Genomic DNA, 72,089 nt, shown 5'->3' with positions numbered 1-72,089 from the left:
TTTGTAATTAGTTGATTTTTCTCTACGTTTTGGAATACAAATGTCCAAATGTTGGATAAAAATCTTCATAAAATATTCATAAGACAAATTAACATCATCTGTATCAAAGATACAGGACCAGTCTGCGGTGTCTAAGCTAGCACCTAGCCTAGCTATACTTTCATGAGTAATTCGTCGTTTAAATATATTGTTGTTTTTATTATTAACTGTTTCATTTAAAGAAAAACCAGTCGAGATGGGGAAATGATAGGTGATATCTGAGAGTACTACAAAAGAATCAGGAGAAGGAAGAATGTTACAAAAAATGTTATCAATTAAAGAAACAGATTCATTAACTATACGTGTGGGTTTAGATATTAAGGGTAAAAAAGAGGCAGACAAAAATATTTCCAAAAAATCTTGCGACATATTATTCTGTTTTAGCAAATCTATATTGAAATCACCCATTATAAAACAATTTTTGTTGATAAAAAGTGGGTTTTTAACCAGATCCGAAAAATAATCTAAAAATGATTTAGTATTCGCGTTTGGTGGTCTATATACTACACCTATGATTATATTTTTGCTGCCTGGAACTGTGATTTCAATAAATAAAGACTCAAAAAAATCAGTCATACTGGTGAACTCATCGCGGACTACATAATCATAATTTTGTTTAACATATATGGCAACGCCTCCACCTACCCTATTTTGTCTGTTATTAACCACTAAATCGTACCCGTCGAGAGCGAAGGGAAGACTGGAGTCATGAGAGAGCCAGGTTTCGGTTAAACCTACCGCCGAGATATTATGCATGGTGGGACTATTTAAAAATAACCTCAATTCTTCAAAATGCTTATTAATACTTCTAATATTAAAATGTAAAAGAGAAAAAGTAGTACTATCATATTCCTTGACAACATTGGTATATTGGGATTGAGTAAGATATTCAGAAGACGGACTTTGCAATTGGTTCTCTGTGTCAAAATCATAATCTAATTCTTGCGGCGATGAATTAAAACTGTCAGAAACATAATTATCAAAAAAAATTGTCATTTTGATTGATATTTGATTCGTTTTGTTCAAAAGAAGGTCCTGCCAAATCAAAAAAGTCATCATCATTAATTGAATTGAATGCTGTGTCTATAGAATTGCGTATTAAAGGGTGAGCGTGTTGTCCGTTGCTTGAGTCCACGAGGGCACCTGTAGAGGGCAGTATAGAACAATTTGACTGTGGAGATTGTTGCAATATTGCAGTTACACATTTTATCGTTGTCTCTTAATATAACGTTGTCTACAAAGGAAAATAGGATCGTCCTATACATAACATTAATACGATCTAAGTAGGCACAAACATAAAGAGAACAGTTTGTCATAAGCATGAATACTAATATTCAAAATAAGTTATAATAAAACTCCGGTAATTGTTCTATATCCGATCAATAGAAGGAACACATGTATGTAATACGTATTGTGTTATGACAGAAGAGAAGACATCTCAAGTCTCATAGGGACCGCCAACCGCCAGTATATAGGGCAAATACTAGGTTCCCAAGGGCAACTCTAGGAAGGAAATCCTTACCCGAAGAATCAATTTTACAAGAAATGAAAAAAAAAACACCGTTTTTATCATTAATTCTATACGGATTCCTCCTCTCCCATAACTGCAGCGCAAAAGATCACCCATCCCTATGCCCCAAAAAGACAAACACGCTGGACCGCCGACGGCCAGTATATTATATAGGGCAAATACATGGTTGCCAAGGGCAACTCTGTAGCGAACAAGGCACACACCAAATTCGAGCAAGTTACAAGTTGACATATTATATTGTAATAAACTGTATTAAACTGTGCAGCCGGTCCACTGCGTGAGTGGAGAAGAATACAATACTCGGCTGATACTGTCAGTTCTGATGGCACCCGTTGGCAGATGCCATCCTGGACAAAAAGAACATGTAGGGCAAATACACGGTTGCCAAGAGCAACTCTATAGCGAACAAAGCACACACCAAATTCGAACAAGTTACAAATTGACATAGTATGTTGTAATAAATTGTATTAAACTGTGCAGCCGGTCCACTGCGTGAGTGGAGAAGAATACAATACTCGGCTGATACTGTCGGCACCCGTTGACAGATGCCACCCTGAACAAGAAGAACAAACTGAACAATTCACCCTGGATAACTATACAACCTGTATAAGATGCTTAAGCGTGTTTCAATAATGATAATGAAATTTAGCTTGTGTACGTTGACTGCTAAAAGGCTGAGTAATTTGGGAGCATACCTAGATATTTAAAACATCAGCTGATTGAGTTCTGAATTGGTATGCCAATTAATCAGAAAAATATTTCGACCAAGAGAGAGAGTGAGAGAAAAAAAAACACCCAAACACATTTTATTAACTTATTGTCGTTATCGTAAAGGGTATATATCAACAACAACAACAAAGTATTAATTGCAGTCAGTTTTAGTCAATATTGAAAATATTTCTTGCATAGGTTATGGCATAAACGTGGATTTAGTTGCGATGGATCATAACCCCGTGCAGGCTCTAAACGCAATAAAATGCCGAAAATCATAACAACATATTTATCACATGGATTATGATACAAACATAGATTTGGTTACAACGAACCCTTACCCCGTGCAGGCTCTAGATTACAATAAAGTGACCTGACAACCATCATGCCTGCCGGGTACAAATCTCAAACAGCTACAATCTAAAGGAGCCCATGCCCGAGGAATCCATTTGGAGAGAACAGGGGAGAGAACCAGCAATGGGCTTGAAAACAAGGAATGTCTACGAATAAACCGTATTTATCATTCATTCTTATACAGATTTCTCCTCTCCCACAGCTGCAAAGCAATAGATCTCCTCATCCCTATGCCGAAACAAGATCCACACGCTGGGACCGCCAACCATTATATTATATAGGGCAAGTAACAGTTGCAAAGCGCAAGGCACACATCGAATTCGAACACGAGACAGGTTAACATAATCATTGTACTGTACATAATACACTGTATATACGGCCGGTCCACTGCGTGAGTGGAGAAGAGTATAACATTCGGCTGATGCTGTATGCAGTTCAGATGGCACCCGTTTGTAGATGCCATCCTGAACAAAAAAAAAAGAAGAAAAAAAAAGGAACAGACTGTACAATTCACCCTGGGTAACCATACACTACCTGCATCAAATGCTTAAGCGTGTTGCATTAATGATAATGAAATGTAACTTGCATACGTTTACTACTAAATAAAGTTGAGTAATTTGGGAGCATACCTCTCATTTAAAAAAAAAAAAAAAAAAAAAAAACATCAGTTGTTGGAGTTCTGACTGAGAGTGCTAATTAATCAGAAAAATATATCGACCAAAAGAGAGAGAGAAAAAAAAATCCCAAAACTTATTTTTTATTTATTATTATTACATCATGAAGATATTTATCAACAACAACAACAAAACATTAATTGCAGGTAGGTTTAGTAAATATTTAGAATCATAACAACTCGCATGTATTGTGATGTGAACGTGGATTTGGTTGCATGGACTATAACCCCTTGCAGACTCAAATCACAATAAAATACCGAAAATCATAACAGCGTATTTATCACATAAATTATGGTATGAACACAAATTTGGTTACAATAAACCATTACCCTGTGCAGGCTCTTGATTACAAAAAGTGACCTGACAATCATCATGCCTGCCGGGTACAGATCTCAAGCAGCTACAGTCTAGGGGAGCCCATGCCCGAGGAATCAATTTGGAGAGAACCAGCAATGGGCTTGAACACAAGGAATATCTATAAATAAACCATTTTTGTCATTCAATATTTTACGGATTTCTCTTCTCCCATAGCTGCAGCGCAAACGATCACCCCGTCCCTAGTATGCCCCAACAAGATCCACACGCTGGGCAAGTACACGGTTGCCAGGGGCAACTCTAAAGCGCAAGGCACACGCCGAATTCGAACAAGATGAGGGTTAACATAGGGCCTACTGTATTGTAATACACTGTACAGCCGGTCCAATGCGTAAGTGGAGAAGAATATAGCATTCGGCTGATACTGTATGCAGTTCAGATGGCACCCGTAGCAGATGCCATCCTGAACAATAAAGAGAAGACTGTACAATTCACCCTGGGTAACCATACACAACCTGCATCAAATGCTTAAGCGTGTTGCATTAATGATAATGGAATGTAAATTGCATACGTTTACTGCTAAAAAAATGAGTAATTTGGGAGCATACCTCTAATTTAAAAAAAAAAAAATCAGTTGTTGGAGTTATGACTGAGAATGCCAATTAATCAGAAAAATATTTCGACCAGAAGAGAAAGAGAAAAAAAAATCTCAAAACTCATATTTTATTTGTTATTATTACATCATGAAGGGTATTTATCAACAACAACAACAAAATATTAATTGCAGGTAGGTTTAGTAAATATTTAAAATCATAACAACTCGCATGTATTGTAATGTGTACGTGGAGGATTAGGTTGCATGGACCATAACCCCTTGCAGACTCAAATCACAATAAAATACCGAAAATCATAACAGCGTATTTATCACATAAATTATGGTATGAACACAGATTTGGTTACAATAAACCATTACCCTGTGCAGGCTCTTGATTACAAAAAGTGACCTGACAGTCATCATGCCTGCCGGGTACAGATCTCAAACAGCTACAGTCTAAGGGATCCCATGCCCGAAGAATCAATTCGGAGAGAACCAGCAATGGGCTTGAACACAAGGGATATCTATAAATAAACCATTTTTATCATTTATTATTTTGAGGATTTCTCTTCTCCCATAGCTGCAGGGCAAAAGATCACCCCGTCCCTAGTATGCCCCAACAAGATCCACACGCTGGGACCGCCAACAGTTACTACATAGGGCAGGTACACGGTTGCCAAGGGCAACTCTAAAGCGCAAGGCACACGCCAAAGATCGAGAGCAACGTCCGCCTCAGTCCAATGTCTTTCAGTATATGCTACCCACAATGAGGCACCGCGTACGTTTGGGAAGGGGATTATCTCTCGCACTATATATAAATATATATATATATATATATATATATATATATATACAGCATATTCTGGTTTCAACTGGTACCAGCTGAAACAGTTAAGACCAGTTGAAACAAGACATGAAGACCAGTTGAAGATGCTTACACGAGCACACGACAATATTTGAATACTGCCCCATTTTTACATCAGACGTATGACATGAGCCCCGATTGGGAGTGGTTTGTGTCGAGACGTAAACAAACGAGCTTTGACGTGCTGCGAAGTGCTCACTTCTCAGCGTCCCTTAAAAAGCAGACCAGCCATTGGCTAACTGCATTATTCAACGGAACGTTGTAGGGTAAGCTACATTGATAATGAACCCGAGGATTCTTTTGCCTTCAGACAATTTTCTTGGTTGCAAGTGATATAAACACAAATAAATCTCAACTGACTGAATGAACGAACAACCATTCTGAATAGTTGGTGCAAGTCAATATTCAAGAGCAGACACGAACATCAAATTTCATTTCATTTTACTCTGGAAAAAGGGCTGTGTAGCCCTTTTCAGCTGGGCTAGCGAGTCTCCCATAGTTCCAGATGGCTGTGAGGCGGACCACTTCTCCTGCTCTTTGCTATGTAAAGCGGGATCTTTGGCTTTGGTGCCCGAGTTTTGACTTGCTCACACATGGAAGCCCAATTTATTGTACTGTCAGAAGGACAAACATTTTTTTACCTCGTGCTAAAGGAGACGGTATATTTACACACAACTTGGGAATTTACACCACGAGACTTGTAGCACTCATACGCTGGATCACAATGTCTTTACGGATGGTTTTGATAGCGTGTTCGGTTTGCAGTATATTCATCAACTGTCCAGTCCCAGTTTTAACAGGTGAGTATCATGCAAATCGACCTCTCTTTTTTTTTCTGAAAACTGGAAGAGTTTATTTTACAAATGGTGTCACTGCTGGCTATATACACTCTTGCACTTTTGCCAGGTGGAACGTTATCTATTGGAATAAAACTAAAGCAAAAATGTTATCATGCACTTTATACATGAAAAACAATTCAACATGATAATTAGGAGACATAATAAAGTGATATTAATACACACACACACACACACACACACACACAAACACACACACACACACACAAGTTTGACATGTTTCCAGCATTACACTTTTAAATGTTCCTTGAACCCTGAACCATGAATTACTTGTTGGTGATCTATTTGCCAATAGTGGGGAATGAAGGGTATGGAGTAGTTCAGTAATGTTTGTTACTACATTGTATTGATATTGTGTTATTTTGTGTATGAAAATGTTTTGTTATTTTGGAAATGCATAAATGAAATGAAATGAAATGTCTTGTGGGGATTATCCATGAATGAATTTAAAGATAATGGTTAATATTTTAGGCCGAATTCTTCGCGTATTCTAAGCAGGGGTCGAAATTGAGCTAAAGGGGGAAGTTGGTGCATTTACATGTCATGTATAGAAGTCTAAAAGCTTTGTTCTGCGAGGATTGAAGACGACTCAAATTCTCCTTTGTGATGCCATTGAGGACGGATTTGCAATAGCCTATAGCGACATGTAACTAAGGCCCTAACAGCAGTGAGTCATGTGTCTGTTTAATATAACCCCTAACTCTCCTCAAATTCCAGACATCGTAATTCAAAGACCTACATATTTGAGGTACATACCCGTCCACATTCATAAACCGCAACAAAATTCCGTTCTAAATAGAGACGGAAGCATCCACGAGCCGTGTACTCAGGTTGCTTCGTATATTTTGCTAATTTGAAAACATATAAAAGTAAAACATACAAAGATTTATCCTTTTCCTGACTTGTGAACACCCTTTTCGGCCCAATATTGATACAACGAAGGGTTACGTTCTATGCCCCAACATGATATTTAGCCAATGAATTGAAATTTCGAGGGGGTCGCAAAATCTTCAAACATCTTAGCTCATTGAAGTGCCACTTAAATTCGCATAAATTTTAAACTGCAATCTATCTTTATTCTTCCGCTGTAACTTAAAGTTTTCATAATTTCAGAATCTATATCATTGTCATGTAATAACATAAACGTGAACAGAAACGTATTTTGTCTGAAGTTGGAAATAGAAAGTGAAGGACAAAGACCAGCAAAAGTATGATTCAGACTTGTCCAGAAACAATAATTGCCAAATGCTTTAAAGCACATGATTGATAAGCAGCACTGTATTTTTTTTTCCTCGGGTGGTTATGGTTACCCACACATTATATCAAAATGTATCGTCTATTCAGAGCGGGATCCCTTTAATTGACAACATTATCAACCAAACTACACAATGAAAACTAGCGAACGCATGATGAATAATTATGTAGATGTATATTTTGCTCGTGTGTTTGTTTGATTGATTGATTTCTTTTTCTTCCAACATAGTTTCATACATTAATCAAGAATCTTTTCAACAATATCACATAAAATATCAGTATACAGATTACAATATACATGATTCGAAGAAAGCAAATAAGTGCGTAAGTTAATTTCATAACGAAATATATATCGTATTACCTAATTTGCAAATATTTACCTAAGAATAATGCAGAAGAAGGACTGCCATCATCAGCAGATGCTTGAACACGTAGCAGTCCGGGAAATGTAGGTCTTAATGGATCAGCAGAATAGGAAAGAGTTGAACATACTAATGCATTCTGTTTTTTATCCAAGTGCATAGATACTAAAAAAGATATTGCAAATTATTGAAAATGGTAAGAGGGTAATGGTGAGAAAATAAAATTTGATAATAAAGATGAGAATGATGGCTTTGATGATTAAGGTAAAAATGTAATGTAGGTAAATAAAATGGTAGACACTGAAACGTTGTGTATAGTTTCTGTAGTTTTAAATCAAATTCACAAAAAAAAAATCTAACCAAACTAAATAAAATCCATAATATTTAGATTTTGTATTCAAAGGTTGTAGTCTGACAGTAACATTATAGTTTTAATTTATCCTTTAAAAACATCGTTTCACATAAGTTAACATAATCTAGAAGTGTATTCCAAAGGTTTGGTCCATTATGTCTTATGGATTTTTGTGCAATTTATAACTTGGGATTTACTTTTAAAAGGAATGAACATTTAACAAATTACGAGTGAGATATAAGAATGAACAGTTTTATTCAATTTGAGGAAATCGGAAAAAGAGTAACTTGTTCAAATGCTTAGACATAGATATTTAACTTTGAAATAAATTTATGTCAAATATGTTCAATGTTTGTAACTTTATTTAAAGAACGAATTTGTGTGGGCTAAATATTGCGAATCAGTACAGATCGAATGTCATTCTTTTGCAGTAAATAAATAGAGTTCAGTTTAGTCTTCGCAGGGAATTGTAAAACATCAAAAGGGCATGTTCAGGAAGATAACTTTTAGTCTCACAAAGAAAACCTATATTTCTGGAAACACATGTTGTAAAATTCCGTATGTGATCATTCCAAATCAGACTTTCATTAATGAGAACAAATTAGCAGAACTTTAACGTTCAAGAGGTACATAATCGGTCATTATATACAAAACCATTTATGTGAATTTTCATATACTTAAAAATGAATATTAATTGTTGTAATTAAGTGTTGACAATAACAAATCTATATCATCATGCGAATAAGAAATATTGGTATCGTCTGCTTGAGGTATTTTTTAAGCATAAACCACGAATTAACGACGTCATTCATAGTTTATAATTATAACAACAAAGGAAAGGATCACAATATTGAGCCCTGGGGCACGCCACATTTGATCTCTAAAAAAACTGGATAGCATGTTATCATGAATAGCATATTGCTTTCTACATGATAAACAATCCCTAAACCACGAGAGTGCAGCTCCGCGACCATCATAAAATTATCACGTTTTTAAAGTAAGATATATTGTAACGAATCAATTGGTTTTAGATAAATCCATAAGGATCCCTATGAAATGTCTTTATTTGCCTTGCGTTTGTAATTTTGTAATATATTTATAACTGGACAAAAGCTTAATCTGTGGAATAACTCTTTCGAAAACAATATTGATTGAAATTAACAACTTTATGATTATGCAAAAAAAAATTATTTAACCTAATGTCATATACATTTTTTCTAGAGTTTAGGATATATGAGGAAAAGAAATAGGTCTATAAATTACTTATTTTTCAAGGATCGTCTTTGTTGAAAACCTGAGTTTACCTTTGCAATTTTTTAAGAATTGGTAAATTTTCCAGAAAATATGGAGAGAATGAAATGTGAGTTAATGGTCAGCAATTTGATGCATAGTACATTCAAGAACTGGTGTGCTTATTCTTTCGCAGCTGTTTGCCCTATTGGAATTCATTTCATTTTTAATTGATTAATTCTAAAGGATTCGTAGGGTTTAAAACTAATGATGAAGAGATAAGTTCTTGAAGAAATGTTTTAGAAAATCCATTTATAAAATCAATTTTATTTGCCAGCCTATAGGACCAAAATTAAATAAAAGAAAATAATTTAACCTATTGCAGTTATATATTTTCGGTGGGTGGCGTAGTTAATTCATTAAGGTATATCATTTTTTTTTCTAAAATGAAATCATTTGGATCATTTATACAAATCTTATAAAGCCAATTCATTCTAAGTATAGAGCGCAAAATCGATTTTGTTACATATGACACCCTCCCATGTTTATTGCTTTTTTAAACTTTATCACTAAACAATTTTTTATTGTAATGATATTGTATTTTTCATTTAAAACTTCATACAAATTACTCATATCAAACACAATGTACTTATGAAACCATCAATGGTTGTTCAGATGCCAAATCTTGTATAAAGCATTCAACATTTCGAGGTGTTTCCTTTCGAAATATTACAAGTTTAAATGTTTTATTTTCTATGAATGGATCATTACAACATATAGTAAATATTGGAAAATGATATTATATATTATTTATCAAAGTGAATGAAATACCATTTATTCTTGCTGGTTTGTTTATTTATAGATAAAAAAGATTTGAATGCATCAAATGAAGAAACTATTGAAAATTTCATATCACTATCAAATTTTGATAACAAATTAACATTAAAATCGCCCACTTGATATAATTGCTTATTTTCAGGTGAAAAACACAGCATAACGTTTTTCCAAAATCTTAAAAAAAAAACTCTATAAATATATATTAGGGAGTTTATAAATCAAACCTATAGTCGTATCTTTTTTAACTGATCTAGTTCTACAAATCAAATTTCACATTCTTCAAATGAAATATCAGCTCTTACTTTATATTGCAGGTTTCTATAAATTTAAAATGCTACGCTTCCTCCTCTCCTTCCTTCACGGTCTGTTCTAACTTTATGATTTTTTTTTTTATTTGATAGATTTGCTGAAGTAGACTGTAACCAAGTTTCTGAGATACCAATAATTGGGAAATGAATATTATCTACGGTATAAAGAAGGCTTTCAAAAGATTCAGAATTCTAATCTCAACTCCTAGAGTTTACATGTAACAAAATGAAATACTTCGAGTTTCTAAAATTTGCAACAAATTCCGTAATTGTGTAATAATTATTGTCAGGAGTTAAAGTGTTTAACTCTGAACAGGATTGCTGCTTTAAATCCATCGACACACTGTATTTAAAATCATTGCAGTCTTAATCGAATGTAATGTTAGATTAAGAAGATGATGACGATGAAATTGGGAATGAGAGGACAAAAATGAGGAGATAATGACAATTAGGAAAAAGAGGGAAAGAACAACAAATCTGAACATCTGAATCTGAGCATCTGAACTTCTGAACCATTTGTGACCCTGCACCTCAAAACCAACAAAAGGGCGCAAGACATGTATTTTTAGTTGAAGTCATATTCTGAAATAGCAGACTCTAAGCTTTAAAATGATATATAACTCAATCCAAGTGGACTCTCCTAACTTATCTCAATATTGGACAGAAAGTTCACACTCTTGATAAGTGTGAATTGAGAAAAGAGGCTCTAAAGAACAGGGTCTAGCCGCACTATAGCTGTGCGATGAATGGAACAAATAACAAGATGATAACCACCAGAGCAAGAACAATGAAGATGTTACCAGATTAATGCAGCTTTAGCAACACATTCTGTGGATGACCAATGCCAACTTTCAAAGCAGGAGCGTCATCCCTTCTATAATTATTGGAGTTGAAAGTGATAAGCATGTACAGGGTTTTTAAGAAATGAAAAGAAGAGTCTTCAAGAAACATGATATATATATATATATATATATATATATATATAAAATGATATATAACTCAGTCCAAATGGACTCTCCTAACTTATCTTAATATTGGACAGAAAGTACACACTCTTGATTAGTGTGAACTGAGGAAAGAGGCTCTAAAGAACAGGGTCTATTCATGCCCTTAATCTTTACCAAGCCGCACTAGCTGTGCGATGAATGGAACAAATAACAGGATGATAACCACCAGAGCAACAACAATGAAGATATTATCAGGTTAAGCTGAATTCGTTCATGCAGCTTTAGTAACACATTCTGCTGATGACCGATGCCAACTTTCAAAGCGGGAGCGTTATCCCTTCTAAAGTTATTGGAGTTGAAAGTGATGAACATGGACAGCGTTTTTAAGAAATGAAAAGAGGAGTCTTTAAGAAACACCTAATCACACTATTGTACCAAAAAGTGCTCAAGAAAAACTGCTAAAAACCCAGTTTGTTTTTCGTTTCATGATCCCAACCTTCAGTTTGATGTAGAAGAAGACTTGCTCTTTCAAAAAATGTGAAAAAGTCAAGATTGGCTAGGTTGACATAATATTTCACGTATTTTTAGCTCACACACAAAATCTGTGCGTACGGCTTTTTTCTTTTCGTTTTGTGATGCACGGTCACATTTAAAGGTCCCATTACCTTTTGGAAGAGCGATTTAAAAAGATATGACATTTGATGCATATGTGTAGCTCTGTTGTACCAGAAAAAAAAAAGAAACATCCTATCACATGAAATTTTCGCGATAAAGCCTACAATATGAGTATACTATTATATGTGTGTAATGTTTTTTCGTTAAACCGTAACTGTGTAAAATCAACAAGACTTAGGCTTACATTCATTTTACAGATTCAGTTTTTCACAGTGGTTTTTCCTATCCCTAACTCACATTTTAGACCTATTTTAAAGCACTAATGCTGCGGGTTTGTTGTTTTTTTTTTTCATCTGCAATTATGCCTTTACTGACAAAATAAGGAATCAGTTATCTGTTGCATTTGTGTGTGTGTGTGTGTGTGTGTGTGTGTGGTAGGATCCTCTATAAAAATTAACCAATCCTTTTACCACGGGAATCTGTAATCAATTCAACAAATTTCAGTGTACGTATCTTGTTGATTCGTGTCCCCTTTTGCGTGACGCATGGCCTCAATGTATAAATCCTAACAAACAAAAATAATAGATAATAAAACGCGAAGTCCCGAAGCCTTTATCTTTTAGTGTAGTGCTGTTGATTTGTAGGATCATCTCAACTTTCTAAACATTTTGTTGCTGCTATTGTATATAAAGATTTATATATACATATATATATGTATGTATATGTATACATATGTATATATATGTATTGTGTATGTATATATATGTATGTATATGTATATGTATATGTATATGTATATGTATATGTATGTATATATATGTGTGTGTGTATGCGTGTATACATATAAATGGCAATATAAGGTCTACAACGGAGAGCCTGCAGTGTGAAGGGGGAACATGCATGCTCATTATAAGAATTCGATAATGATGACAATGGTTATTAATTGAAGAAATTGTAAGATGTTCTTACTCATGACGAAACAAAGCCTTGCCGTTATTAGCACTTTCATGGATTTTGAGGACAATGATGAAAATGGTTATTGATGTAAAGATAAAGATAACAAAAATGAATATTCTATCTTTGGATTTTTCTGTAACGTTTCACGATTCTTGAGAGAAGGCGCATACTTTGAAGTATTAATGTTTCATGGGCTTTTTACTGGCTGTCACACCAAGTATCTTATCCTATCATATGACATGAAAGTTAGATTTGAAAATAACCTTGTAGCCATGCGCCCCGGACAAGAGTAAACTCAGACAGATTTCAATAAGGAACTTAAATCGCGTAAGTAGAACTGATGTAGTTATTGCTCCTAAAAGTAGTCTTAAGCTTTACGTTCATTCGTAGATAACCCCATTATAACTGAAGAAAAGTTGTGATAAGTTACCAAGTCACTTCAGTTTATGTGTAATTTACTTTTCATTCTTTTCCCAACAAATCATAACACAAAGTGATTACGAATGATAGGAATACCTTTAATTTTGATTGTGAAAAAAGTGGGAACCACTCAAAAAGGAAAAAGAACAACTCAGTTGCCAATGCTTAACCCCAACTAATAAATTCAAAATAAATTCGCAATATTACTCATTTTATTCTACAGGAATGTCTGTATTATCTAGAGTAATCACCCAAATTTTGGAGAACTATATTAAGATATGCTTTGGAAAATTACGCCATCGTAACTCGAGTACACTCCCCCAGTGACTGCATGCATGCATGCTTTGCAGGGAGAATATCGGCGTTCGTCATCACTTCGTCCGTTGTGTCAGTGCCGTGTCGATCTCACGCAGAAAGCAAATAGTAAGGGTGAATGAATGCGTTCATCTATTACTGACTGGATAATATGATATAAACAACAAAGTCTTAACAATGCATGCCATTATTATTGCTATATGAATGTATAGACATGTAAGCATATTAACGTTTTCAAGCGTATAAACGGGTGGATATAACGTGAAAGAACGAGGCATTAACTGATTAAGGCAAAGATCATTTCCTTATGTGATGGTGTACATGTTCTTCATGATTATTTACAAGTTTGTAATTTTATCTGTTTAGAGCCTTCCAAAGATATATGCAGTTTGTAATTTTGAATTAGATGGCTTGCACGTCTTCCTTTGACACTACTCAATAAGTTGTTTGTTGACAGTTTCCTTTGTATCAAAAATAAGCACATTCATTATTAAAAAGAAAACACTAAGATATTGACTACACGTCGTAATTGCACATCAATACAAGGCTAATGAGAAACATGGGAGGATATGGCAATGAGTAATAGAGACTATAACTTATCTTGCGTCAGGTCCATGATTTATCAAAAGAAAATAATTACCCTGACACTCCCAAAACAAAATTAATAGCAAACGGCAAAGATGTGAAATGCACACAAATTGCTTTAAAGAGTTAAAAACCGAACTGTTTTACTACTAACTATAACATTGAATAGGGATATATATATATATATATATAGAGATAGAGATATATATATATATATATAGAGAGAGAGAGAGAGAGAGAGAGAGATGCGTGAGAATTTTGAACGAAGTACAATTGCCAATTTTCGCACCTTATGACACTCTTTCCCTTACAGAACACACCAGGATGATCTCTGAAACCAGATTCTTTCATGTCATCTCAAAGCTTGGTAAATTTCCTTTCAGGAAATGTATGATTTGGTTGACTTTTGACTGATATTTTGCATTTGACAAGGGCTTAAAGCGTAAAAATACGGGGAAAACGCTATTTTCAAAATATTTTTTTTTCAAAGCGATGATGTGCCTTTTTTATGGGGTACGTGGCATCTAATATCTGACCGTGTTCTGGATCTGACATATCATGGGTATGTACCACAAAATTATAAGAACTTTATGAACACGTATGAAATTACAGAGAACAATTGAAAATATCAAAGTCCTAAACAGACGAACGTCCGTGATGCTTTTATTTCTATCGCTGCTTCAAATTCTACTTTGTTGTCCCAACTGTAATGTATACGAAAAATTGGTGTTCCAAATAATGTACATATCCTGCAAAAATTGTACGTCCGCTGGCTGTCCATGGGACGTAGCCTTTTTTTATACAAGATTATACTCAGTTTTCGTCACGGACGTGCGTCCGCTATTTACTACTAAAGATCGTAGCCCATTAAACGTTATTGGTGATATTGTTCTGAGTCGTAATCAACTAAGATCCAGCTACACAATAGTATGTTTGTTTTGAGTTTCTGTCCATCCCTTGTCAGACGAACCTCCGAGAAAAAAAGAACGTCCGTGATGATTAAAACTTTATCAAGTGGGGCACCATCTTGCTTTGATGGCGAAGGTAAATTTTACCTTTGGCTCTTTAGCCGTGGAGCTTCATGTCATGTTAGGAGCGGACTGGGGCTTGTCTGCAGTTTTTGGACCATACGATTCACCGAAAACCAAGCAAATAATCAATATTTTCTCTGACAATTCACCTTCTAATCCCTCTCTGAGCAATATATATTTTGAAAGGGTGTCAAATTTCTTATAATTTGCATTGACAATACCTTTTCACATTTTTGAAAGAGTTAGGAAGGCTACGTACTCTCTGTCGATTAGTTACCCGTCCTGGAACATGACCCTAGTAATAAAACGAACGTCCATGACAGTCTTAGCGCCGGAGTGGACCTTGGGAGAGCTACATACACTGAATACTACGGCCATACGAACATCTTATCCGTTCATGGATTTGAAATTTGTGCGCATGTGATGTGTGCGCATGCACTGGCCGTAGAAATTTTTGGATTTTAAGTTAATATTTACCCGCGATACTAAATCTGTCATGATCCTGAATGCTACAATGCGAAGCCCCATTACGCTATGCGTATGGGGCTGCTGGTCGCAGTTAGCTATGCGTACACGTGTTTTGTATGGGGCTGCACGCTGCTGGTCGCAGTTATCATGCAGGTTTCGTACAATACGTGTACTACTTCGCCGCGCCGTCGAACGGCGGCGGCTCTGGTACGAAACCATTATTGCATGATTACTAAGACATGAGAGCACTTTGGGGCGAGTAAGTCTCACAGTGTTAGCTATATGAAAGGTGCTTTAACCTGAAACACAAACTAAGACAAGGAAATTCTGGGAATCGTTTGAGGTACCAAAACTTTTTATCATCTTTAATCACTTTTGTATTCAACACCAGCTATCTGAAAAGTGTCTATCAAAATTCTAAATTTGCGATTATCGTGTTTTCTATGCGTTTTGTTTTTCATAATGCAATTGTAATTTTCGCTCTCGTCTGAAGGGGCAAGATTTGCCTATAATGTCAACTCCCTTGAAAAATCTTCTTCCTATAATACACGGGAAACTTTGGTGAACCTGCATAAAATCTTTAACACGAATTTTTTAATTGTGCATCACATGGAGTTAAAATGGAGCCGATCTTGAGAAAAATATAAAAGATTCCATAATAGTTTGAAATCATTCTCTAGTAATTAAAAGAAATATTTGATTAGCTCATATGTACCCCATGATTAGTTTGACTGTTTGGAATGGTTGTTCTTTTTTCTTCACCCTGCATCGAGAATGTTGACCTCCCCTTCGCTCTCTCTACTCCCCCTCTCCCCCTCCCGCCCTCTCTTTCCCTACTCTCTTCTGTGTGTGCACAATGTATGCGGATGCATACATGTGTGTGTACGTGCGTGTGTGTACGTATGTGTATGTGGGTACGTGTGTGTGCTTGTGTTTATGTGTATGTCTATGTCTATGTCTATGTCTATGTCTAGGTCTAGGTCTAGGTCTATGTCTATGTCTATGTCTATGTGTATGTGTATGTGTATACATGTGAAAGCGTATACTTCATGTAACCATCCGATTCGATTGAATGAAAACTGTATACTTTCAATGATTAGCTTGTACGGTACATGTATCGTTGTATTGTGTTATAAAGTCATATTATGATTAATATATTGTAGTAATGTAACGTAAGTGAGGGGACTGCAATCTACAAGTTCGCTTTTTAGCAGCCTCTCAATTTCCATTTCCATGAAGTTCTTTTAAGAACCAATATGTATTATTATGTTCCAATATATGTAATCATGTCAAAGTGTATTACCTGTGTTTGATTGGAAATGAAAAAAAAAACTTGCATGTGAACATGCATGTGTGAAATGAAATATACAAATTAAGGCAGATTATTATCAGAATATGACGCTGTCACATATTTGAGATGAATATCAAAGTTTCGAGAGAAAAAAGCGCAAATTTGAAATTGCTTAGCCCAATTAAACCAAAGTTTTACTGCTCTTGCTATTGCTCTTGCTATTTTGCATTGTGCACATTAACGTCAACAAGATGTAAAGCTTGAGTTCAACAAACAAATCAAAACATGTATGTGATTGCATTATATTCTTTACTTTACTCGGATATCTCTCTATTTCTTATTCCGAACCTACAATGACGACGAAAACAGACAAGGAGTCACCTGAGGTAACCTGTCCCGAAGACATCTTTGAATTCTCAACAAACGTGGTCAGTTTTGCAGCTAATTTCACCGATAATGTCGACACTACTGGAACCATCGAATACTCACCGATTTCACCAGGAAATAGATTCGATCTTGGCGTCACTGAAGTAACTGCAAATGTCTCCGATACGGCAGGAAATATTGGCAGTTGTCAGTTTTCTGTCAATATTTCATGTAAGCTAAACTCCATTATCACACATGTATTGTTAGGTGACGGCTGTAAGACATCGCCTCTACCAAGTTGCTGTGTCTCTTTCGCACAGATCTCTCTGTCTTAACTAAGGACTGGCACGCTTGTAAGATTGAAATATTTCATCTTTTTCGCTTTTTAATGTAGCAGTAAGAATTATTGTTGATAGGTAGCGTAATCGAAAGAAACTTTTTTTCGTAAAATACAGGCCCGTACTGCATTTCTACTTGCTGCACTTCCGTGCTGCACTTCCGTGCTGCACTTCCGTGAACAGAAGAAACTTTTCTCTTAAAAACAAGTCCGTGCTGCATTCCAATCTAATTTTTATTGACATATGACCATATTGCTCTAAGTATTCTATTTCTGAAATATGTGCAACTCGTTATTTATCAATTGTGCTGAAATTTCCTGAAATGGTATAAATGTACATTATCAAAAAAAAAAAACCGCTCCCAAGCGAAAAGAGAAACACAGAAGCTTCTTAATCACTGTTTACTTTGTGTTTTCTTCGTGTTTAATTTGATAGTATCAGTATTGCCTGTGATTTGCCCTGGGGATGAAGTGCACGAAATAGACGAAGGCGAGACGACTTACACATATCCTAATCTGACTGCAACGAATCTGACGCGGAGCCCTCCTTCTTACCAGTTCTATGACGAAGTTACGATCCACGTTTCCACCAACGTGACGTCAGATAACGTCATACCCATTGGGACTCATGAGCTCATCCTTGTTATCAATGACACAGTCCTCCAAAAGACCTGTAGATCTGTCATCACAGTACAAGGTAATCATTTTTCCTATTAACCTGTACTAATTAGCCTTTTTTTTTCATGAAAACACAAAAACGACACAACGCTCACGAGTTTTTCGAATTATTCGCAACGCATTCGCTCAATTGTAGATACGAGGTGAACCACAGCTTTAAGTACTCTCAGAGATCATGAATGTATAATACTAGTAACGCTGTCGACACATTGCAGTGGAGTGGTAAGTGTTCATACTGATTGGTCAAGTGTAGGAGCTGTCACATTACTCTCGATCAGAGTAGTGATCACAGTAGAACAGCATGGTAATAGTACCAATATTTTTTTTTAATGTTTCATTACTACCGATTTAAGGGGCGGAGGGGTAAATGAAAGAAGTGAGACTAATTTGCATGTGAGTGCGTTAAAGCTTCAGAATGACAGGCAGGTTATCACCAGAGAACTGGTTTTCGGCTAGTTATAACACGTGAATAAACAACTAAATAATACAAGAATTGCCAAGCGAAAAACCGGCGAGTCTCATTAAATCCAGAGTGATTGAGCAAGCGGCTATAATGATAAAGTAACAACAGTAGCAATTTCATTGGTCTAAAGAAATCAAGTTGGTGTAACTATCTCAGCTCTGTATAGAGGTACAAAAGAATGAAATTTGACAGTAAATAACTATGTGTGTAGTACTAAAATTGCGGTGAGCTATTACCAAACCAAAGGTGCTAGCAATAAACAACTTAATACGGTTATTAAACTTAGAGAAGCGTGGTGGGCTGGAAGTCAGTGGACAAGGGTCATCGTACTGGACAAGAACTCCGGCGCATACATTTTATTGTCTTGCAAAGGACAGTTCTGTCGAATTTAGGGCAGTTAATCCAAATTGATGTTTGCAATACCAGGGATGGGATAAATGCACTGACACACTCTTACACAACAACACCCATACACACCATGTGATCACACCGAAATAATCTGAGTTCGTTCGCATCATATACTACTGACTTAATAACATTGGTAGACGGATTTTTTTTTAAATATATTTGTAGTTGACAAAGTCGCGGATGCAGAGGGAGCGCAAATGCCCCCCCCCTCCTTCCTCTATCATCTGTTAAAACAAAGAAATCGAAAATGGGGGGGGGGGGGATCCGGAAGCCTTTCAATCCAATTAATATGCAGTTGGATTCGTTCAAGTTTGATATAATTATATAAAGATTTACACAACACGTATTGATATAATTTTCTGAGTTTCGGGAGCATACTTCATTGATTTAATAGCAAACATTCAGGCTTGCTATAAATATGGATAGTGATGTATTTATATACAAATTAAGGCAGATCATTATGAGAATATGACGCTGTCACATATTTGAGATGAATATCAAAGTTTCGAGAGAAAAACGCGTAAATTTAAAATTGCTTAGCCCAATTAAACCAACGTTTTACTGTTTTTGTTATTTTGGCGTGATTTTGTATTGTTATCTGTAGATCTGTCATCAAATTTACACAAGGTAATTATTTTTCTTACTTAAAAGCAATACCACTTAGCCTGTTTTTTGCTTTCATAAAAGCGCTTCATGTACATGTGTCGGTGTGAGAATACGTGTGGAAAACTATTTGTTATGATCGTAGTGCTTGGAACAATATGTAGAACAAAAAAAAAATACACATATTAATTCAGCTACAATTCAAGGAAAGAACATTTTATTCTAATAACACATATGAGACCTTGCAGTCATCAAAAAAAAAGAAAAAAAAAGAGATGTCAAGAACTTCATGTTGTAAACGCTATTCAGGATAAGTGCAATATTAAAATGTATACTGTGGGGTATTCATTGCCAGGACTATAACCAAAAATTACTAAAAACTTATTTGGCTAGCAGTTATCGTAAAATGAAAGATGATTTTTTTTATCATAATATATTGTTGCAACTGATTGACAAATTGCCCTACATCGACGTAAATAAGCACTGAATTGATCAGTGTTTTAGTAGTAGCCATGATAAAAATCTTGGGCGTACATACTCGAGCAGGATTCGAACCTACGACCTCCTGATCACCGGACAGGCGTCATCTCCACTAGACTACCGAGCTTTCGCCCGAAAGCAAGTGTTGGTTCTAATCCTTATAGCATGCAGCGGGTACTGCTTTGTTATTCAAATTCATGAATTTCTTCCATCTAGATGTTTTCATTGCAACTGATTGACAAATTGCCCTACATCGACGTAAATATTTACGTCGATGTAGGGCAATTTGTCAATCAGTTGCAATGAAAACATCTCGATGGAAGAAATTCATGAATTTGAATAATATATTGTTGTAGTTATTATCATTGATCCTGGCAGCATCAGCAAAGAGTTTACTTGGAAATTCCTCATCGGCACTCTCCTCAAATAAAACCTCAAAAGTGACAAAGTGCTGGCGTCGGCAGCAGACAACTTTGACTTTTTTTTTTAAAATAACGAATGACTCTCATCGACATCTTAGAGACAAAAGAAAAAGCAGAAGAAAAATTCCATTGAACTTGCTTGCATTGCATCATGGACCTGTAAGTGCTTAGACAAAAGCCAGTTGACCCGTAATCGTTGTTCGGATAATTTTGTCATATTTCAGTGAATATGTACACATTTTTCATATCAAAACACACACACACACACACACACGTGAAAGAATGTGAATGTTGTGCACTAAATAAAATAGATGTCATACTATGTATGAATGTATGTAAATGTATACATATATACGTTTATATATTATATATATATATATATATATATATATATCACATATAAACTGGATAAATCAACATGGGAAAAGATTCATATTTGACTTGCTACTCCACAAACATAACAGACACTACACCTCCAGCTGTGCAATGCGCAAACGCAACGTTGACTGAAGATTGGCCAAACGTCTTTTGGGGCTTACAGCGAACAGAAGATCCTCCCCCATCTGAAGGGCAGTACTACTACTATGATGAACACTCTAATTACAACGGAATAAGCTACGATTACCCAATTTTGTTTTCCGGGCACCGTTATAAACCGGGATACACTAAAGTCACTCTCAGAGCAAGAGACACTTTCGACAACGAAGCAACTTGCGAATTTTACGTCTTTAACAAATGTAAGTTAGCTTCCTCTTCAATTTCATCCGGATATTGTTGTATGGTACAATGTATATAGTAAGCCGGGTATATACATAATTTCAATAGGCAGATAATGTTACGGGAGATCAAAACCGTCTGCATATCAACAGGATTGAAAAAAATATCTTCTTTCAAGAAGTTACGGTTTTCAGTATGTAATATTTAAATGAAGACGCATAGATAATGTCTCAGAGTTTGCTAGCAATAAACGCTGAAAAAACCCTCTGCCTTTGATCAAACAACCTGCTTCCACTGCAAGAGCTATCAGCATATTTCGGGTTTTCTCTTTGGCCAAGTAGGCCATGTATCCTCCGTTACAATGTTAGATACACTGGATGAATACTGTGGTTGTCTTTCCTTGTAATCCCGCTTGTATTAACTGACAGATTTCCACAAAACCTCAAAAACTCAATGGAAGAACACGTGGAGACGTTAATCTTCATGTGTCTATCTGGAAATCATGATGTAACATGTATTATGCTTTTATATAGTGATCGTTGTGAAGATTAAAGCTTGATTATACGTTTTAAATGATTCGATCTCTTCTCTAATCTCTTTGTCCTGTTCTTCAGTAACTGAACTCCCAGCAGAATGTCCAGATCTGAATGACACAGAAGCTACTCATCCTGGACAGGACACGTTTACTTTCGTGCAAACGATCTTTGCTAGTGATGTCGATATAATACCTGAGATATTTTACTTGTACGTCGGTGAACCTTATGTCACTATGAGTATTGATGGTCAACCTCCCGGTAGTGCTGTAGGCCTTGGTATCCATACTGTTACAACTGTTATATCAGACGACGTTTTGAATAAGACCTGCACATCATACATCCTCGTCGAAGGTACGTATGAGTTCAGCAGTTCCTGAAAATTTTCATTCTTTTAATCCAATGAATATGCGATTAGATTCATTCAGACCTTATTGATTTAATAGCAAACAGGTTTCAGGTTTGCTATACAAAATGGTTTCATAGTGTACATACAAAATAAGGCTGATCGTTCTTAAATTATGGCGCTGTCACTTATTTGAGATGATCTTCAGAGTTTCGAGAGAAAAACGAACACATGTAAAATTGCTTAGCTCTTTTGCGCAATTTCACCAAAGTGTTACTGCTCTGGTCATTTTTATTTGATTTTCTGCAGTGCACATTATCTTCAACATGATGTAAAGCTTGACTACAGGAAATAAATGAAAACATGTATGCGATTGCATGTGATTCTTTACATTACTCGGATATCTCTCTATTTCTTATTCCAAACCAACAATGACGACGTATAAAGACAACGAGTCACCTAACGTAACCTGTCCCGAAGACGTCTTTGAATTCTCAACAAACGTGGTCAGTTTTGCAGCTAATTTCACCGATAATGTCGACAATAACGGAACCATCGAATACTCGCCGATTTCACCAGGAAATAGATTCGATCTTGGCGTCACTGAGGTTACGGCATATGTCTCTGATACAGCGGGAAATATTGGCAGTTGTCAGTTTTCTGTCAATATTTCATGTAAGTTAAACTTTATCATCACACATGTAGTATTATAAGGTGACGACTGTAAGGTATCTGCTCAGCCAAGTTGGTGTGTCTCTTTCACACAGATCTCCCTGTCTTACCCAAGGACTGGCAAATTTGTAAGACTCAAACAGGGCATTTTTCGCTTTTTAATGTAGCAGTAAGAATTATTCTTGATAGATAGCGTCAACGGAAAACTTTGTTGTCGTAAAATACAAGTCCGGGCTGGATTTCCATTTTATTTTTCTTGACACGTAACCATATTACTCTTCGTATTCTATTTCTAAAATATATGCGTGTCGTTTTTAACTTACTAATTTTGCTAAAAATTTCGGAAATGTTACAAATCTCCATCAGTAAAATAAGGCGCACAAGCGAAAACGGAAACACAGAAACTTCTTAATCACTGTTTACTTTTTGATTTCTCCGTGTTTAATTTGATAGTATCAGTGTTGCCTGTGATCTGCCCTGGGAATGAAGTGCACGAAATAGACGAAGGCGAGACGACTTACTCGTATCCTAATCTGACTGCAACGAATCTGACGCTGAGCCCTTCTTCCTACCAGTTCTATGACGAAGTTACCATCCACGTTTCCACCAACGTGACATCAGATAACGTCATACCCACTGGGACTCATGAGCTCATTCTTGTTATCAATGACACAGTCCTCCAAAAGACCTGTAGATCTGTCATCACAGTACAAGGTAATCATTTTTCCTATTAACCTGTACTAATTAGCCTTTTTTTTTCATGAAAACACAAAAACGACACAACGCTCACGAGTTTTTCGAATTATTCGCAACGCATTTGCTCAATTGTAGATACGAGGTGAACCACAGCTTTAAGTACTCTCAGAGATCATGAATGTATAATACTAGTAACGCTGTCGACACATTGCAGTGGAGTGGTAAGTGTTCATTGAAAATAAAGTAACATCCTGATTGGTCAAGTGTAGGAGCTGTCACATTACTCTCGATCAGAGTAGTGATCACAGTAGAACAGCATGGTAATAGTACCAATAAAACATTTTTAAAAAATGTTACATTACTACCGATTTGAGGGGCGGAGGGGTAATTGAGAGAAGTGAGACTAATTTGCATGTGAGTGCGTGAAAGCTTCAGAATGACAGGCAGGTTATCACCAGAGAACTGGTTTTCCGCTACTTATAACACGTGAATAAGCAACAATAATAATATAAGAATTGCCAAACAAAAAACCGGCGAGTCTCATCTTACCCAGAGTGATTGAGCAAGCGGCTATAATAGTAAAGTAGCAATAACAGTAGCAATGACATTGGTCTAAAGAAATCAAGCTGGTATAACTATCTCAGTTCTGTATAGAGGTACAAAAAAATGAAATTTGACAGCAAATAACTATGTGTGTAGTAGTGAAATTGTGGTGAGCTATTACCAAACCAAAGGTGCTATAGCAGTAAACAACTGAATACGGATAATGAACTTAGAGAAGCGTGGTGGGCTGAAAGTCATTGGACAAGGGTCATCGTACTGACCAGAACTCCGGAGCATACATTTTATTGTCTTGCAAAGGACAGTTTTGTCGAATGTAGGGCAGTTAATCCAAATTGATGTTTGCAATACCAGGGATGGGATAAATGCACTGACACACTCTTACACAACAACACCCATACACACCATGTGATCACACCGAAATTTTCTGAGTTCGTTCGCATCATATACTACTGACTTAATAACATTGGTCGACGGATGTTTGTTTGTTTTTTTTTAATTTTTAGTTGACAAAGTCGCGGATGCAGATGGAGCGCAAATGCCCCCCCCCTTTCCTCTATCATCTGTTAAAACAAAGAAATCGAAAATGGGGGGGGGGGGGGGGAATCCGGAAGCCTTTCAATCCAATTAATATGCTGTTGGATTCGTTCAAGTTTGATATAATTATAGAAAGATTTACACAACACGTATTGATATAATTTTCTGAGTTTCGGGAGCATACTTTATTGATTTAATAGCAAACATTCAGGCTTGCTATACAAAATGGATAGTGATGTATTTATATACAAATTAAGGCAGATCATTATGAGAATATGACGCTGTCACATATTTGAGATGAATATCAAAGTTTCGAGAGAAAAACGCGTAAATTTAAAATTGCTTAGCCCAATTAAACCAACGTTTTACTGTTTTTGTTATTTTGGCGTGATTTTGTATTGTTATCTGTAGATCTGTCATCAAATTTACACAAGGAAATTATTTTTCTTACTTAAAAGCAATACCACTTAGCCTGTTTTTTGCTTTCATGAAAGCGCTTCATGTACATGTGTCGATGTGAGAATACGTGTGGAAAACTATTTGTTATGATCGCAGTGCTTGGAACAATATGTACAACTAAAAAAAAATACACATATTAATTCAGCTACAATTCAAGGAAAGAACATTTTATTCTAATAACACATACGAGACCTTGCAGTCATCCAAAAAAAAAAGAAAAAAAAAGAGATGTCAAGAACTTCATGTTGTAAACGCTATTCAGGATAAGTGCAATATTAAAATGTATACTGTGGGGTATTCATTGCCAGGACAATAGCCAAAAATTACTAAAAACTTATTTGGCTAGCAATTATCGTAAAATGAAAGATGATTTTTTTTTAATCATAATATATTGTTGTAGTTATTATCATTGATCCTGGCAGCATCAGCAAAGAGTTTACTTGGAAATTCCTCATCGGCACTCTCCTCAAATAAAACCTCAAAAGTGACAAAGTGCTGGTGTCGGCAGCAGACAACTTTGACTTTTTTTTAAATAACGAATGACTCTCATCGACATCTTAGAGACAAAAGAAAAAGCAGAAGAAAAATTCCATTGAACTTGCTTCCATTGCATCATGAACCTGTAAGTGCTTAGACAAAAGCCAGTTGACCCGTAATCGTTGTTCGGATAATTTTGTCATATTTCAGTGAATATGTACACATTTTTCATATCAAAACACACACACACACACACACACACACGTGAAAGAATGTGAATGTTGTGCACTAAATAAAATAGATGTCATACTATATGTGAATGTATGTATATGCATAAATATATACGTATATATATATATATATATACATATATTATACATATATATATATATATATATATATCACATATAAACTGGATAAATCAACATGGGAAAAGATTCATTTGACTTGCTATACTCAACAAACATAACAGACACTACACCTCCAGCTGTGCAATGCGCAAACGCAACGTTGACTGAAGATTGGCCAAACGTCTTTTGGGGCTTACAGCGAACAGAAGATCCTCCCCCATCTGAAGGGCAGTACTACTACTATGATGAACACTCTAATTACAACGGAATAAGCTACGATTACCCAATTTTGTTTTCCGGGCACCGTTATAAACCGGGATACACGAAAGTCACTCTCAGAGCAAGAGACACTTTCGACAACGAAGCAACTTGCGAATTTTACGTCTTTAACAAATGTAAGTTAGCTTCCTCTTCAATTTCCTCCGGATATTGTTGTATGGTACAATGTATATAGTAAGCCGGGTATATACATAATTTCAATAGGCAGATAATGTTACGGGAGATCAAAACCGTCTGCATATCAACAGAATTGAAAAAATATCTTCTTTCAAGAAGTTACGGTTTTCAGTATGTAATATTTAAATGAAGACGCATAGATAATGTCCCAGAGTTTGCTAGCAATAAACGCTGAAAAAAAAAAACCCTCTGCCTTTGGTCAAACAACCTGCTTCCACTGCAAGAGCTATCAGCATATTTCGGGTTTTCTCTTTGGCCAAGTAGGCCATGTATCCTCCATTACAATGTTAGATGCACTGGATGAATACTGTGGCTGTCTTTCCTTGTAATCCCGCTTGTATTAACTGACAGATTTCCACAAAACCTCAAAAACTCAATGGAAGAACACGTGGAGACGTTAATCTTCATGTGTCTATCTGGAAATCATGATGTAACATGTATTATGCTTTTATATATTGATCGTTGTGAAGATTAAAGCTTGATTATACGTTTTAAATGATTCGATCTCTTCTCTAATCTCTTTGTCCTGTTCTTCAGTAACTGAACTCCCAGCAGAATGTCCAGATCTGAATGACACAGAAGCTACTCATCCTGGACAGGACACGTTTACTTTCGTGCAAACGATCTTTGCTAGTGATGTCGATATAATACCTGAGATATTTTACTTGTACGTCGGTGAACCTTATGTCACTATGAGTATTGATGGTCAACCTCCCGGTAGTGCTGTAGGCCTTGGTATCCATACTGTTACAACTGTTATATCAGATGACGTTTTGAATAAGACCTGCACATCATACATCCTCGTCGAAGGTACGTATGAGTTCAGCAGTTCCTGAAAATTTTCATTCTTTTAATCCAATGAATATGCGATTAGATTCATTCAGACCTTATTGATTTAATAGCAAACAGGTTTCAGGTTTGCTATACAAAATGGTTTCATAGTGTACATACAAAATAAGGCTGATCGTTCTTAAATTATGGCGCTGTCACTTATTTGAGATGATCTTCAGAGTTTCGAGAGAAAAACGAACACATGTAAAATTGCTTAGCTCTTTTGCGCAATTTCACCAAAGTGTTACTGCTCTGGTCATTTTTATTTGATTTTCTGCAGTGCACATTATCTTCAACATGATGTAAAGCTTGACTACAGAAAATAAATGAAAACATGTATGCGATTGCATGTGATTCTTTACATTACTCGGATATCTCTCTATTTCTTATTCCAAACCAACAATGACGACGTATAAAGACAACGAGTCACCTAACGTAACCTGTCCCGAAGACGTCTTGGAATTCTCAACAAACGTGGTCAGTTTTGCAGCTAATTTCACCGATAATGTCGACAATAACGGAACCATCGAATACTCGCCGATTTCACCAGGAAATAGATTCGATCTTGGCGTCACTGAGGTTACGGCATATGTCTCTGATACAGCGGGAAATATTGGCAGTTGTCAGTTTTCTGTCAATATTTCATGTAAGTTAAACTTTATCATCACACATGTAGTATTATAAGGTGACGACTGTAAGGTATCTGCTCAGCCAAGTTGGTGTGTCTCTTTCACACAGATCTCCCTGTCTTACCCAAGGACTGGCAAATTTGTAAGACTCAAACAGGGCATTTTTCGCTTTTTAATGTAGCAGTAAGAATTATTCTTGATAGATAGCGTCAACGGAAAACTTTGTTGTCGTAAAATACAAGTCCGGGCTGGATTTCCATTTTATTTTTCTTGACACGTGACCATATTACTCTTCGTATTCTATTTCTAAAATATATGCGTGTCGTTTTTAACTTACTAATTTTGCTAAAAATTTCGGAAATGTTACAAATCTCCATCAGTAAAATAAGGCGCACAAGCGAAAACGGAAACACAGAAACTTCTTAATCACTGTTTACTTTTTGATTTCTCCGTGTTTAATTTGATAGTATCAGTGTTGCCTGTGATCTGCCCTGGGAATGAAGTGCACGAAATAGACGAAGGCGAGACGACTTACTCGTATCCTAATCTGACTGCAACGAATCTGACGCTGAGCCCTTCTTCCTACCAGTTCTATGACGAAGTTACCATCCACGTTTCCACCAACGTGACATCAGATAACGTCATACCCACTGGGACTCATGAGCTCATTCTTGTTATCAATGACACAGTCCTCCAAAAGACCTGTAGATCTGTCATCACAGTACAAGGTAATCATTTTTCCTATTAACCTGTACTAATTAGCCTTTTTTTTTCATGAAAACACAATAACGACACAACGCTCACGAGTTTTTCGAATTATTCGCAACGCATTTGCTCAATTGTAGATACGAGGTGAACCACAGCTTTAAGTACTCTCAGAGATCATGAATGTATAATACTAGTAACGCTGTCGACACATTGCAGTGGAGTGGTAAGTGTTCATTGAAAATAAAGTAACATACTGATTGGTCAAGTGTAGGAGCTGTCACATTACTCTCGATCAGAGTAGTGATCACAGTAGAACAGCATGGTAATAGTACCAATATTTTTTTTTTTGATGTTTCATTACTAGCGATTTAAGGGGCGGAGGGGTAAATGAAAGAAGTGAGACTAATTTGCATGTGAGTGCGTAAAAGCTTCAGAATGACAGGCAGGTTATCACCAGAGAACTGGTTTTCGGCTAGTTATAACACGTGAATAAACAACTAAATAATATAAGAATTGCCAAGCGAAAAACCGGCGAGTCTCATTAAATCCAGAGTGATTGAGCAAGCGGCTATAATGATAAAGTAACAACAGTAGCAATTTCATTGGTCTAAAGAAATCAAGTTGGTGTAACTATCTCAGCTCTGTATAGAGGTACAAAAGAATGAAATTTGACAGTAAATAACTATGTGTGTAGTACTAAAATTGCGGTGAGCTATTACCAAACCAAAGGTGCTAGCAATAAACAACTTAATACGGTTATTAAACTTAGAGAAGCGTGGTGGGCTGGAAGTCAGTGGACAAGGGTCATCGTACTGGACAAGAACTCCGGCGCATACATTTTATTGTCTTGCAAAGGACAGTTCTGTCGAATTTAGGGCAGTTAATCCAAATTGATGTTTGCAATACCAGGGATGGGATAAATGCACTGACACACTCTTACACAACAACACCCATACACACCATGTGATCACACCGAAATAATCTGAGTTCGTTCGCATCATATACTACTGACTTAATAACATTGGTAGACGGATTTTTTTTTAAATATATTTGTAGTTGACAAAGTCGCGGATGCAGAGGGAGCGCAAATGCCCCCCCCCCCTCCTTCCTCTATCATCTGTTAAAACAAAGAAATCGAAAATGGGGGGGGGGGGGATCCGGAAGCCTTTCAATCCAATTAATATGCAGTTGGATTCGTTCAAGTTTGATATAATTATATAAAGATTTACACAACACGTATTGATATAATTTTCTGAGTTTCGGGAGCATACTTTATTGATTTAATAGCAAACATTCAGGCTTGCTATAAATATGGATAGTGATGTATTTATATACAAATTAAGGCAGATCATTATGAGAATATGACGCTGTCACATATTTGAGATGAATATCAAAGTTTCGAGAGAAAAACGCGTAAATTTAAAATTGCTTAGCCCACTTAAACCAACGTTTTACTGTTTTTGTTATTTTGGCGTGATTTTGTATTGTTATCTGTAGATCTGTCATCAAATTTACACAAGGTAATTATTTTTCTTACTTAAAAGCAATACCACTTAGCCTGTTTTTTGCTTTCATAAAAGCGCTTCATGTACATGTGTCGGTGTGAGAATACGTGTGGAAAACTATTTGTTATGATCGTAGTGCTTGGAACAATATGTAGAACAAAAAAAAATACACATATTAATTCAGCTACAATTCAAGGAAAGAACATTTTATTCTAATAACACATATGAGACCTTGCAGTCATCAAAAAAAAGAAAAAAAAAAGAGATGTCAAGAACTTCATGTTGTAAACGCTATTCAGGATAAGTGCAATATTAAAATGTATACTGTGGGGTATTCATTGCCAGGACTATAACCAAAAATTACTAAAAACTTATTTGGCTAGCAGTTATCGTAAAATGAAAGATGATTTTTTTTATCATAATATATTGTTGCAACTGATTGACAAATTGCCCTACATCGACGTAAATAAGCACTGAATTGATCAGTGTTTTAGTAGTAGCCATGATAAAAATCTTGGGCGTACATACTCGAGCAGGATTCGAACCTACGACCTCCTGATCACCGGACAGGCGTCATCTCCACTAGACTACCGAGCTTTCGTCCGAAAGCAAGTGTTGGTTCTAATCCTTATAGCATGCAGCGGGTACTGCTTTGTTATTCAAATTCATGAATTTCTTCCATCGAGATGTTTTCATTGCAACTGATTGACAAATTGCCCTACATCGACGTAAATATTTACGTCGATGTAGGGCAATTTGTCAATCAGTTGCAATGAAAACATCTCGATGGAAGAAATTCATGAATTTGAATAATATATTGTTGTAGTTATTATCATTGATCCTGGCAGCATCAGCAAAGAGTTTACTTGGAAATTCCTCATCGGCACTCTCCTCAAATAAAACCTCAAAAGTGACAAAGTGCTGGCGTCGGCAGCAGACAACTTTGACTTTTTTTTTTAAAATAACGAATGACTCTCATCGACATCTTAGAGACAAAAGAAAAAGCAGAAGAAAAATTCCATTGAACTTGCTTGCATTGCATCATGGACCTGTAAGTGCTTAGACAAAAGCCAGTTGACCCGTAATCGTTGTTCGGATAATTTTGTCATATTTCAGTGAATATGTACACATTTTTCATATCAACACACACACACACACACACACACACACACGTGAAAGAATGTGAATGTTGTGCACTAAATAAAATAGATGTCATACTATGTATGAATGTATGTAAATGTATACATATATGGGTCAGAATTTTGAACGATGTACAATTGAGCCAAAACAAGGCAAAATTTAAAAAGTTGGAAATTCTCCAAATCATTCATCTTACCTGAAAGAGTATAACTCAAGCTTTAATATGAACCCAATTATACTAGGATTTTCCCAGAGGAACAAGTTTTTATTCACCGCTGAAGTTTACCATGTCCAGAGCAGCGAACGTCCGTGAGGAATAGTACTGCACATACATTTGAATACCATTTAACATAGTTTTCAAAGATCTGATTCAGTTCAAAATCCTAACGAAATATCTTAAGGGACATGTGTACGTGATTGCTGAATACTAAGCTTGTACTCTTAACCTGTACGTAATGGTAGACGACTGATGATTTAACTAAATTCGTCATTTCTGTGAAAATATTGCTCTTCCGCTAAACACTTTCTCCACTTTACGGGCATTTTACAGAAACTCAATATTTTCACCTCTTATTTCACTATCCTATACCTTAATCCTCACTCCCAAATAATCATATACCTTTTAAAGATGTATCTCATCTGGGCAGTCTCTATAACCCAACAAACATAGCATAGTTTTCATCACGGAGGTTCGCATGTAGCTCACGGACGTTCGGAACAAACAAGATATTGAACAATGCAGCTCTCTTGAGTTGGAAACGCATTCTACTCACAACAAACAGCAATTTCATGTCGAGAACAAACTCCTCTGCAAAATCCTGAATAGATATTACCAATTCTCAATTATATAAGCTTGTTTATCTTCTCATACTGAGGAATCAAAGAAAACAATTTTCCATCTCTCGTAAATGAACGTACAAACGTACGTGTAATCTCAGTGACGTAGTCCATCCTTGAGAACGAATATATTTATCAAAATTTCGCTATCATGAAGTAAATATTCAGGTCCTAAACTTCAATAAAGTCTACAATGCAAAATTTGCTTTTTATATAACGAACATGGTCACAGCTAAAATTATGACAAAGAATTAATATAGAAAAACAACAGAAATATGCTCCGTTACAGAAATACGAAGTTTAGCTGGGCAGGGCAAACGAATACGTTAGGAAGAAATCCCTCTGTGTTTGCTCCTTGTGTTACACACTGTTACCGAGAAAAATTTGTGTTATTATATTAGTCAGAAATGATAATAGGTTCGATACTGCGAAGTTTCGTCATAACAAGACACAATAAGTCCATATATCTTGGATGGATGTTTGTGACTTCGATATTATACAATATGGTTTGTTATAACAAACGTTTTGTAGCGCGTCATTTCGGAGGCTCGTTATTCATACAGTTTGTCAATACGAAAATTGATAGAGTTCGTATATAATTATGAAGCTTTTTTATTCGGTAAATGATAGGAATCTCCGAAGGTTAACCGAAAGGCTTATTAATTGGAACATGAAAACTTATGTTCGCTTATCCAAATGTGTAGAAACAAGTTAACAACTAAAATCCTCCAATTTCAAAACCTCATAATAACCGTTTTCACCTAAACGAATATCAGGCCCATTCCACCTTTAGAAGAACGGACCTAGAAATAATGATCCTTAATATCTATTTTTCGAAGAACATTTCTAATAACAAACTTCCTGAATTAACTACAATTTTTTTTTTCATTTTGGAATAACAAACCTTTGGACATCGGAGTAACGAATCTTTGGAAGAGCGAACGTATCAAAGTGCAACCTTAAACCTATTCTTAATCATTACTTTTTTTAACATGTGTTTTCAAAGTAAGCACAAAAGCACAAACAAACTGACGATCTCTCTGTCTCTTAAATGTAAAGTGAAAAAAAATCTTGGAAAAAATTACAAATGAATATTGCTTTTCATTGATGAGTATAAAACAACACCATGTGATGATAAGCGGAGGATTTGTGTGTTTTCATCAGACAATAATTGTATACTGCATGATTTTTGTTCGCTCGTGACGGCATTTCGATGAATAAAAAACATAAACAAACAAACAAAAACTTCTCCAGAGGAATTTGGTATAACGGGAGTGCACTGGCAATTCTTTTCTCTGTGTGTTGGAGCTCGATCCCTTCTCTGTTTCTCAGTCATTTTCATTCAACTGCTTCCACGTCCTTTTGAAACTTTTCAGTTTCTTATTCAACACATGCTCATTACAGACTTCTTCCGTCATTATCCTGAATGTGATTGCGTAGCACTTTTCGGATTTGTTCTGGTTTGTTTTGTTTTGTTTTTGTTTTCTGTTTGGTCGCAGCATGTTCAGGCTATTGAGGGAATGAGAGAAAAATCGTCATGAAGAGAAAAATAAGAATGAATTAAGGCATTTAATATCATGACAATTACAGCGAACGTCCGTTATGGAGACCAAAACTGGATGTGTTCTGTTTGAGACGGCAGCTACCATACTCAAAAGATAAACACTTAGAGCACCTGTCACTAAAAAGTGGCACTGATCCTCTTTCTCCTACTATGTAATCCATTTACTTATTCAACCAACGAACATCCGTGAAAAAACGTTTTCCGTTTGTTATTACAGGTAAATTGAGTGCTGAACGCTATTCATTTTCGGGTATGAGCGGCTCGGTGATTTGGTAATATTTTCAATTAACATTAATCTTATGTGCAGTGATATATTTGTAATTGTCAGAAATTTCCTTTCTCGGACAGAACGTCCGTGAGCGAAACTTTCAGAACCTGTAACAGTACAAATTGTCTCCAGAACCTCATTAGAAAGAATTTAAAAGCACAGAAATTACAGATTACTCAAAATTCCATTTTCCCATAACTTTGCTTTAAGTGTTTAGCTGTTTTTGTATAATTAGAGGGAAAACAAGCGTAAAATTGTGAGTAAATTTTCAATTGTTTGTTCATCATGATCACATGACGCCTTAAAAATTCTGAAACTACTGCTCTAAACTCATTGTTTACTTTGTAAAACTTTATTTGTCGCTATTCGAGCCAAAAGTTCTAAAGAATACAGGACACTTTCGGGACAAGTTATCCCTATCGGAGGGATTGCATACGTCACGGACGTTCTCTGAAATTATCACGGACGTTCGTTCTACTACTAGGGTCATGTTCCAGGACGGATAACTAATCGGCAGAGAGTACCTAGCCTTCCTAACTCTTTCAAAAATTTGAAAAGGTATTATCAATGCAAATTATAAGAAATTTGACATCCTTACAACATATGTATTGCTCAGAGGGGGATCAGGAGGTGAATTTTCAGAGAAAATATCAATTATTTGCTTGGTTTTTGGTGAATTGCAAGGTCCAAAAACTGCGGACGAACCTCAGTCCGCTCAAAAAATGGCATGCAGCTCCTCGGCAAGAGAGCCAAAGGTAAAATGCACCTTCGCCATCAAAGCAAGATGGTGTCCCACTCGAAAACATTTTAATCATCACGGACGTTCTTTTTTTCTTGGAGGTTCGTCTAAGAATACAATTTCGGTTCCTATTTGACAAAGGATGGACAGAAACTCAAAACAAACATATTATCGTGTTGCTAGATCTCAGTTGATTACGACTAAGAACAATATCGCCAATAACGTTTCATGGGCTACGATCTTTATTAGAAAATAGCGGAAGCACGTCCGTGACGAAAACTGAGTATAATTTTGCATAAAAGAATATTACGTCCCATGTACCACCAGCAGACGTACAATTTTTGCAGGATATGTTCATTAGGAGGAACACCAAATTTTCGTATACGTTACAGTTGGGACAACAAAGTAGAATTTGCAGCAGCGATAGAAATAAAAGCATCACGGACGTTCGTCTGTTTAGGACTTTGATATTTTAATTGTTCTCTGTAATTTTGTACGTGCTCATAAAGTTCTTATAATTTTGTGGTACATACCCATGATATGTCAGATCCAGAACATGGTCAGATATTAGATGCCACGTACCATTAAAAATGCACATTATTAGTTTGAAAAACAAAAATTATTGTGAAAATAGCGTTTTTACCGTATTTTTACGCTTTAAGTCCTTGTGAAATGAAAAATATCAGGCAAAAGTCAACCAAACCATATATTTCCTGAAAGGAAATTTACCAATCTTGAGATGACATGAAAAAATCTGGTTTCTTAGATCATCCTGGCGTGTTCTAAGGGAAAGAATGTCATAAGGTACGAAAATTGGCATTTGTACATCGTTCAAAATTCTCACCCATATACGTTTATATATTATATATATATATATATATATATATATATATATATATATATATCACATATAAACTGGATAAATCAACATGGGAAAAGATTCATTTGACTTGCTATACTCCACAAACATAACAGACACTACACCTCCAGCTGTGCAATGCGCAAACGCAACGTTGACTGAAGATTGGCCAAACGTCTTTTGGGGCTTACAGCGAACAGAAGATCCTCCCCCATCTGAAGGGCAGTACTACTACTATGATGAACACTCTAATTACAACGGAATAAGCTACGATTACCCAATTTTGTTTTCCGGGCACCGTTATAAACCGGGATACACTAAAGTCACTCTCAGAGCAAGAGACACTTTCGACAACGAAGCAACTTGCGAATTTTACGTCTTTAACAAATGTAAGTTAGCTTCCTCTTCAATTTCATCCGGATATTGTTGTATGGTACAATGTATATAGTAAGCCGGGTATATACATAATTTCAATAGGCAGATAATGTTACGGGAGATCAAAACCGTCTGCATATCAACAGGACTGAAAAAAATATCTTCTTTCAAGAAGTTACGGTTTTCAGTATGTAATATTTAAATGAAGACGCATAGATAATGTCCCAGAGTTTGCTAGCAATAAACGCTGAAAAAAAAAACCCTCTGCCTTTGGTCAAACAACCTGCTTCCACTGCAAGAGCTATCAGCATATTTCGGGTTTTCTCTTTGGCCAAGTAGGCCATGTATCCTCCGTTACAATGTTAGATACACTGGATGAATACTGTGGTTGTCTTTCCTTGTAATCCCGCTTGTATTAACTGACAGATTTCCACAAAACCTCAAAAACTCAATGGAAGAACACGTGGAGACGTTAATCTTCATGTGTCTATCTGGAAATCATGATGTAACATGTATTATGCTTTTATATATTGATCGTTGTGAAGATTAAAGCTTGATTATACGTTTTAAATGATTCGATCTCTTCTCTAATCTCTTTGTCCTGTTCTTCAGTAACTGAACTCCCAGCAGAATGTCCAGATCTGAATGACACAGAAGCTACTCATCCTGGACAGGACACGTTTACTTTCGTGCAAACGATCTTTGCTAGTGATGTCGATATAATACCTGAGATATTTTACTTGTACGTCGGTGAACCTTATGTCACTATGAGTATTGATGGTCAACCTCCCGGTAGTGCTGTAGGCCTTGGTATCCATACTGTTACAACTGTTATATCAGATGACGTTTTGAATAAGACCTGCACATCATACATCCTCGTCGAAGGTACGTATGAGTTCAGCAGTTCCTGAAAATTTTCATTCTTTTAATCCAATGAATATGCGATTAGATTCATTCAGACCTTATTGATTTAATAGCAAACAGGTTTCAGGTTTGCTATACAAAATGGTTTCATAGTGTACATACAAAATAAGGCTGATCGTTCTTAAATTATGGCGCTGTCACTTATTTGAGATGATCTTCAGAGTTTCGAGAGAAAAACGAACACATGTAAAATTGCTTAGCTCTTTTGCGCAATTTCACCAAAGTGTTACTGCTCTGGTCATTTTTATTTGATTTTCTGCAGTGCACATTATCTTCAACATGATGTAAAGCTTGACTACAGGAAATAAATGAAAACATGTATGCGATTGCATGTGATTCTTTACATTACTCGGATATCTCTCTATTTCTTATTCCAAACCAACAATGACGACGTATAAAGACAACGAGTCACCTAACGTAACCTGTCCCGAAGACGTCTTTGAATTCTCAACAAACGTGGTCAGTTTTGCAGCTAATTTCACCGATAATGTCGACAATAACGGAACCATCGAATACTCGCCGATTTCACCAGGAAATAGATTCGATCTTGGCGTCACTGAGGTTACGGCATATGTCTCTGATACAGCGGGAAATATTGGCAGTTGTCAGTTTTCTGTCAATATTTCATGTAAGTTAAACTTTATCATCACACATGTAGTATTATAAGGTGACGACTGTAAGGTATCTGCTCAGCCAAGTTGGTGTGTGTCTTTCACACAGATCTCCCTGTCTTACCCAAGGACTGGCAAATTTGTAAGATTCAAACAGGGCATTTTTCGCTTTTTATTTTTCTTGACACGTGACCATTTTACTCTTCGTATTCTATTTCTAAAATATATGCGTGTCGTTTTTAACTTACTAATTTTGCTAAAAATTTCGGAAATGTTACAAATCTCCATCAGTAAAATAAGGCGCACAAGCGAAAACGGAAACACAGAAACTTCTTAATCACTGTTTACTTTTTGATTTCTCCGTGTTTAATTTGATAGTATCAGTGTTGCCTGTGATCTGCCCTGGGAATGAAGTGCACGAAATAGACGAAGGCGAGACGACTTACTCGTATCCTAATCTGACTGCAACGAATCTGACGCTGAGCCCTTCTTCCTACCAGTTCTATGACGAAGTTACCATCCACGTTTCCACCAACGTGACATCAGATAACGTCATACCCACTGGGACTCATGAGCTCATTCTTGTTATCAATGACACAGTCCTCCAAAAGACCTGTAGATCTGTCATCACAGTACAAGGTAATCATTTTTCCTATTAACCTGTACTAATTAGCCTTTTTTTTTTCATGAAAACACAAAAACGACACAACGCTCACGAGTTTTTCGAATTATTCGCAACGCATTTGCTCAATTGTAGATACGAGGTGAACCACAGCTTTAAGTACTCTCAGAGATCATGAATGTATAATACTAGTAACGCTGTCGACACATTGCAGTGGAGTGGTAAGTGTTCATTGAAAATAAAGTAACATCCTGATTGGTCAAGTGTAGGAGCTGTCACATTACTCTCGATCAGAGTAGTGATCACAGTAGAACAGCATGGTAATAGTACCAATAAAACATTTTTAAAAAATGTTACATTACTACCGATTTGAGGGGCGGAGGGGTAATTGAAAGAAGTGAGACTAATTTGCATGTGAGTGCGTGAAAGCTTCAGAATGACAGGCAGGTTATCACCAGAGAACTGGTTTTCCGCTACTTATAACACGTGAATAAGCAACAATAATAATATAAGAATTGCCAAACAAAAAACCGGCGAGTCTCATCTTACCCAGAGTGATTGAGCAAGCGGCTATAATAGTAAAGTAGCAATAACAGTAGCAATGACATTGGTCTAAAGAAATCAAGCTGGTATAACTATCTCAGCTCTGTATAGAGGTACAAAAAAATGAAATTTGACAGCAAATAACTATGTGTGTAGTAGTGAAATTGTGGTGAGCTATTACCAAACCAAAGGTGCTATAGCAGTAAACAACTGAATACGGATAATGAACTTAGAGAAGCGTGGTGGGCTGAAAGTCATTGGACAAGGGTCATCGTACTGGACCAGAACTCCGGAGCATACATTTTATTGTCTTGCAAAGGACAGTTTTGTCGAATGTAGGGCAGTTAATCCAAATTGATGTTTGCAATACCAGGGATGGGATAAATGCACTGACACACTCTTACACAACAACACCCATACACACCATGTGATCACACCGAAATTTTCTGAGTTCGTTCGCATCATATACTACTGACTTAATAACATTGGTCGACGGATGTTTGTTTGTTTTTTTTTAATTTTTAGTTGACAAAGTCGCGGATGCAGATGGAGCGCAAATGCCCCCCCCCCCTTTCCTCTATCATCTGTTAAAACAAAGAAATCGAAAATGGGGGGGGGGGGGAATCCGGAAGCCTTTCAATCCAATTAATATGCTGTTGGATTCGTTCAAGTTTGATATAATTATATAAAGATTTACACAACACGTATTGATATAATTTTCTGAGTTTCGGGAGCATACTTTATTGATTTAATAGCAAACATTCAGGCTTGCTATACAAAATGGATAGTGATGTATTTATATACAAATTAAGGCAGATCATTATGAGAATATGACGCTGTCACATATTTGAGATGAATATCAAAGTTTCGAGAGAAAAACGCGTAAATTTAAAATTGCTTAGCCCAATTAAACCAACGTTTTACTGTTTTTGTTATTTTGGCGTGATTTTGTATTGTTATCTGTAGATCTGTCATCAAATTTACACAAGGAAATTATTTTTCTTACTTAAAAGCAATACCACTTAGCCTGTTTTTTGCTTTCATGAAAGCGCTTCATGTACATGTGTCGATGTGAGAATACGTGTGGAAAACTATTTGCTATGATCGCAGTGCTTGGAACAATATGTACAACAACAAAAAATACACATATTAATTCAGCTACAATTCAAGGAAAGAACATTTTATTCTAATAACACATACGAGACCTTGCAGTCATCCAAAAAAAAAAAGAAAAAAAAAAGAGATGTCAAGAACTTCATGTTGTAAACGCTATTCAGGATAAGTGCAATATTAAAATGTATACTGTGGGGTATTCATTGCCAGGACAATAACCAAAAATTACTAAAAACGTATTTGGCTAGCAATTATCGTAAAATGAAAGATGATTTTTTTTTTAAATCATAATATATTGTTGTAGTTATTATCATTGATCCTGGCAGCATCAGCAAAGAGTTTACTTGGAAATTCCTCATCGGCACTCTCCTCAAATAAAACCTCAAAAGTGACAAAGTGCTGGTGTCGGCAGCAGACAACTTTGACTTTTTTTTTAAATAACGAATGACTCTCATCGACATCTTAGAGACAAAAGAAAAAGCAGAAGAAAAATTCCATTGAACTTGCTTCCATTGCATCATGAACCTGTAAGTGCTTAGACAAAAGCCAGTTGACCCGTAATCGTTGTTCGGATAATTTTGTCATATTTCAGTGAATATGTACACATTTTTCATATCAAAACACACACACACACACACACACACACACGTGAAAGAATGTGAATGTTGTGCACTAAATAAAATAGATGTCATACTATATGTGAATGTATGTATATGCATAAATATATACGTATATATATATATATATATATTATACACATATATATATATATATATATATATCACATATAAACTGGATAAATCAACATGGGAAAAGATTCATTTGACTTGCTATACTCCACAAACATAACAGACACTACACCTCCAGCTGTGCAATGCGCAAACGCAACGTTGACTGAAGATTGGCCAAACGTCTTTTGGGGCTTACAGCGAACAGAAGATCCTCCCCCATCTGAAGGGCAGTACTACTACTATGATGAACACTCTAATTACAACGGAATAAGCTACGATTACCCAATTTTGTTTTCCGGGCACCGTTATAAACCGGGATACACGAAAGTCACTCTCAGAGCAAGAGACACTTTCGACAACGAAGCAACTTGCGAATTTTACGTCTTTAACAAATGTAAGTTAGCTTCCTCTTCAATTTCCTCCGGATATTGTTGTATGGTACAATGTATATAGTAAGCCGGGTATATACATAATTTCAATAGGCAGATAATGTTACGGGAGATCAAAACCGTCTGCATATCAACAGAATTGAAAAAATATCTTCTTTCAAGAAGTTACGGTTTTCAGTATGTAATATTTAAATGAAGACGCATAGATAATGTCCCAGAGTTTGCTAGCAATAAACGCTGAAAAAAAAAACCCTCTGCCTTTGGTCAAACAACCTGCTTCCACTGCAAGAGCTATCAGCATATTTCGGGTTTTCTCTTTGGCCAAGTAGGCCATGTATCCTCCATTACAATGTTAGATACACTGGATGAATACTGTGGCTGTCTTTCCTTGTAATCCCGCTTGTATTAACTGACAGATTTCCACAAAACCTCAAAAACTCAATGGAAGAACACGTGGAGACGTTAATCTTCATGTGTCTATCTGGAAATCATGATGTAACATGTATTATGCTTTTATATATTGATCGTTGTGAAGATTAAAGCTTGATTATACGTTTTAAATGATTCGATCTCTTCTCTAATCTCTTTGTCCTGTTCTTCAGTAACTGAACTCCCAGCAGAATGTCCAGATCTGAATGACACAGAAGCTACTCATCCTGGACAGGACACGTTTACTTTCGTGCAAACGATCTTTGCTAGTGATGTCGATATAATACCTGAGATATTTTACTTGTACGTCGGTGAACCTTATGTCACTATGAGTATTGATGGTCAACCTCCCGGTAGTGCTGTAGGCCTTGGTATCCATACTGTTACAACTGTTATATCAGATGACGTTTTGAATAAGACCTGCACATCATACATCCTCGTCGAAGGTACGTATGAGTTCAGCAGTTCCTGAAAATTTTCATTCTTTTAATCCAATGAATATGCGATTAGATTCATTCAGACCTTATTGATTTAATAGCAAACAGGTTTCAGGTTTGCTATACAAAATGGTTTCATAGTGTACATACAAAATAAGGCTGATCGTTCTTAAATTATGGCGCTGTCACTTATTTGAGATGATCTTCAGAGTTTCGAGAGAAAAACGAACACATGTAAAATTGCTTAGCTCTTTTGCGCAATTTCACCAAAGTGTTACTGCTCTGGTCATTTTTATTTGATTTTCTGCAGTGCACATTATCTTCAACATGATGTAAAGCTTGACTACAGGAAATAAATGAAAACATGTATGTGATTGCATGTGATTCTTTACATTACTCGGATATTTCTCTATTTCTTATTCCAAACCAACAATTACGACGTATAAAGACAACGAGTCACCTAACGTAACCTGTCCCGAAGACGTCTTTGAATTCTCAACAAACGTGGTCAGTTTTGTAGCTAATTTCACCGATAATGTCGACAATAACGGAACCATCGAATACTCGCCGATTTCACCAGGAAATAGATTCGATCTTGGCGTCACTGAGGTTACGGCATATGTCTCTGATACAGCGGGAAATATTGGCAGTTGTCAGTTTTCTGTCAATATTTCATGTAAGTTAAACTTTATCATCACACATGTAGTATTATAAGGTGACGACTGTAAGGTATCTGCTCAGCCAAGTTGGTGTGTGTCTTTCACACAGATCTCCCTGTCTTACCCAAGGACTGGCAAATTTGTAAGATTCAAACAGGGCATTTTTCGCTTTTTATTTTTCTTGACACGTGACCATTTTACTCTTCGTATTCTATTTCTAAAATATATGCGTGTCGTTTTTAACTTACTAATTTTGCTAAAAATTTCGGAAATGTTACAAATCTCCATCAGTAAAATAAGGCGCACAAGCGAAAACGGAAACACAGAAACTTCTTAATCACTGTTTACTTTTTGTTTTCTCCGTGTTTAATTTGATAGTATCAGTGTTGCCTGTGATCTGCCCTGAGGATGAAGTGCACGAAATAGACGAAGGCGAGACGACTTACACGTATCCTAATCTGACTGCAACGAATCTGACGTTGAGCCCGCCTTCCTACCAGTTCTATGACGAAGTTACCATCCACGTTTCCACCAACGTGACGTCAGATAATGTCATACCCATTGGGAGTCATGAGCTCATTCTTGTTATCAATGACACAGTCCTCCAAAAGACCTGTAGATCTGTCATCACAGTACAAGGTAATCATTTTCTTATCAAGCCGTACTAATTAGCCTGCTTTTTGCTTCCATGAAAGCACAAAAAAAAACGTCACAATGCTCACGAGTTTTTTGTATTATTTACAAGGCATTTGCTAAATTTTAAAGGACAATAATAAAATAAATTTATATCACACACTCACAAACACACACGCACACACACACACACGCAACTTTATGCGAGCGTTTACGTATCCCTTCCTTTCTTCTACATAGATACTACTCCGCCAGCTGTGGAATGCGCAAATGTAACGCTGAATGAAACAACGCCAAACATCTTCCATGGCTTGTCATGGACACAAGAATCTCCCCCAGCTGAAGGACATTATACCTACTATGATGAAAACCGACCAGACGCTGGAGCAGTGATCTACAGTTTACCAACGGGTTTCAACGGCTATCGTTATTCTCCAGGATACACCCCTGTTACTCTGATAGCAAGGGACATTTTCGGCAACGAAGCAACATGTGATTTTTACGTGTTCAACAATTGTACGCTCGCTCTCTCTGTAACTTTCTCTTTACATTATAGTAAATCAGAATCGAGTTCATAAAAATGCAGGCATATGATAATAGGCAAATAGGCTGACCTTAAAGATGATATAAAGTTTTGGTACCTCAAAAGTTTCCCTGAGTTTCCTTGTCTTAGTTTGTGTTTCAGGTTAAAGTACCTTTCATATAACTAACACTGTGAGACTTACTCGCCCCAAAGTGCTCTCATGTCTTAGTAATCATGCAATAAAGGTTTCGTACCAGAGCAGAGCGGGCTCTGAAAAATTCGAACGAGCCGTTAGTTTGACTCGACGCGGTACCGCGAGAATCAATATACACGTATTGTACGAAACCATTATTGCATGATTACTAAGACATGAGAGAACTTTGGGGCGAGTAAGTCTCACAGTGTTAGTTATATGAAAGGTACTTTAACCTCAAACACAAACTAAGACAAGGAAACTCGGGGGAACTTTTGAGGTACCAAAACTTTTATATTATCTTTAATGGTGCTATCAAAATAAATATATGTATATTATATATACATATATATACATATATATATATATATACATATATATATACATATATATATATATATATATATATTTGGCATTTTTCTGCCCACAGTATAAATATCAGTGTCGTTGTCTTGTATGTACGATACTTGGAAATATTTGTGTAAGTGCTTCTTAAAAAGAGCATCAACAACAACAGCAAAACACAATATCTTTACTCACAAAAACGAAGCTATTTTTCTTGTATTTCTGTTTTGAGTAAAGGAGGGGTTTTAAATTCATCAAGTAAGATTGAAAATGCAAAATGTTATCTTTGATCTCTGGTGTTATATACGTATTGTAATAATTGTAGACATCATCATCATCTACCTAGCAAATGGAAATGATTCAATCCTTTCTCTGATGAGATGTATAAAACTTCTTTCTTGTCTATAGTGACTGAGCTCCCAGTTATATGCCCGGATCTGAATGATACAGTCGGTACTAAACACTGGAGAAAGCGTATTTACCTTCGTGCAAACCTTCCATTCTGGCGATGTCATGACAAGTGTGAGTCATTACGAATACGTCGGTGGTGGGCCCTATGTCAATATGAGCATCGATGGTCAACCTCCCGGTAGTGACGTAGGCCTTGGTCTCCATACTGTGACAACTGTTATATCAGATGACGTTTTGAACAAGAACTGTACGTCATACATTCTCGTTGAAGGTATGTATCTGTTTGTCATTTCTTTTCTTCTTCGATTTTTGTTTATTTTCTTCGCTTTTGTTTATTTTCTCGTCTTTGATCTCGTATATGCACGCCAAAAAAAAAAAAAAAAAATCGTGATTGCGTTTTATTTGGAGCAACAAATAATCATGTCTGTGTAAGTAGCTTTAGTTTGTTATGAGACTTTACCAAATGAGTTTACATAGAGCATAGATACATTTGTATGGTAACCCTTCGTGGTACAAACTTTAAGAGGACAGTTGGACGTAGCAGAGTGCATGTGAAATTGGGGTAAGACAAACAAAAACATATAAATCATATATATATATATATATATATATGAATATACATATATATATATATATATATATACTGAAAAAATAAAGAAATAAACTTGTAATGCATTTTCTTCTTTGCCAATAAAGAATGAGTTTATTCGACTCAAATTTCAGCGGCCCCCCACATTCTTCATTTCTTTGTGGAGCAAATACCTAAATTCTCAATATTATATATATATATATATATATATATGTATATGTATTATATATATATATATATATATATACAAATATTATATATATATATGTATATGTATATATATATATATATATATATACAAATATTATATATATATATATATATATACATATATGTGTGACGGGGAATGACTTGCAGTATAGACGTTGCAGTGATGTTCACTATGGCCTTTATTTCCCAAGCTTTCGACTGTGTAACCAGCCTTTTTCAAGGGTTTGATGAGACATAAAACATAAAAGCAAAAGAGCAACCAATTTGCATGCATTTGAACAGAAATAGAAAATAATAATAATAAGAAGCCAATCAAACGGAATGTAGACAGTAACAAGTCAGACATTTCATGAAAATAAAAGTGTCTTTGTTTCGTCAGGATCGAACGACTCTTTAAAGGCATGTCCATGTGCCCACATTGTCTTTCGCATTGGTATATACTGCATTGTGTCTATACATGGTACCATTGGAGTGGAGAAACGTTGAGCACCTCCCACAGCTAATGTCGTCGTAGGTCCACCCTACTCACTATACATATTTTGCAGAGGAAGGTCTCTTTATCATTCCATTATAATTCATGAAAATAAAAGTGTCCATGTTATACGACCGGAACGACCTTTTAAGGGCATGTATATCGCATTGGTGATATATTGTTTGTATGTTCCACTTTGTGCATCTCCCACCGATTCGTGTTCATAGGTTCACCGTATATCATATTGTAACAAAATTGATTAGGCCTACTGGCCTGGTTTGAGTTTGAGTACATACATGTAATGTAACAACTTGTATTGGCCACTACACACTCTTCTGATGCTTTCTATCTCTTCACGCTTCCTTTCTTTCCCTCTCTCTCCTTCCCATTCTCCTTACTCTCTCCATCTCTCTCCCTCTCTCTCCCTCTGTGTATGTGTGTGTGTGAGTGGCCCGTCTGTGTGTGTTTGTAGTTGCTGTGTGTATTATTATACACACAGGGTGTGTTATTTGTGTTACGTACATGTGCAGGCTGCAGCACAGGCGCGCGCAGCCAGCCTTGCAGGGATTGGCTGTGTGTGCGCGTATAGGCTGTACGTAGTAAGAGTGTGGACACAGTGAAGAGATGGGACACAGAAGGGCAAGGGATTAGATGTGTTTATACAACACCTCAGAATGATGTCGAATTGTGATTGGCCAAGAACATGTCACATGACATTCAATAGAAAATACCTACCAAACTCATTGACAGTGACAGCCATACAATAGGCCCCTGGCATGGGCCTATAGCACGGCTCGAAGGTACTATAGCACGGCTTCGTGGGGGGCTACTAATGCATGGCCGGCCACTCACAGAGTTCTGTGGCTCACAGCAGCAAAGCGCCAGCAAACTACATTGTACGTGCTGGCCGGCTGCGCTGCGATGCGCTGCCGGTAAACAGACCAGTCGCGGCGGCGGAGTACTGCAACGTCCAACGTGTACGCGCAGCTACTTTACCTAGCTAGTTGCATGTATTGCGGCCTACCTACTGCTGTGTTTTTAGTTTTGACTCTGATCTGCTACGTGGACCACAGTGATCCCAAAATCAAGACTTCATTTCAAGTTGAGAAACCGTAATTTGATTATTTTTCTGTGTTTTTATACAAAATCATTTTCGGAAATAGAGAAAGTCTAGACCTAGTACTAGATCTACCGACGTCTCAGGTAGGCTTAACAGTCAGGCCTAACTCGATCTAACGTTAGCGTAGAATGGGTATAGACCCTGCGGAGTTTGTGATTCCTGTGACTGTGTGGTCGAATCATGACGAGTGTTTGAAAGCAGTACACAGGGGGGTTTACAATTCTCGGCCTAATTGTTACATTTATTTTTGGGCCTTCCTGAGTTAGCGGTCACTAATTTAGTACTGTGATTGTGGACAAGGTGTTGTATAAAACGAATAATTTATGATTTTGTTCGTGCATTGGGGCACGTAATACCGCACTCGGCGCGAGATTCGCCACTGGTCTATTCAACGCGGCGCTACGCGCCTTGTTGAATAGACCAGTGGCTTATCTCGCGCCTCGTGCGATATTCGTGCCCTATGCACTCACAACTCATAAATTATTCGTATACTAGCGATGTCAGGCTACTAGGCCGGGACACGAGACGGAAAGGAATAAACGCTGAAGTTGGAACGGTAAAGGTACATCATCTGTGTGCTGGATGCATTAATCATACTCTGTGGAATCAAAGAGAGTGAGGAGAGGTCTGAGAGGGAAAATTGCAATGACAATTTAAACACGGGATCCAGACTGGAATCCCCAACCCGAGTGGTGAAAGTGGTTACGTTACAATATATACGTTCAAATTTTTCTTTATGTATGGATATCTCCTCCTGTATTAGAAACACATTTATATGTTTTTATCCACATGCGTGTTTTAGTAATACGAAAGAGCGGTGTGTGTGTGTATGCAAGTGCACGAAAGTGTATGCACTTGTGTGTACACACATTCCGAATGTACACATTCACCCACATACATTGCTTATAAAGTATGTGTGTACTTTTACTACACGTACATTCACTGCATGATTTTGGGCAAATTGAAGAAAGAAGTCGAGTATAAAAATGATTGATCTGATTCAAGCTCTTTGCGCCATCAACGTCCCAAATACCCCTAGCCACATCACCCCTCACACTTCACTACCCCCGCACTACCCCTCCCCCCCCCCCCCACACTCATCCGTCTGACACCACACACAACAAGCAAATCCCAACGCCTTGAAAGGTAACCAGTGTCTTTTAACCTATGTTGGTTTATGTATTCCCAATGATTTCATTGTAATCATTACCGCTATTATTGCTTATACTAAACTGCTACTACTGTTCCATTATTTCATTGCAAGTGTATGTGATAATAGTGCCTTTCTGTTGGAATGAATGTAATATTGCTGTCTATATTTGTTTGATTTTCTTTTGCCTTGTTTTTTGCTAATGTTGTCGTTTTTTGCCTTATTCTGCTGAAATGTATGCAAATTGGTGTGAATGTCTTGTTACTGTCTATATTCCGTTTGATTGGCTTCTTCTTATTATTATTATTTTCTATTTCTGTTCAAATGCATGCAAATTGGTTGTTATTTTTCTTTTATGTTTATGTCTCACCAAGCCCTTGAAAAAGGCTGGGTACACAGTCGAAACCTTGGGAAATAAAGGCCATCATCGATAGTGAACATTTCTGCAACGGTTTATACTGCAAGTCATTCCCCGTCACACATATACCCAATAATGCAGCACCCACCACGTACGAGGCCAAGCCCGCTTCACGTTATACTGTCATATATAATTATTTATATATATTATATACATATGAAGAGTTTGTTTGCAAAAACGGATAAGTCCATATTTGCCAAATGGAGATATTTGCGATTAAAGGTCAAGAAAAATAAAGAGAATAATAAGAACATTTCTGCTTCTTTTGATCATAACTTCAAAAATGTACCTTTATATGTAGTGACCAATATATCATTTAAACGGTATTATTTTGTACTTTATGACAGAGACCGTGCTTCAAAATCTTCAAAAATGGACTTATCGGTTTTTGCGAACAAACTCTTCATATATACTGTCATATATATGTATATATATATATATATATACTGTCATATATATATATATATATACATATACCCAAATCCTTGCCTTTTTATTCAAAGTGGGACATTAGTGAAACATAAGGGTTGGATGATAAGATCGTTAAGGCAAGTTAGGTCTCACGGGTAGGCCCTCATAATCTGAAGAAGGTGAATCGAAAGAGTTTAGAGAAAGAGAAAGAAAGAGAACGTCTGTAACCTTCTCGAAGTTCTGAAGGAACAAAGCGGCGTCCTTTGACGCCATAGGAAAATATTATGCACAAATTATCTCTAAGATCAAAAAAACAAAATTGGCTATGGTTTTGTTTAAGTGACTTTGAAAATCATTTTTGTTTTCTCTTTGATGAAAAAAAAAAGCTATATAGAGGAAATTAAATAGAGGTTATAGCAATAATATATTCATGGATATCCATTTTTCGTATCTGATAAAGATGCAGAGAGTATGTTACTTATAATAATTCGAAAAAAAAAATCTTTACTTAATGTTTCTTTTTACATCTCCGCAAGACAAAACGGCAGCTATCACAAGGACACCAATTTTATTGGTTGGAGAGGCCCAAGGGCCATAATGATTTTGAATGCTCTTTTTACAACTGGACAACTTAGGGAAGCCTACCACGAAAAATCTGACATCTTGTCAAACTTGTATCCTTGTATTTTGCTTGTTATATTTATCTGTTATCACTTGTACTGTCTTGCAAATGCCGAATAAATTATACGTATAATGATAATAATAATGAAGATTATAAGTGACAATAATAATAACAACAGCAATAATAATAATGATAATAGTAACAACACAATAATTGAAATAATATGAGATTATGAAAGATATAGCCAGGAATTACATAAACATGAATCTTCCATTCTTATTGACAATCGCCTTGTTATTCTTAAAATACCAAAACTGAACGTAAAACACAGACAGGGAGCCACCGAACATTGCCTGTCCTGAGGATATAGTTGAAAACTCAACGAATGTAGTCAGCTTTAAAGCCAACTTCAGCGATAATGTCGACACTAACGGAAACATCGAATTCTCGACTTCACCGGGCAGTAGGTTTGATCTTGGCGTCACTGAAGTTACGGCATATGCCTCTGATACGGCGGGAAATAATGGCAGTTGTCAGTTTTCTGTCAATATTTCAAGTAAGTCAAACTTTATTCCAACACACTTATTATGCATCACCTACTTATAAATGTAACTATCCGATTGGTCGAATGCCCGTCACGTGACATTTAGATAAAAGTCCCGTCGCACACTGTGGCTGTCAGCCGCAATTTCGTAAGAGCAAAATATGGATATAGCGCATGGCTGACGTCACCTATTTCCATGGACTCCCGGGTTAAACTCGCGATTAACCCTCGTAATGGACTCGCATAAGACAGGCTGTTGCTTCGCGCGCACACAGATATAGGATGGGAGCGAGCTTCCCCTCGCAGCTCGCCGATCGCGCGCAGTGTATTGTGTGCGCGAAACAAATAGTATATGGCCTATGGAACAAGATTTTGCACTCGTGACCATTCACTACATGTATATAATGCCTGAAGATATCCTTGTCATTTGATTGGCTGTTTGACATTGATCATTCGGTCCATTTCAATATGACGTCATCATCTGTGCCCAATTTACCGTGCAAATTTTAAATTCATACGATTTGCTTCATTACACTCTCGCTGAGAGTCTGGCACACTACGCGTGTCAAATGCTTGTGTTTGCAGTGTATGTATGCGACAGCGCGCTAGCGCTTAGTAAGCACTCTCTCGTTTCTAATCTTATAAAACATCAAATGACACTTAGATCTTTTTAGGCGTTATATAAAACAAATAATAAATGTTTTTCATTCGTGCAATGGACAGAAAAACTTCATTCGGTGAAAGATGTTTGATCCATTTATCTCGGCTGCCCCTCGTTGAATGGACCATTTCATCTTTCACCTCATGAAATATTCTCTCCACTGCACTCATAAACATTCACTATATATTTTTATACTATTCATATGTTACGACTGTATAAGATATCATTTTAATCAGGCTGGTGTATCTCTCTCACACATCTCCCTACCTCAATCAAATGACACGTTAGAAATATTGAAATCGAGCATCCTTTTTCGGATTTAATATATCAGTAAAGAAACATTTTATTTGGTATCGTGAAGGAAAAACAGATAAATGTAAAATACTCTTCAATGCTGTATTGTTTTTTTTTTTTACTTCGTTGGCATAGACTATGACAATGTTTAGAGTGCTTGCACTCTATTTCGGAGATGCCATGTAAATATTTTGTAGTGAAAGTTATCAATTATTGTGCACAAAATTTCTGCAATGTTATGATTATTCATCATTATCAAGAAACACGCACTCATACAAACCTACTTAACCTAGTCAAACACAAAATATATTAATCTTTTAATTTCTTTTTGTTCTTTCTTTGCGCCTTTTCCAATTGCAAACCCTTTAATTCCCAACTGATTCCTTCCTCTAGTCCCACTCTCTTTTATACAGCCTTCTTCCTCTTACACATACACACATTTGCTTTTTTTTATATACATATTTGTGCTTATTATGCCTATGCCTGCTTGTCAACATACAATGTATTCAATTCAATTCAATTCAATTCAATTCAATTCAATTCAATTCAAAGTTTATTTCATTTTTCGACAAATCATATAAGTTACACTTCTTTTGATGTATACAATTTTCTCTCCTTCGGATTTTGTTCCCCCCCCCCCCTGTTTGATATGTGTTTTATTTTATTTCTTTTATCAATATCTTTATCATTATTGTTATAACTATCATTATTATCATGGCTGTGTGTATATATACTTTCATTTTGTTGCCTCCTCCTCCTGGTACACCTTTCAGGGCTCACTGTCTGTTTACCCCACCCTCCCCCCCCCCCTTCCCCTTGCTGTTGCTTTTCACTGTTTCCCTTTCTTTATCCCTCTGGTGTTCATTATCTTCTTTGATGTTGCCTCCCTATTCATCCTTTTCCTTCTGTGGTTGCCCCACAAAACTCTTAAGAGTTTTGTGGGTTGCCCCCATGATCCTCATGATCATTACTGACCCTCCTCTGCCTTTTGTCTGTCCATCCTCCTGCCCTTATCACCCTCCCTTTACCTGTTGGGTTCCTTGCCCTGTGACCTCCCCCCTCTCCTTTGTTTTCTTTGTTCTGTGTACCCAGCCTGTCCCTGACTGTTTTTGTTGTGTGAAGTCCTTATATGTGTTTGCTTTCCCTGCTTGTTTGTCATTTTGCCTCTGACGAAGATTCTGCTGGGATCGAAAGCTCAGGCCCCTTTTGACTCCATTTTACCCCATTGGCTCGCCTTTATTGGATCAGCAGTTTTCAGTAGCTTTTTTTTTGGCTACACAAAATATATTACATGTATTTTCAAAGTGTCAGTGCTGCCCGTTACATCCAGTCGTCACTGACGTTTCGGCGTTAGTCTCTGATATGGCAGGAAATTGCCAGCTGTCATTTCTCCATCAAAATTCCACGCAATTTGAACTTTAAACAAGACATTTAACATTTCGATTAATGTTTAATTTAGGTAAGCTTATAATGATTTACCTATTGCCCATTTGTTTTCCTTCTTTTCATACCTTAGCACTTTCAGGTGACGTAAGCATTATGTTTGGCACATTTCCTCACCATTATTCCCAGGCGGAGCTTGTATAATCTTCTTAGTTCAATAATGCTGCTGAGTGTTTGTTTCGTGTATTGTCTTGTTCAGATTTGCCCGATATCCAGTGACTGATTCCACCATGATAATGTCAGATTATGGTGAACTATGATCTCATAAAGTAACCAATACTTCAATGAACATTGTTTACGTTATTCCCACACTGGCTCATATACACTGAAAATATTGGGTACGTGCACGGGCCTGATGTGAATCTGACTTCAAAGAACTGAATTAGAGAACAGATATGGAGGGTTAGATATATTACTCACATTTGCGCATTTTGTCCCTTAGTGACTTTCTTTTTGTATGTTCACACTCATAATTGACAGTATCTGAGCTTCCAATTGAATGCCCTGACGACCAAGTCAAAGAAACAAGAGAAGGGGAGTCCACATACACATATCCTGCAATGACGTCATTGGATCTTATTAGGAACCCTAGTTCTTACCAGTTCTACGGCAATGTTTCCATCCGTGTTTCTACAAACGTTTCCTCTAACGCCGTGATACCTGTGGGGATTCACACTCTCATTATCGATGTAAATGACACAAGACTTCAGAAAGAATGCAGATTACTTATTCATGTGCAAGGTACATTTACGTTTGCTTTTGCGATCGAATACTAGGAATAAAGTCAGCAAGACCATACACGCCTAAAGACATTAAAATTTCAAAGCTAGAGCTGAAAATTCCGTTATTTCTTTTTGTAGCGTTGTTTCTCACAATGAAGGCAAAAGAAAAATGAGATTTTTTTCTAATTTTTACTGTCCTACATGTAAAGAGAATATATAGAAAACCACAAGAGAAAAGTTGCATTAAATTCTAAAACTTTCTGTACCTAACCACATGCTCCTAAAGAAGAAAGATGCCGCACAGCGAGTTTCTGAAAAGATCCCAGAAGGAGCTTCTTGGAGAGCATTCAGCCTATTCTAAGTCTGTTGTAATCAAAGATAGTAGTAGTGAAGCTCTTCCATAGTTTGGGGATTATTTTAGTTATGTACATGGAATATATTCATATTTATAGATACAATATATCTATAGTTATAATATATATTTATATATGTGATATTAATATTATAATATGAAGAACAGTCTATGTGCACTTGTTTCGTTTACATATCTTTTCGAAAGGCGTATGACGTATATTTTCTATCAGTTGACATCATTTGACATTTTAGCTGAAAGTCAAGTTTGTTTTCAAAGTCATTTGGTCATGAAAGCAAATCAATGGCGGGAATAGCTTTGACGTACATAATTATGTAGTCTGATAACATTCGATGTGAAAATTGTCATCACCCTCTTAAGTACCATTCCCAGTAGCAGCAATTTGTTTTGTTAATGCTTTATTTCAATGAGAATGATTGTCATTACTAATGTTATCATTCTGATTATCATTCCTTAAATTATCATCATTTTTATTAGTTGCATTAGATTTATATTGTTACTATCATCATCGTTATCATCATCACTATTATCATCACGGTTTAGCGTGAATTTTAAACAGCTTCTAATCTAAGTATAGATGTTAATCATAAAATGATAACAAAATTGTGATGTACGCTAACGTTTGTTATCCTACTCGTACAGATGGTCATTCACCAGATCTTGATTGCCCTACCAATGTTGCCTTGGCGCTTGGGAATATAGTGCGGTTCGACATGGCTCTCGCTAACGACAGCGTCGATGGCAGGATTGAACCCTCCTACTCCGTTCAGAACGGAAGCAGATTCCCGCTTGGAATCACGAACGTGACAGTCAATGCCTCAGACTCAGCTGGCAACAATGCTACGTGCTATTTTCTCATTGACATCCAGAGTAAGTGTTCAATTCCGTTTCCGTTTCCGCATTTGCCCCCCCCCCCCCCCATAAGATGTTCGCCCTGTGACAAAAAAAAAGATACATTATTTAAAAACCAAAATGAACCCAAAAAAAATGCATTTTCTTGTTTAAATGTTGTCAATTTCATAACTGAAGATGCGAGAATTATAATACACGAACAATATATATTATATCTACTAGTATATACACTAATATTAATTTATGAGTTAATTTAGTGTATATAATATGGTTGCCTCGCATCCTCGATTGTTCCCGCTGAAACATACCTTTAGTAAGCCTTACATTTTTTCTTTTCTTCTCTGCTTTCTAGCAGTACAAGAATATTTTTGTTGCTCGAACAATGCGATCACGTTTAAGCTTTAAATGAACACTTTTCAGACGAATGGCAAAGTGAAAGTGGCTCGCTCGCTCTGCCCGTTGTCATAGTAAAAATAGTTTTCATAACTTAACATCATCAGATCATAGTCCTCGCAGTGATTTCTTTTATCATGTTTAATTTCCTAGAAATTTAACTTAAAATGCTCCAGAAACGCGACATTTATATTCTGTTTTTACAAAAAGTCCCTACCATGGGAGGGGGCGGGGCATTCCCCTCCCATACCCTCACCCGCTCGGTCGCTTCGCTCCCTCGCCGAGGATCGCACACCGTCGAGATCTTGCCCCCCCCCCCCCCCACCCCTCCCCCCCCAAAAAAAAAAACAAACAAACAAACAAACCAAACCAAACCAAACCAAACCAAAACACACACACACAAAAACAAAGAAGTTCTGGAGAGCTTGTCCCTCTTCATTCATTCATCATAAAGAGCAGGGTGCATAATGCGATGAAGTGGTCCCTTCTCACATTCCAAACGGGACCCAATGGAAGACCAGCTATTTTAGCTGAATACATGCTCTGTATAGCGATCGTCTCAGATGAAGAATAAAATGAAATGAATTGATATTGATGTATAGGAATTGGTATTCATATCAATGCTGTTATTGATATTGATCTTCAGATTGAAACTAATATAATTAGAGGCATATGATATTTGTAAGCATATGATGATAAAAGTGAAATTTTTATATGCATATCTTCTATTCGTGCTTTACTTTTAGTAGCTACTTCAGGATCTCTAAGAAATGGTTAAATTCTATTTTATTAAATTCCATCAATCATCAATTAATTCAAATCAGACAATGATTTGTCCGTCAGCGTGTTGTCATGTAACCTTTTTTTTCAGCTTTACAGCGTACACTGTAAATGTGATATGCTTAAAACATAATGCACGTACATGGCGCCCATACTAATTGAGTATATGTGACCGTGCACCTCAAAACGAACATAAAGTCGCACACACTGATTCTGCGCGAGGACTCAAAATAAGTGAAATGGGTCAACCTAGCTGAACTTGACTTTTTCATATTTTCTGAAAGAGCGGGTCTTCTTTTACAATATGCTAAAATGTGGTATCATAAAACGGGCAGGAAAGTGTGTTTTTTTAGCAGTTTATCTCAAACATTTTTGGTAGAATAGAGTAACTGCGTCAGTAAGCGGCTGTGCAGCCGTTCGCGGCAGGTACAACATACACGGTAATATACCGCTAAACACAGCATTGCACTGTTACATGCACACTACACATATACTAGAACACTAGCAATCAACAAAAACCAACCGATAAAATGGGCACGATCTCTGACGAAAGTGAAATTTTCTCCCCTAAATGACAACATATCGCATCCAAAATAAAATTTTCGGTACTTCTTAACATAACAATTAAGAAATAATGGTCCAAGAAACTTGATTTTTTGTCGTTTTCCCGATGCTCATGGATTTTGAAAACATATCCTCACATAAAATGCAACTTTCGCGAGCCGATGTGGGCCGCCATTTTTGTTCAGAAAGTGGATGTTACCATCGAAAAAAATCAGAAAGACATCAACAACACCGCCAGAATTGCGATCTTGTTTGCGGCCAATGCATGTGCGCCCGCTATTTTCACGTGCTTTCGCAATGGGAATTGGCGCTTACGCAATGTTCGCGAGACATGTGAAGGCGTTCAGCTAAAGATCGCGGAGCACGCGCGTATTGCATAGGGATTGTACATCGTGCCGCAAGCAGAAATACTACGTCGCATATCGCCGTTATCGGCGAAAATTGTGCCGGGTTTTGCCGTGGTAAATCATGAAAACTGCGTTGGTCAATGGTAAATTTCTTTTATGAAAACAATTGCGTGAATGAATAATCTTGTCTATGATATATGAAATGGTTGAAAATAATTTGCCTGATTTGTTTACAAGTTGGAAAAACCCTTAACAATGCTTAAACTGCCGCAAACGGAATATTTTACTCTAGTGTGATTAGGTGTGTCTTTAGAATCCCTTTTTCATTTCTGGAAAACCCTGTCCACACTCTTCACTTTCAACTCTAATAACTTTTGAAAGGATAGTTCTACTGCTTTGAAAGTATGTATTAATTATGGACAGAATGTGTTGATGAGGCATGTTTAATTTCAGTTTAATCTGATAATCCCTTCATTTGTTGGTACTCTGATGGTTTACTTCCTGTTTTTTGTCCCATTCATTGCACAGCCAGCACGGTTTGGTAAAGATTAAGCGCTTGAATAGACACTGTACTTCAGAGCCTCTTTTCTCAGTTCACACTTTTCCTGAGTTTGTGCTTTCTTTCCAATATTTAGATAGGTTAGGAGAGTCCATTTGATTTGAGTTATACATCATTTTAAAGCTTAAAGTCTGCTCTTTCAGAATATGGTCTTAACTAGAAATTCATGTCTGGCGACTTTTTGTGTGTTTTGAGGTGCAGAGTCACATATGAATATAAGAACGACCCAAGTCCAATTTTTGGCCAGATTCAGTTTGACATGGGAAATTGTAGCTTATGCATGGACTCATCTTGTGTGCAAATGATAAATCCTAATTACCCCCGGAAGTGCCTGAAATGAATGAGTTAAATCTTATATTAATGTAAGAATGAAGGACTTGGGTCATTCTTACATTCATATAATAGCGCCCTCTCTCATCCTGCTCCCATCTCTATAGCAGAATATCATGTATATGAATCAAAGAACGACCCAAGTCCACCACACAAAATGGCCTCTCCACAATTAATGTAAATGTTAATTGCCATAATAATATATGTTCTAATTTGTATATACAATGTTGTCTTCCCACCACAGTTAAATAGAATATTATTGGACAAATAAAAAAGATATGAAGTTTTTTTTTAGTTTACTCGAAATGATCTTCCATGGACTTGGGTCGTTCTTATATTCATATACTCAATTGTATCCCCCGAACAGAGTTCGGAGGATACTACGGATTTGGCCTCGTTGCGCTGCGTCCGCGTCCGCGTCCGTTGCAGAGATTTTCTTGTGAGCACTCTACTGGCTACAGTTCTTCTTTGATCATCTTCAAATTTGGCATGAAGGTGTATTATGGTTAGACGAAGACGCCTTTTGTTTTTGGTGATGGCGCCCTCGCTTGTTCCGTCTTTATACATGAAAAGGTAAATCCAATAGGGTCTGCTTGTGAGCACTCTACTGGCTACAGTTCTTCTTTGATCATCTTCAAATTTGGCATGAAGGTGTATTATGGTAAAACAAAGAAGCCTATTGTTTTTGGTGATGGCGCCCTCGCTTGTTCCGTCTGTATACATGAAATGGTAAATTTAACAGGGTCTGCTTGTGTGTGCGACATTGGCCTTGTTTCTTGATCATTTTTTTTATTTGGTATGTAAATGTATCATAGTTAAATCTTCACAACTACACGTATTGATAATGCTGCCCTTACTGTTCCACCTTTTACAGGGTCAAAGGTCACCCTGATCATGTCAAAATGTGCGAAAATGCATGTTTATTTAAAAGCAATAACTTGATTGTTACTGGATTTTACTCAGACTTGCTAAAGTGGTGTAGGGGTGGTCATTCTACATGTAGGACACAACAGTTTGTGGTGACTGCGCCCTCAGTGGTCCGACTTAGAGGCCATGTCACACTTCTTGTATATGCTCTATACGCCACATTTCTTGTCTGATTTTATTCAGACTTGCTATGGAGGTTATGGGGAGTTATTCTAGGTAACAAAAGTTTTCATTGCCAGCGCTCTCATTGTTCAAACTTTAATAGGAGGACATGTCATATTCCTTGTATGTGCTGTATATACTAGCCTCATTTCTCGTCGGATTTTATTGTATCCTGCGACAGGTGCCATATTACACAACATTCTGGCCTCAAAAGTAATCCAGATGGGGTATGGGGGACGGGTTCTGGGGATACATGTGCTCGATTGCGAGTGCTCTAGCTTCGTCAAGTCGTATTATTCATTAATCTGTACAATTTACTTAGCATAATTTTTCTCACACGTGACCAGTGACAATGCTGCCAGTAGAGCCAGGTTCAGCCAAAGCGACCGTCTTTATCGTGGACGGTGAGTACACCATTCGTGCTCCTGTCCGTCTACAAGGCAACCTGACAAAGAATGAGTTCGAGTTTTATGGTCCACTCTCCTTCACATACTATGAGGCCAACGGTGAAAATCTTCAAGGACCACGTTACGACCTTCCACCTGATACCCAAACCCTGCGTGTTACGGTCACCGATGGCGTATTAAGTAACTCATTTGAACACGAAATCAACCTCGAAGGTGAGTTTTGTTCCCTCCTCGTTCTGACCCTTATTTTTCCCTCAGAGTCGCAGAACTAAATCTAAGATAAGATTCGCAGCTATGCTAAGAAATTAAATGAAGGTGTCTTTGCCCTATGGGTTGATAAATAATGATGATGAAAGATCCAATACGACCAGAAAATAATATAGCAACATCATAATTGTCGTTCACTTTTAATTTAGTCTAACTTATTCATTTACACACAAAAAAACAGATAAAGAATCGCATTCAAGATTTTATAAAGAGATGTGTGAGTTTTAAAAGGAGGAACAGGAAAATATCTCGCAAAACGTATGGGGCATGGGAATAGAAAAATTGTGTATATAATGTATATGTATAATATGTATAGATATATATATAAATATACATATATATATATATATATATATATATACATATATATATATATATATATATATATACATATATACACGTATATAACAAGGACATGTTTGCTAGCTGGGTACATATTTATATTCATCAAGTGTTCATGCAAATACTTTTTAAGATGAACATTTTAGGAAAAGAGTGAAGTAATGACTATATTAGCCTATATTGTTTTATTGTTAAAAACTTTTTTGGCGCACAGGCTGAATACAGTAGAAACACAAATGCTGCAATGTACATCCCCTCCTGTTCAATTTCCCATGAAGTGGACCTTCATATTTCTGTCCATTTCTGCTGCACCTCTCCTGGATTATTTCCTGTTGCAGAAACTATTCAAATCAACTTGAACGTTCGCTTGAGAGACATCAATGGCACCGAAGCTATTTATACAGATGCTCACAACAACAACGCGTCAGGTGTATATATCACTTTGAAAGCGCATTTCGAAAAAGAAGTGAGTAACATTTGAACGTGTATAACGATCTGAGATCATATTGCGAATTATTATTATTATTATTTTTAGCAAGGTATCACTAATTGGTATGATAGCATCTGGTTTTGCAAAACTTCAAAAACAGCATATCAAATTATTCTCGTTTGTCCGTATCAAACCAGCAAAACATAAGCGTAGCGGCTACATGTGGATTTGCTAGCAACAGGACGTATAGAAAAAAAAATATTTGGAAAATGGTCAGGGAAAGCTAGTCCAACCGTCAGTGACCATTCATTTCGTAATTTCTTCAAATTAAATTCATTGTTTAAGGAATCATTGTTCTACTGAAATCAAAGTTTGAATACTGTACCAGAATGTTCTCATGTAGGGGGTCACGTCGTAATGTGCAATAGCTTCCCCGGTGCAATTACAAATGACAATATACAATAGATACAATATTTCAAAAAAAAAATATTATCGAAATTCACTCATGCACTGAAAACATATTCTCAAAGACAATCTAAGTTGATTTCTTTCCCTCAATCTGGAACTCTCTGAAAAGCAGCTATGTAACATTTGTTGTGATTCAAGTTCGCCTCTAATTACATTATGAATATGAATGTCAGGGCGGATGTCGAGGATGTAGAAAAAGATAAGACTTTTCGATTGAAAAGTTGTTGATCATTATTCATGACAATAAGCATTCCTCGATCACTCCGCCATTCCCGACATGCCCGATGGAGAATACGAGGAAAGAGCTATAGGTTATAACTTAAAGTATTGATCTTCAATTACTTATGACAATACATGACTAAATATACCATTAGCGTATGTGATTGAGAGAATGATACGTTAGTATAATACATTGACGGATAGGCAATGATAAGGATACATGTAAATTCAGATATGCATGTTCCCTACTTTGATTTTTGGTTTTATGTTCCCCCAGTGTAACAGAATTTACGGTGACCTCCCTGGGTTCTGCTGCTGTATTGTCAAATCTTTTACCGAGGGAAGCATAGTCGTCAATCATGTTGCCATATTCGGCGCCACCAGTAACATCACAACAGAGATGGTCATGAATGCCCTCAGTTCTTCGATCTCCACAAGCAGAGAGCTGAACAACAATTCTGGACTTTTTCTTCTCAACAGCAAGGCATTTGATATATCGTGTACGTACTGCAGTTTCCTTTAAAAAAAATCATTTCGTATTTTTTTTTCTTTTTGACTTCCTGTGAGTACTTTCGATATATAATTTTTTTTAAATTCATATTGTCATCAAAATTGGAAATTGTAGTTTTTGAAGAAAAAAAAGCAGTAATGTGCTAGTAGATTTGCCCTCTTTTCAACTTTATCATTGATATACCAGGTTATTATTTGCAATTATGATTAATTTCTCTAAAGCCGAATGAGAATGTTATTAGCAAGTGTAATCGACTGAAATGAATTACTTTCAACTCTCCTCTAAATTTTTCTTTCTTCCCCTTTCCTTCTACCATATCTTAATCTCCGAAATGAAACTGAAAGTGCGTGATCAATTTCTCATTTCATTTTTATGTAAAAAGGTGTATAAGTTATATCTATTGTTCACACACCATGGACGTCCCCGTCACGCTTTGAATACAGTCCGACCTCTCCTATCCGGCCTCCCTTTATCCGGATCTCTCTATTATCAATTATATATCAATATTATCAATATTACCAATAATATTTTTAATCCAAAAAACATCCATTTAACCCCAAATCACAGCAAGTACATTGACAGAACAATTTTCGGTTTTAAAATCAGGGCACCTTACAGGCGATCGTTTATTGAGCAAGTTAACAGAAAAGACGAGGACTTGACATGTTCACTTAAAACTACATTCATTTGCATGTAGCCACCATTGGGTAGGCAGCTGCGTGTCGGTGTTTAAAACATTGAGTCTCCCGTGTCCGGCCAAACCCTTTACCCGGATGAGCACCGGTCCCGACATGCCCGGATAGGAGAGTTCGGATTGTAGCCTACTGTGGATAATCACGATCCACTCCTATATATCTTATGTATTATGAAAATGAATGACTATTCCATGTATGGTTGGCATCCATTCGTCTCGAGAAACGATGGCGTAGCACTAGCTAGGCAAGAAGTTTGCACTGCCTTGAGTGGCTGTAAAGCCCCACTCTTGAGTGGCATTCCTTAGAGCACTTGCAGCAGATGAAGTCTGTTGGGGCCAATACTAAGACTGCCCGTGCCTTTCTCTTAGCTCTCCTGTCGGTCTGCTGTACGTGCCTTACAGCTTCAGCTCTCTGAACGCTCTCCCTGACGGTGCCTCTCCATAGCGGACGATCTTCAGCTACAACTTCCCATGTGTTGGTGTTGATGTCCATCGTCTTCATGTCACGTTTGCACACATCTTTGAAGCGAAGATGTGGCCTTCTCATGGGACGAGACCCCTCGCTTAGCTCTCCATACAGCATGTCCTTCGGGATGCGACCTGGTTCCATTCGACGCACATGACCCAACCACTTCAGGCGTCTCTGGCTGAGGAGTGAAAACATGCTGAGAATGCCGGCACGCTGGAGAACCTCTGCATTTGTCACCCTATCCTGCCATTTTATGTGCAGGAGTCGTCTGAGGCAACGGAGGTGAAAGGTGTTGAGCCTCTTCTCCTGGCCAGCATATGTTGCCCAGGACTCAGAGCCGTATAGCAGGGTGCTGAGGACGCAGGCTTGGTAAACGCAGAGCTTGGTGTTCTTGGTCAGCTGACTGTTGTTCCATACGCGCCTGTTCAGTTTGGCCATGACTGCAGTAGCTTTCCCTATCCTATTGCTTATCTCATTGTCAAGGGAGAGGGAACTGGCGATTGCTGAACCAAGGTAGGTGAAAGAGTCCACTTCTTCCAGATGTGTGACATTAATGGAGATGTCTGGAGGAGAGTCAGTGCCTTGGGTCAAGATCTTAGTCTTTTTCAGGCTGATGGTTAGTCCAAATTCGTTACAGGCATGGGATAGACAATCAACAAGCCTCTGCAATCCCGCTTCTGTGTGCGATACCAGAGCAGCGTCGTCAGCGAACAGCATTTCTTGGATAAGAACCTCTCTAACTTTGGTTCTGGCATGCAGTCGGGCGATGTTGAATAGCTTCCCATCCGCTCTGGTACGGATGTAGATTCCCTCTGTGCAGTCAACAAAGGCGTACTGAAGGAGCATGGAGAAGAAGATTCCGAAAAGTGTCGGTGCGAGGACACAGCCTTGCTTCACACCGCTGTTCACAGGGAAGGCATCAGATGTTCTCCCGTTGTAGCAGACTCTACTTTGCATGTTCTCGTGAAAGGAAATGATCATTTGGAGCAGTCTCGGGGGGCATCCAATCTTCTGCAGGAGACTAAAGAGTCCACTTCGGCTGACCAGGTCAAAGGCTTTCGTCAGGTCTATGAAGGCAATGTACAGCGGCTTTTGCTGCTCACGGCACTTCTCCTGCAGCTGGCGTAGTGAGAAGATCATGTCTACTGTAGATCGGCCTGCCCTGAAGCCGCACTGTGACTCTGGATACACCCGGGAGGCAAGACTCTGCAGGCGCGCCAGAACTACACGTGCGAAGACTTTTCCCACAACACTTAGGAGAGAGATGCCTCTATAGTTGTTGCAGTCGCTGCGGTCTCCCCTGTTCTTGTAGACAGTGACGATACTGGCATCACGCATATCTTGGGGTACGTGGCCTTTTTCCCAGCAAAGACACAAGAGCTCATGGAGGTGTTGCGGTAGTACTGGCTTGCCGCTCTTTAGAACTTCTGGTGGGATACCATCATTTCCAGGAGCCTTCCCGCAGGATAGACGGTCAATGGCTTTGCTGAGTTCTTCTTTTGTAGGCAGGGCATCCAGCTCCTCCATGATTGAAAGGCTAGGTAAGGTGTCCAAGGCAGCATCTGTTACCTTATTTTGGGCTGCATCAAGTTCCAGGTAATGTTCTACCCAGCGTTCAAGCTGCTTCCAGTCTTTGTCTTCAACGGTGCAGTCTTGATGGCGGTGGGACCGATTGCAGCTTTAATGCTGTCGTACATGTCCCTGGTATTTCCGCTGACTGCAGCTGTCTGAATCCTGCGGCACAGGTTCAACCAGTAGTCATTAGCACAACGGCGCGCAGTCTGTTGAACCTTGTTGCGAGCAGTTCTTAGGACATCATGTGTGCTAGAGATGGGGTTCTGCTTGTAGGCCAGCAGGGCTTTCCTCTTGGCTTCAACATCTGATTGCATCACATCCCAGTGAGTTTCGTACCAGTCTTCGCTCCGACGTTCCTTCTTCCCGAACACAGAGAACGCTGAGGAGTAGATGGTATCCCTAAGGTGGCACCATTTACTATCAATGTCATTGTCATTTGGAATTGAAGTGATCATTTTCTCACTGAACGTGTCATGAAATCGTCGACATCTCTCGAGGTCGTTGATACAGCAGGTGTTGATGCGTTGGAGACCTTTGGTTTTGGTTCGATGTATTTTCTTTGTCATCAATCTCACTTTGCTACTGACGAGGGAGTGATCTGAGTCGCAGTCTGCGCTGTGATAGCTCCGTGTGTGGAGAACACTGCTAAGGTCTGTACGCTTGGTGATGACAAGATCAAGTTGGTGCCAGTGTTGAGACCGAGGATGTCTCCAGGAGACTTTGTGGCGTTCTTTACCTTTGAAATAGGTGTTTGTCACACACAGACCACGATGGCAGCACAGCTCCAGCAGCCGCTGTCCATTATCATTCATCTTTCCCGTGCCTTGGTGGCCGAGGCAGGAAGACCAGGTGTTGTAGTCAGCTCCCACTCTAGCATTAAAATCTCCTAGAAGATAAAGTCCTTCAGTGCTGGGGATCCTGGATATCATCTCATCCAATTCTTCATAGAACTGGTCTTTAGTCTCTGAGGTGGAGTATGTATACACCAGGTATATGTAGTGTATAATGTATGCATATTTTGGACAGATCAAGTCAAATCAAATCAAATCAAATCATGTGTGTCATGTGCCCGGAAGAGCGACGAGAACCCACGAGATTTAACCATGCTGGAAAGAACACAGTGTCCCACAATGTGAAATGCAATGTGAAACACATTGTGCACACATTGGGAAATCTCTTCACACTGTTAAAATCAAGTGTTTATATTACTTTGTGAATACCTTGTGGAAAAAAAAACGCACCATAGTGTGAAATAAATTCGAGCATTTTCACATAAGTCTACGAGATGAACAGTTACAGTGCAAATACACATTGAGACGCTGTATTTCTTTACAGCAAGGAAGGAAATAAGCCAGTTCGGCGTTCCACTTTGAGCATAAGCAGAAAAATGTCATTTGTGTTCCAGCAGAGCATGCTCGTTTTTAAATTCACTAAGATAAGCATCATTGATGTAATGATTATTCAAGGATTAGTTCTTGCAAGTTGCACTAACCATCACATCTACCTGACAGCATTAAGGCAGTATTTGGCTATATCAATGAAAAATGATTGCCATTACATTCAATGCAAAATAATGAAATGGATGCTTTCCAAAATGCCAATTTATGGATCATTCTAGTCACCTGATCTATGCAAGTTCATCTGTTGTTTGAACATGACTGATGAATTCCATACATTTTTACGTTGGGCAAGCTAATGTAGTCTGTTACTTGTAGACTAGTAGATTATCTAATCAACTGAGATAGAAGAAAGGTCATTTGTACCCATCTGTCACATGTTGTCTGCACATGAGCTAATCCTGAACTGACTTCTGGTTGTACGATGTACTGCCATACGGGCCTAGCATGCGTTCTCTTCGTTCTACCTGGCACACGACGTAAATGCTGAGTGACAAAATACAACAAACAAGCGAACAAACAAGCACACCCCGAAACTACTTCAAAATGATTTGAGATTAAACGATGCAAAATAACATTATTGACTAACCGTGCTTTCTTTTCCAATATAGATCCATGTGAGAGCAACTTATGCGCCAATGGAGCAACGTGTGTTCCTTCTGGATATGAAGTGAATGCTACATATGAATGCCGGTACCTATTCTCCCCAGTCGAAATTCACATTGGTAGTTTCAATCTATTATATGCATTTGAACTGGAATGATTTTGAATTGAATTCTGCAAATACAGGGGTTCCGCCATTTCCTGACCCACTTCATCTGACACATTCTTTCTGACACACTTTTTTGCCATTCATTTTGTACACGGGGCAGTTTTCATGAGACGGCCTCTGTTATTGGCTTCTGTGCTAATGAATATTCAACAGCCTTACGATTTTTTTTTTTCATAATGAGTCACTCGGTCTGATTCTGTTTCTGTGATTGGCTTTTAGCTATTGACTTACGCGTGGTATCGTGATATCGATCTCCTCAAGGGGGTCCATGACGATATCTGATTACTATATACCTGTGTGCGTGTGTGTGTCGAATTGCGTTTTAGTGCCAGTGAGTGTGGCATAACTTCTGCAGGTTTCCTGTCCATTTCTCTCTCTCTTTCTCTCTTTTGCTTTCGTATCATCTTATCTCTGTTATTCTTAGAGTACAATCGTATTACCACAAGTGTTTTCCCCCATTTTTTGAAGTGATTACCTCGTTTGCAGCAATTTAGAGGTGAGTTTTTGTTCGAGTGTTTGTTGAGTTTTTTTTTTTTATTTAACACGATGTAGATTATCTACGTGTGTGCGAGAACATTCATACTTTATACCCACTCGTTTGTTTCCGTGTGCATTTTTACCGTACAGTGTCTTCATCGTTCGTCTTCCAAGCAGCGGGTTTTCACCCTAGTTTTCCTCAACGTAGTTTTTTACCTCATTTTTTTTTTTTTTTTTTTTTTTTTGCGGTGCAAGATGTTCAGTGTATTTTTTCTACGGTAAAATGCCATCGTTGATGATCTCCGTGTATTCATTACTAGTTTTCCAGCTCCGTTTCATTTTGTGTACAACTAACATTGATCTAAAGTCTAACGTAGTTAGCTACAAAGTCTGCGATGTCTGTACGTTTGCTGATGTGTTTTTGTGAGCTGGGAGTGACTATGGTGGGAATGATATTCAGGGTTTTGCTGTGGTTGAGATGATAGTGATGATGATCATAATGATTCTGGTGATGATATACGAACACTTTTGATGATGCAATTTATTTCGTGTGACCATGACGTTGATGATGGCGAGAACGACACGAGTAGCCTAGCCTAGGCCAAGGACGAGAGTGACACTGTCCACGGGAGCTGTTGCTCTCTCATGCACAGGAGTGGTCTAGAGACCTGCATTTCATCATTTCTTTTAAACCTTTTGGTTGTTCACTTGGGTTAGTGCTCCAAAAATTCGTTTCTCTACAGAAACTCAACCAAAAGCTTGACAATAAGGTTGCATCAGGGCTATTCTTTAGTAAATATTAGATCTAAATGGCGATGCTAATTTACTTTTCATTTAGAACTCGATGATATCCCATTTTCTTTGCTCATTTTTCAAATAATAAATTATTTAGAACTGTACTTAGATTCTGATGTACTGCATTCACCATTGTAAAAATCAATAAAAAAGAGCCCGCTGAGCAGGTGTTTCATTCTATCCGTAGTATCCTTTTCATCTCCTCCCTATCGTGTTGGTTTCCTTCCTGTCACTTCCTTCTTTGATCCTGGATGGAAGAAAAAAAAATCCCATCTTGCCATGTAAAGACAGAACACATACCATCATGAAATATAATGACATTAGAATAGTTTTAAAAGATTATGTAAGTCATCAAAATTCTTGTGTGTGAAAATAAATAATAAATAAAAGGTGATTTCTTACAAAGCAGTTCTTTCAAATGTCCAACAGCTCAGAACAGCTTCGATAATGAAGCTAGTGAAATCTGAAAACTATCGTGGCAACAAGTGATATTGATAGGGAATTCTGAGAAAAACTGTCACAACGTTTGATGTTTAAATTTGTCTAGTTTTATCGGATTAGGTCATGAAACTCTAAATGCCACCGATAAAATCACAATCGCTATCAATTTGAACAGAGGCAGTAGGGTAGGAATGACTCAGCAAACAGCTGATTATTTATGCGTCGTATCCATGGGCAACTGCGGGGTAACTGCAAGATGTTGGTGTTATTTTGATTTTTTTTTTGGCGTGTATCATTCATTGATGAATATTTTTTATTGATGAAGAAGACGCACGAAGTTTAGACTTGAGTCAAGAACTATTATTTATTATTTATTTTTTATTCAAAATATTTTTTTCTTTGGATTGCAAAAAAAGTCAAAATATTTCATATTACGCTTCTAAAATTATGAATATATGAAGTATTTTTATCGTGATTTCATGAAGAATTAGAATTATTATGAATATACAAATACTAGACGGGCTGAACAATGAAGTCCAATTTTGCCCCAAGAATTTGCAGCCCACCGTACCTGCTGGTGGTGCATTCCTAGCGTTCTTGCCGCACTCTCCCAGCCACGTGCACGCATGCATGCAACAGTCACATAGAGTACACGTTTAGCTACTTCACCGATCTCACATCTGATCTCTTGCAAAGAAAACCTTCACAAGTGTAGAAAATTCTCTCGAAACTAAGCCAGACATGAATTTGGAACATACATTACAGTGTCAAGACCTTTTCAGTGGACTTTGATTTCGCTATTTGTCTGTTTAGCTCTTGAATGTACGACTTCTTACGTCCGATTTGTTTTTTACCTCACCACGTGGTGCTGTTTTTGCAGCCCCATGCTTCCTCCACATACACACATGTTGTAAACACACACAAGCCACCGGCACCGCGATCGAAGTTTGAGCGATAGCGATAACATGTGTGCAGCAGACATGCGGATTTCAGCACAGATGAGTAGTTTAACGTATCACGATTGTAAAACAAATATTTTTCTATGTCTCTGCCGATTTGAATTAGGTTATCTAAGCATAGATAGATAACGATTTTATTCTAAAATAGATTAGCTATGGCAAGAATTTGCTTACATGAGAGTTATTTGATAACATTGCAAAATAAAACCCCCGTCATTGAATGGAATGTTCCAGAGCTATCGGGGGTTGGGGGGGGGGGGGGGTTGGGAGGCGGCTCCAGGATGTTATGGACACGTCGATTTATAAGTGGGTACGATGTAATTACAGATGGGTTGAAATGAAGAGGATTTATGAATAAAGTACACAGAAACATATTCTTTTCATAATTCCTTCACAGTTTATTATTTCTTTTCATAAAATTCACATGAATAGTGCTGTTCTGAGTCAACTAAGTGCACATTCCCACAAGTGTACATGCATCATCCCTTCTGTCTAGTGGGAATGACACAGGCAGTTTTTTAAATGACGTATGAATACCCTTCGCGTGTAGATCGCGCCTTAGGGAAGATCGCGCCCAAGTTCACTGCCAACTTACTAGGTAGGCACGAAATTACAGATTACACAGAGGCCCGTACGTGGATAGGTTAAGCAGCTGAAAAAAGAAAAAGAAAAAAGGGTACTGGAAGCGCACGTAGTAGCAAGGCCTACACGTGGATGAGGTTAGAAATTGCCGCGCGCCTCCAGCTCACCAGCTCCTGGCCGCCTCTTATTGGCCGGCCTTGAGCGCAACGTTCGACAAGCCATACCATAGTCTTGAATATTCATTAGCACAGTAGCCAATAACAGAGGCCGTCTCATGAAAACTGCCCCGTGTACAAAGTGAATGGCAAAAAAAGTGTGTCAGAAAGAGTGTGTCAGATAAAGTGGGTCAGGAAATGGCGTAACCCCAAATACAGGTCACTATGTGCGTGACACATCGCGTACTCCGACGAACACCCTGATTAGTACGTATCCGCTGGTACACACATGTGCAAGATACACATATTGTTGACTGCAATGTAGTTCATGGACTAAAATCAAGCTGGATTTGATGCATAATACCTATGTGGATCCTGGTCTTTACAGGGGGGGGGGGGGGTTATCAACCAGTGTTTTTGTGTGTTGTGTAAATATACTTCATAACAGTACAGTGATAAAAAACACAACTGTAGTGGCGTTTTCCTATTTTTTTTCTCAGCTCTCCTGAGCCTTAGAGTTATTTCAAAAAACTTACTGACCTATTGTGATATTCAACGTACGCGTCAGTAGAGGCATTAGGGAGTTTTCGCTACACGACGGGAAGACCAAGAATACGCGGAAGCAATCAGCTGTGACAGTCCCCGTACTCGGACTCCCGTCCCCATATCGAAAGCGAGGTTCCCACTATCACGATTGGCGCCACGATTGAAATCGTGGTCTTAATTGTGCAGCAAGCGTGATGGTCTTATCAGATTGTATCAGATCTTGAGGTCAATCGTGGCAATCGCGTTAATCGTAGGAAAATGTTGGACGGTTCAAAAATTTTCTACGATTAACACGATTAGTTTTTGTTCGTGATCATCGCATCAGATCGTCTAGGATCGTATCGAAACGCATGAAATCCCTTCTAATCGTGATTCTTAATCGTGTTGATCGGGATCGACTTTTTCACTTCACTTCCGCTTTATAATAATAATTATTTTTTGCCCATTTGCCCTTATTTTACTCATAAATTGATTTATTTTGTGTTCTGATAGGTGGTAGCCTGCATCTTTAGATTATTATTTCCAAACGGTAAATTGTATGACGGTGTGGGGTTTAATTGTCGTAATTTTTAAGGTACATTATCAAAATCATTTTTTTTAAATGATTTCATAAAATGAAAGCTGTATTACAGATTTTTAGATGTTTCATACATTATGTTAATGATGCTTTCATTAATGAGTTGCTATAACCATTTATATACAGACACACAAAACAGGATATGGGATAATTTTTGTAACGAAAACACAAAATGAGCAAAAATAAAATGGCAATTGTATGTCTGCACGTATTGACTAACCTCAGTACAAAGATGAGAATAATTTAATGAATCGTGCTTGAATGGGTACATATCAAAGGCAAATGGTTAATTTTTAGAAGTATATTTTTTTTTTTGGGGGGGGGTGCAGTATCCTGCTGTTTGTGTATTGTTCATAGTAATTAAGAGTTGTTGTTTCATCAGCCATCGTTTGACCCCTTTACATCTATTTCGACACTTTTCAATGTCTTTTTTTGTATGTTTGGTAGAGCACAATTTTAGAGGGAAATGGTTATTTTCAACTCTCATTATTACTGCAAATGTAAAAGTGACCATTGTCGTGGATGTGAGATCACTCGTATGATTATGACAATGAAGATCACTCTTATTTTTTTTTCACAATTAGTTATTCAATAAGTGTAGCAATATACCCCTGCGAAATAATTTTGCGTAAAACCTCCTTTTTTGTTAAAAAGTGACATCATTTTGATTAGGGAGTCACTTTTCTGTTATGTATGTGTATCAGTTATGTTAAACATTGTTAAGTAAAACACTAACTCAAGCCGAATAAACCAAACTTTTAATAACCCATGAGATAACGACATTTTGAAATAAAAAGGCATATGATACATACACTTTGCGAATATGAAATCGAACACCATAAGCAATACTATCCATTCGGCCAACTTTCTTATATCGAGCGTATATAACACATAATACTATGTTACATAACATTCAAAATGATCCCATTCTCTTTCTTAGCTTCCATTTCATCATATTATTTTCTTCATGTGTTGGAGAGAAAGGTCATTTTGTCTTGCTGTTTTGTTTTTTTCTGGGGAAGAGGGGCAATCATCTGATCTTATGTATTTGGGTTCGTTATTTCATTTTTTTTTTTTTTGTGAGGGGGAAGGGTGAGCATATCGTTTTAATAATCCATTAATTTCTTAACGTTTAATATTAGACGAAGGAATATCTGAGGCTATGGCTGGCCTGGGTGCTGCTTTCTCTCTGATAACATAATCGTCATTAGCAATACTGCAAAGGATACGTTGTCATCATCGTCAACCTGTCAAGCCCTGCCATCATCAATGGCTGTGGATAAAATTAATAGGCCTAATCACTCTGCATAATTTAAGGGAAACAATGAAATCCATCGTCAGCCGGACTATAATATTCCCATTCGGGTCCAATCGCGCCTTAAATGGGGGTCGCTTCTGATCCCGATCGTAAAAGATATCGTATCTTATCTCAGCAGCCCGTATTGGTTCGCGGTATTCGTATTGGAACGTATCAGTACGTTGCTGCACGTACCAGATCGGGGATCCTGATCGTAATGGTCATGTTAGATCGGTACCAATCGTGAACTCAATCAGGACAATCCTGTCGGATC

General features: G+C 37.3%; 3 protein-coding genes across 3 annotated transcripts; 2 read left to right on the top strand and 1 right to left on the bottom strand.

The window, feature by feature from the left end:
• The first annotated feature begins 26,094 nt into the window (after nucleotides 1–26,094).
• On the top strand, nucleotides 26,095–28,682 carry LOC139716006 (hyalin-like). Its single transcript, XM_071627564.1, has 4 exons — nucleotides 26,095–26,413; nucleotides 27,012–27,284; nucleotides 27,724–27,951; nucleotides 28,402–28,682. Exons 1-4 carry the CDS (start codon nucleotides 26,095–26,097, stop codon nucleotides 28,680–28,682), a joined length of 1,101 nt encoding a protein of 366 aa, XP_071483665.1.
• Nucleotides 28,683–35,624: 6,942 nt separating this feature from the next.
• LOC139716005 (hyalin-like) lies at nucleotides 35,625–60,850 on the top strand. Its single transcript, XM_071627563.1, has 11 exons — nucleotides 35,625–35,943; nucleotides 36,542–36,814; nucleotides 37,254–37,481; nucleotides 37,843–38,103; nucleotides 40,595–40,867; nucleotides 41,465–41,737; nucleotides 42,177–42,380; nucleotides 42,766–43,026; nucleotides 54,164–54,391; nucleotides 58,783–59,055; nucleotides 60,846–60,850. Exons 1-11 carry the CDS (start codon nucleotides 35,625–35,627, stop codon nucleotides 60,848–60,850), a joined length of 2,598 nt encoding a protein of 865 aa, XP_071483664.1.
• Nucleotides 60,851–63,846: 2,996 nt separating this feature from the next.
• Nucleotides 63,847–64,746, bottom strand: LOC139716004 (uncharacterized). The gene has a single exon (XM_071627562.1). It carries the CDS (start codon nucleotides 64,744–64,746, stop codon nucleotides 63,847–63,849), a length of 900 nt encoding a protein of 299 aa, XP_071483663.1.
• Nucleotides 64,747–72,089: the final 7,343 nt, after the last annotated feature.

Source organism: Diadema antillarum, unplaced genomic scaffold, assembly GCF_040938485.1.
Source record: "Diadema antillarum isolate AM-2024a unplaced genomic scaffold, OU_Dant_1.0 scf00000060, whole genome shotgun sequence".
Lineage (NCBI taxonomy): Eukaryota > Metazoa > Echinodermata > Echinoidea > Diadematoida > Diadematidae > Diadema > Diadema antillarum.
The sequence above is the reverse complement of the archived record's forward strand: the minus strand, read 5'-3'. Positions and strand labels throughout refer to the sequence as shown.

Coding starts and splice junctions, on each gene's coding strand:
- LOC139716006 (XM_071627564.1), top strand. CDS start 26,095: ATGGGAAAAGATTCATTTGACTTGCTATACTCAACAAACATAACAGAC. Junction 27,285..27,723: donor ATCATACATCCTCGTCGAAG/GTACGTATGAGT, acceptor CGACGTATAAAG/ACAACGAGTCACCTAACGTA. Junction 27,952..28,401: donor GTTTTCTGTCAATATTTCAT/GTAAGTTAAACT, acceptor TTAATTTGATAG/TATCAGTGTTGCCTGTGATC.
- LOC139716005 (XM_071627563.1), top strand. CDS start 35,625: ATGGGAAAAGATTCATTTGACTTGCTATACTCCACAAACATAACAGAC. Junction 36,815..37,253: donor ATCATACATCCTCGTCGAAG/GTACGTATGAGT, acceptor CGACGTATAAAG/ACAACGAGTCACCTAACGTA. Junction 43,027..54,163: donor ATCTGTCATCACAGTACAAG/GTAATCATTTTC, acceptor CTACTCGTACAG/ATGGTCATTCACCAGATCTT.
- LOC139716004 (XM_071627562.1), bottom strand. CDS start 64,746: ATGATATCCAGGATCCCCAGCACTGAAGGACTTTATCTTCTAGGAGAT.